Below are 72089 nucleotides of genomic sequence, written 5' to 3'. Positions count from 1 at the left end.
TAATGAAAAATCAAAAAAATATTTCAGATAAAAGTTGTATGGCTTGAAGGGGGCCATCAGATAGTGGCAATGATTTGACCTTGGAGAATCATTTGAAGATGACGTAAAGGTAACCTTCAATTTCTTAAATGGAACTCTCTATTTTTTATTACATATTCGTGTAGCTTATCTCGAGAGCTTTCCAAAACACTATAATAAAGTATTTCTTCATTGAGTACTTTTCGAGTTATGAGGCTTGAAATCATTTCTTAATTTTGTATAAACCGTAAAATATCTAGTAAAATATTAATTTTTCGATTATCTTGCTTTAATACTTTTATGTACAAAATAATGAGAGAAATCAATTGGTGTAAAAAAAACACATAGTTGTTTCAAAGAAAAAATATGTAATTGTTAATTGCAAATTACATATTTTTTCTTAAAAATAACTATGTGTTTTCTTTACACCAATTGATTCCTCTCATTATTTTGTACATAAAAGTATTAAAGCAAGATAATCGAAAAATTAATATTTTACTAGATATTTTACGGTTTATATAAAATTAAGAAATGATTTCAAGCCTCATAACTCGAAAAGTACTCAATGAAGAAATACTTTATTATAGTGTTTTGGAAAGCTCTCGAGATAAGCTACACGAATATGTAATAAAAAATAGGGAGTTCCATTTAAGAAATTGAAGGTTACCTTTACGTCATCTTCAAATGACTCTCCAAGGTCAAATCATTGACACTATCTGATGGCCCCCTTCAAGCCATACAACTTTTATCTGAAACATTTTTTTGATTTTTCATTATTTTCCGAAATATTTGAGTGGATCACTTAAAATGGCCCACCCTGTATATAACAATTAAATAAAAAATATGAATATTTCATAAAATGGAACAATATTAAATACAACCATACACCTATTATACATTTCATGTGTTAGAAAATAATATAAATTGAAAGAATTAAATATTTTTATATAACCAATTAAAATACAATATATTACGAAAAAACTTAAATAAATCAATATATTTTACAATATTTGTATATTGCTACTTACAATTTCTTATGTAGGACGTATATTAGATGGAGATATACTAAGGGCAATATTAGATGTGGAAATTTTCTCAGCAAAGCAATCTTCTAGCTTATTAGAATTAGATGTAAAATCCGTATCTCTCAATACATCTTCATGTTTTTTATTATCCTATATTAATTGTAATTAAATACATTAATTTATAATTATAAAAAATAATATCATATTTTTTATTTAGTATTTAATTTATTAAAATGTTTATACAGCGTGTGTCAAAAGTTCCGGGACGGCTGGATAATTTGAAAAATACGCATCACAGAGGAAAATGACCTAGACAAAAGTTGTAGGATTTTTCCCGGGCAATCCGACGGTGACCTTAGATTTGACCTTGCGCATGACCTTCAAGGTCATTTCAAGGTCAAGTCCGTTTTTTTAAATGGGACCCCATACTTTTGACGCCGGAAATGAAAAGAGCAGAAAATTTTACGATCGAATATGTCCTTGATCAATTAATGGATATGACCTTGAAGGACATCCCAAGGTCTAATACAATTGGTGCATTGAACCTTGAGAAATATGCATCCCAGAGAAAGATGACCTGAAACAAAGTTGTAGGAATTTTTCCCTGACAATCCGATGGTGACCTTAGATTTGACTTTGAAGGTCATTTCAAGGTCAAGTCCGTTTTTTCAAATGGGACCCCATACTTTTCTGACGTTCAACGCTTCTGACTAGTTTCGATTGGTTATGGTCGTATGTAACCAAACTAACTACTTTTATCGCTTTTGATCACCTGTGATCATTTATGACAGATAGTGACCAACTAGTGATGGCCATATCCAACGTAATCAGTTTTGTTCACTGTTGACCATTCATGGCTGACAGTAATCAAAGTTAAATAACATTGTTCCCTGATGTCCAATAGTGTAAGTCATTAAACCACGTTACTGAAGTCTGATGTACATCTAATTGTAGACATTGATTTATGAGGTATATTATTTGATTTTTTGGCGATCCTTTTCACGTAGTTGCTTGTCGGCAGGAACAATCATATTTCAGCGTTGGCCTCTTATTCAACTGTCGTTCTTAAAGTATTTTATTCTGAAACCTTGCATTTAGTGCAGTGATAGTTGTTCGATCGTCTCTTCGGAAATTTGAGAAAATTTACTTTTGCCGTTTGCTACTTATTCAATCTCTTTTTCAATAAGTAGCAAGCTGTTAGGTACACCGTTAGCAGTGTTCATTTCTTTGTTGATTCTTCTCATTAGCTAAAGTGCATTAACTTTTATTGTCAACTTGGACTCCAATATTCTTTCTTAGGTTAGTTAGCGGGACATTACATCAGCTGCAGTGATTGTTTCTTCAACAGTCCTTTTGGAGATAGTTGAAGAACATTCACTTATGACTACGTTTTGAGCAATTCTCCTTGATAGTAACTGTCATTCATAATCCATTGTCTGCACGATTTACTTATAAATCATAATGCAGCGACTCTCTGAGAGAGAAAGGATATCACTTTTAATGATGCGAGGTTGGGGTGGGGTTAGACGATCTTTTATGCAGGTAAAAGATCTTTTTAATGAAACTTTCAGAAATGGATTGACCCCGATATTAAAATCAACTGTCGAACGTACAGTAAGACGTTTTGAGAATACTGGCAGCGTTAAAGATCGACCACGAACAGGAAGACCAATTACAGCCACAACCGAAGAGAAATCATTGGACGTTTTACAATCAATCGTGGAAGACCCTCATTATACTCTTCCCAAAGCTGCTCAAGAGCATGGCGTAAGTATGAAATCGGTTCATATTAAAGAAAAATAAATTCCATCCATTCAAAGTTACGCTTGTACATGAATTAAACGAAGACGATTTCGATCGTCGAGTTGAGTTTTGTGAGAATATGATGGCACGGATCGATAACAATCCGAACTTTCATTTTAACATAGTTTTCTCGGATGAATCAACATTTCAGCTCGACGGTACTTTGAATAGGCATAACTGCAGATATTGGGATAATGAAAATCCTCATTGGAAGCGAGAAAATATACACGCAATATCTCGAGAAGCTAAATGTTTGGGCTGGAATATTAAACGATCAAATAATTGGTCCATTTCTTATTGAAGGAAATTTAAATTCCGAACAATATGAGGATATGCTTCGCAATGAAATAGTCCCTAGAATAATGGAGATAACTGGCCAAAACTTTGAGCACACTTACTTTCAACAAGATGGTGCTCCACCACACTATGGAAGAAATGTGCGCAATTATTTAGACGTCGTTTTTAATGATAGGTGGATAGGGCGTAGAGGATACATTGAGTGGCCAGCTAGGTCACCCGATTTAAGTCCACTTGATTATTTTCTGTGGGGTTATCTCAAAGATAGGGTGTACAAAAATAAGCCTCAAAATTTACAAGAATTACGACAATGTATACTAGACGAATGTGCTATTATCCCAGCTGAGTATTTTGCGAATGCAATCCGTAGTTTTTATAATCGATTGGGTTACTGTCAAGAGGTTAACGGAGAACAGTTTGAACACTTATTAAAATAATTTTGACTGCCTGCACCATAAAAACCTGTCCTTAAGTAATAAGATACTACCAATACTTCCCTTAACTGGCTGAACAGTAATGAGTCTTGCCTCAACTGGCTGGAAAGTAATAAGTCTTGCCTTAGCTGGCTGGATGATCAAAAGTCTTGCCTTACCTGGCTAGACAATAACGAGTATTGCCTTAACTGGCTGGACGATAATAAGTCTTGCTTTAACTAGCTGGAAAGTAATAAGTCTTGCCTTAACTGGCTGGACAGTAACGAGTCTTGCCTTAACTGGCTGGAAAATAATAAGTCTTGCCTTAACTGGCTGGACAGTAACGAGTCTTGCCTTAACTGGCTGGAAAGTAATAAGTCTTGCCTTAACTGGTGTCAAAAGTATGGGGTCCCATTTGAAAAAACGGACTTGACCTTGAAATGACCTTCAAGGTCATGGGCAAGGTCAAATCTAAGGTCACCATCGGATTGTCAGAGAAAAATTCCTACAACTTTGTTTCAGGTCATCTTTCTCTGGGATGCATATTTCTCAAGGTTCAATGCACCAATTGTATTAGACCTTGGGATGTCCTTCAAGGTCATATCCATTAGTTGATCAAGGACATATTCGATCGTAAAATTTTCTGCTCTTTTCATTTCCAGCGTCAAAAGTATGGGGTCCCATTTGAAAAAACGGACTTGACCTTGAAATGACCTTGAAGGTCATGGGCAAGGTCAAATCTAAGGTCACCGTCGGATTGCCCGGGAAAAATCCTACAACTTTTGTCTAGGTCATTTTCCTCTGTGATGCGTATTTTTCAAATTATCCAGCCGTCCCGGAACTTTTGACACACGCTGTATATGCATTTACTTCTTTGTTTTTTGAAATGTTAGAATTATTAAAAATAGTAGGAATCGCAGATTTTTTTAACATCCTTTTTGATAATTTCATTGATTCTGATTGATAATTATTTTCAGTAAAATGTTCACTACAAATATATATTTCTTTTGGTGTTTTCTTAATATAAGGAGAAATTTTAGCGAACCATTTCATACGTACTTCTTTGTTGCTTGGCAATCTATATTATAAACATATTATAAAATTATTACATATATTATTTATATTATAAAATATATTATTTTAAAATATATTATTTTAAATACGAGAGTGTAAATACAAGAAAAAAATACTTTTATATATTTTCTACAATATATATTATTATATAATAAAAAATACTCTTTGTAGATTTACTTGTGAAAACTAATATTTATAGAATTTTCTTGATATTTTCCACAATTTTGAATGGAACATTTTTTACCCATTTTGATGACATTTCTGAAATAAATAGGTTATAATTATTCTATAACTGTTCTGTCAAGTTAAGTAAAACTTATGAATAATTAAATATTTTTGTGTTAAATTATTGTAAGTAAAAATTATTTGTATATTTTTATAATTTTATAATTTATATATCATTATATAACATATATATTATTATTAAAAAATGTATACCTCTTTCACACTGATCATCACTCAATTCAACACATGAACTGAACGTAGCCAATGTTTTCAGCTCGAAGAGTACGACGATAGAAAAGGCAAAATATCGTTCCACTTTTCCCTCCCGCTCGTCCCGTTTTCTCCTACGGCAGTTCACATTCCAGTATAATATAGAGTTCACTGGTTACAACTTTAATTCATTAATTCTACTGCCATTGTAGACGATGCTTTAGGGTAGTCCACAGTGGACGTAGAACAAGGTGGTAAGGCGTAAGATTCAAGAAATTGACCAATCACAGACAAATATTAAGAGAATACTCGACTGTGATTGGTCAATTTTTTGAGTTTTACGCCTTACAAGCTTATGCAACGGCCATGCAGACGAACCTTTAATCCCGATTTACCACAGATAATTTAAGCCCTAATCTAAGCCTTAAGAAATTGTCCAATCACAGCCGAGCATTGTCTTCATAAGCCGCGTTACGAAATTATTATCAGTATACTGCAAATTCTATAGTGCACGTTACGTATATTATATATTTTCAGTGTTGACAGTAAACTGGCAGCAATTTCGGAACAGGGCCATACTTGACTGTGATTGGTCAATTTCCTGAAGTTTACGCCTTACAACCTTATGCGACGGCCGTTGTAGACGACTCTTGAAGTGTCGTCTACACTGAGATTTTAAGGAGACTTAAAGCGTAAGACTTAAGAAATTGACCAATCACAATCGAAAATTCTCTAAATACTTGACTGTAATTGGTCAATTTCTTAAATCTTACGCCTTAATTCTCCTTAAAATTTCATTGTAGACGACGCTTAATGTAGCGTTTATAATTAGTGTATAAGGCGTAAGTCTTAAGAAATTGACCAATCACGGTCTAGTATTAAGAGAATATTTGATTGTGATTGGTCAGTTTCTTCAGTTTTACTTCTTAAAATCTCATTGTAGAAGACGCCTAAAGGCCATTCTACAGTGGCCGTAGCCTAAGGATGTAAGGCGAAAGACTCAATAAAATGACCAATCACAGTCAAATATTAAGAGTATACTCGATTGTGATTAATCAGTTTCTTGAGATTTACGCCTTAGAACCTTATGCTACGGCCATTGCAGTCGAACCTTTAATCCCGATATACAACAGATAATTTAAGTCCTAAGCCTTAAGAAATTGACCAATCACAGCCGAACATTCTCTTCATAAGCCGCGTTACGAAATTATTATCAGTATACTGCAAATTCTATAGTGCACGTTACGTATATTATATATTTTCAGTGTTGGCAGTAAACTGGCAGCAATTTTGGAACACGGCAATACTTGACTGTGATTGGTCAATTTCTTGAGTCTTACGCCTTACAACCTCATGCTACGGTCATTGTAGACGACTCTTGAAGCGTCGTCTACATTGAGATTTTAAGGAGACTTAAGGCGTAAGACATAAGAAGTTGACCAATCACAATCGAATATTCTGTTAATACTTGACTGTAATTGGTCAATTTCTTAAATCTTACGCCTTAAATCTCTTTAAAATTTCATTGTAGACGACGCTTAATGTGGCGTCTATAATAAGATTTTAAGGCGTAAATCTTAAGAAATTGACCAATCACAGTATAGTATTAAGGGAATATTCGATTGTGTTTGGTGAATTTCTTAAGACAAACGCCTTAATATCTCATTGTAGATGACGCTTAAAGGCAATTCTACAGTGGCTGTAGCATAAGGTTGTAAGGCGAAATACTCAAGAAATTGACCAATCACAGTCAAATATTAAGAATATACTCGACTGTGATTGGTCAATTTCTTGAGTTTTACGCCTTACAACCTTATGCAACGGCCATTGCAGACGAACCTTTAATCCCGATCCACAACATATAATTTATGCCCTAAGCCTTAAGAAATTGACCAATCACAGCCGAGCATTCTCTTCATTAACCATGTTCCGAAATTGTTACCAGTACTGCAAATTCTATAGTGCACGTTACGTATATTATATATTTTCAGTGTTGGCAGTAAACTGGCAGCAATTTGGGAACACGGCCATACTTGACTGTGATTGGTCAGTTTCTTGAGTCTTACGCCTTACAACCTTATGCTACGGTCGTTGTAGACGACTCTTGGAGTGTCGTCTACACTGAGATTTTAAGGATACTTAAGGCGTAAGACTTAAGATTTTTACAATTGTCATGTGCACGATATTTTTTGATCAGCTGATTGACAATCAGCTGATTGTGACGTATGGGCGCGCATGCCCGTATGTTGCTTAGATTTCGTCGACGGTTGACAATTTTATTGTCAACGAGCATGATAAGCGTTTCTTAGGCGTTGAAAAAATAATAGATAATTCGACCGGTTGAGTTTTTGTAGAAAATAGGTATTTCGAGAAGTTTCTCGACGCTCGTTAATTTTGAATTTTCGGGTTTTAATAAAGAAAAATGTGGATTTTGGCTATGCGATTTTTAACAATAATAATGAAATTTGAACAGTAATATATACGATTTTATCCCCTTAACAAGTGATATAATGTAGGAGTATAACATCGCTTAATTTGTTGTTCCATCATTTAAAAAAAAACGTTTTTTCACATCCTGCTCCTCCTGTAATAAACAATCGTAAAGGTTCAATAATTTGACCTTGAATATCTTGTTTAATATGATTAGTAATTGTATTAAATAAATTAGATTATTTTATATTCATATTTCTAACATTTTGCACGAATTCTTCTGCAGATATAACGCGATCTGCTTCATTGGATCGTGTAAATCCAAGTCGGTATTATTATTATATTTATCCATTATATAACGTACACGATCTTCTTTTTCTGCCATAGACTGCGTATTTGTGTTGTCATCATCAAATGCAATAATTTGAGTTATAACTTCTTGTAATTTTCATTCTATAAATTGGAATTGCTCAATATTTTGCCCCTTACATAGAGGTTTTAATAGAGATTACGTAGAAGTTTTAATAGATGACGCTTTGCATTAAATGCTTGTTCTGCCGATTCATATCCCTGAAGTAATTCTTTTTCATTTCTGAAATGAACATGAACTACTAAATAACTATAAAATTATGTAATGTTTCGTGACTATTAATTTGAGTATAATATTGTGTTTTTAACATTGCAGGCCGTGTACGTTGTTTCATTCTCGTACCATCTTGTAAACGGATATACTTAGTTGGAATTATATCATTTTCTTCATTATAAACTTCTACATCTCCATCTTCTTCATAATTATTCAATCGTGATATATATTCATACGTAACAACACATTCAGCTAAACTGAGATCGTCCAAATTTTCCGGACGTAAACAATAGCGATTAAATATATTTGCATATAAGTTATTAATGTAGCCATCGCTGTTAAAAATAATATCGAGTAGAGATAGCACTGCTCTTTCTCGTGAATTGACTGATACTAACGGGGCGCGAGCACGAGTCCATTCGGGGCCCTTGAACGGGCCCATTGTTCCTTTGTCTTCTTGTCGCGAATATCAGACAAAGATTTCAAGCAATTAGAAATCCTGAGAAAAAACCGTGTAATAGTACCGTGCAATAAAGTACTTCTAATATAATTATCGGTGTGTCTCTTATTCTCAAGATAGTTATATATATATATATATATAAAGTTTAAAAGAATCGTATGAAATTAAAGGAACAAATGTCATTGGTATCATTACTAAATATTAGTTGTATCCATAGAAAAAAATGTAAAAAAGTATGTAAGAGGTATAAATTGAGGAAATATATATCGGTCATTCCCCGTCAACTGGAACACCTGTCTGCCCAAAATTTAGCGCTGTTTCCAAGAACATGTGACAGCTTCAAAAATTCGTCTACTCAAGAGCTTTCAAAAGATGTGTGGCACTTTGTAAAAATTAAAAATGGCGGTTCTACTATAGCGCCTGGAAGAAAATTGCATGAATTTCCCAAAAAGTCTCAGACATTTCCTTTTAGAAGATGAATTTAGGCTTAAAAAAAGACTTTTTTTGAAGATAATCGAGATCACTGTTCATGAATCTGAAGTCAGGTTAACGAAATTTAAAATGGCGGATCCAAATGGCGCCTAAAACTGCTGTAATCCTATGAATTTTTCGAAAAATCTTAGTTATTATATTCTGAATGTTTGAATCAAACTCGAAATAACTTAATCAGCAATATTCGAAGTCACCGTTAACGAATCTGAAGTAAGATCATTGAAATTCAAAATGACGAATCCAATATGGCCCCTGAAACTGCTGACCGCGTGAATTCAAAATCGCATGAATTTCTCGAAAATCCCTTATTATTATAATATTTTTTTAATAATCAAATCAGGTTCGAGAAGACCTAATTCAAAGTATTTGAGCTCATTATTTACTAACACAAAGAGATAATCAAAATTTAAGATGGCGGATCCAGTATGACGTCTGTAAAAAATCGCTTAAGTTGACCTAAAATCAAGTGAGTTTTGAGATCATTTCTTGTATCTGTCATTCTATATAATATCCACGTGAATTCATATCATCAGTAGGATTTCTCGCTACTGTTGATGCTAACTATTCTGAACTGAGAACAAAATTTACTCAAAATGGTTTTTTAATCACAAGTAATAAATATTAATGAATTGCACACGTTCAGACAAATATACAGGGTGATTCAAAATAACCCCTGTGTCCGTAAAATGACACATTGTTGAGTCAATTCTAAGACGATTTTTCATTTTGCAAAATTTCGTCCGAAGCTTAGTTTTCGAATTATTAAAGAAAGAAGTTAACGCATGACGGGTCGGATACAAGAGGCAGGCAAGGGTGACGCGAGACCCGTCAGACGCGGGCGCTTACGCGGGGCGCCTGCTGCGATCAGCTGATCGCTATACACACAGACACACATGCGACACATACATTCTCTGTCTGCTGTCTGTCTGTCTGTCTCTCTCTCTCTCTTTCTCTCTCTCTCTCTCTCTCTCTTTCATTCGCTCACTCTCTCACGTGTATTTTTTTTTTTTTTTTTTTTTTACGAGAGGGGAAAATGCATTTTATGCATACCCACCGGTCGATCCAGTGAGTTATGTGGGACTCGAGTACCAAGTCGAATTACCAACTCGGTACTCCCTACCCACTAAAAACCCCTCTCTTTTCGCGAATTTTCTTTGACACACTGTCCCTCTGTCCTTCCCGAGATCCGTTTTCACATAACGTTAAAAAATAGTTATTATTACCTTGTTCGATGACTTCTGATGTATTGCTGTAATTGCTTGAAGGAGAAATGAATTTTCCGATAGATCGTACGTTCTCAAATTTAACGTAGATATCACGTTGCACAAGACAGAAATCCACACTAAATTATTAACTGAAAGTTTTTCTTCTTTTATGAACTGCATTCTTTTATAAACTTTAACGTAATCACATTTATTTATTCACTCGATGAGACGAGAAATTTACTGATGACTCTATCACTAATCACTGTCGAATAATAACTGTTGGCGATTAAAAATCACTCGATGAAAGAAACACGCGCGGACACGTTACTACACGACGCGACAATGCGACGATAATTACTCGGCGACTGCAAGTACCGCTGCTTCCTTGTCATGGTAGGTTGCAGTAGGTTAAGGTACTACTGGCGCTATCGAACGCGATCATGTGTTCGATTGAAGAATGCGTGGTAGACGTAAAGAATAAACATTTAACATATTAATATTATTATCATGAATGTGTGTGATGTCGATACATCGTATGATATCTATTTAAAAATTAATTAGATTAAATAAGTGTTTTTAAAATATTTATTACTTTTATACACCCATATTAAATATTAATATTAAATATTTATTTAATTATTTTATCTATATTATTTACTATTTTATTTAACTATTTTATTTAACTATTTTATCTTTAACTATTCTATTTATTTATTTATCTATTTCATCTATTTATTTTTAACTATTTATTATCAATGACCGATTTTCGATCATTGATGATAAATAGTTAAAAATAAATAGATGAAATAGATAAATAAATAAATAGAATAGTTAAAGATAAAATAGTTAAATAAAATAGTTAAATAAAATAGTAAATAATATAGATAAAATAATTAAATAAATATTTAATATTAATATTTAATATGGGTGTATAAAAGTAATAAATATTTTAAAAACACTTATTTAATCTAATTAATTTTTAAATAGATATCATACGATGTATGGACATCACACACATTCATGATAATAATATTAATATGTTAAATGTTTATTCTTTACGTCTACCACGCATTCTTCAATCGAACACATGATCGCGTTCGATAGCGCCAGTAGTACCTTAACCTACCGCAACCTACCATGACAAGGAAGCAGCGGTACTTGCAGTCGCCGAGTAATTATCGTCGCATTGTCGCGTCGTGTAGTAACGTGTCCGCGCGTGTTTCTTTCATCGAGTGATTTTTAATCGCCAACAGTTATTATTCGACAGTGATTAGTGATAGAGTCATCAGTAAATTTCTCGTCTCATCGAGTGAATAAATAAATGTGATTACGTTAAAGTTTATAAAAGAATGCAGTTCATAAAAGAAGAAAAACTTTCAGTTAATAATTTAGTGTGGATTTCTGTCTTGTGCAACGTGATATCTACGTTAAATTTGAGAACGTACGATCTATCGGAAAATTCATTTCTCCTTCAAGCAATTACAGCAATACATCAGAAGTCATCGAACAAGGTAATAATAACTATTTTTTAACGTTATGTGAAAACGGATCTCGGGAAGGACAGAGGGACAGTGTGTCAAAGAAAATTCGCGAAAAGAGAGGGGTTTTTAGTGGGTAGGGAGTACCGAGTTGGTAATTCGACTTGGTACTCGAGTCCCACATAACTCACTGGATCGACCGGTGGGTATGCATAAAATGCATTTTCCCCTCTCGTAAAAAAAAAAAAAAAAAAAAAATACACGTGAGAGAGTGAGCGAATGAAAGAGAGAGAGAGAGAGAGAGAGAGAGAGAGAAAGAGAGAGAGAGACAGACAGACAGCAGACAGAGAATGTATGTGTCGCATGTGTGTCTGTGTGTATAGCGATCAGCTGATCGCAGCAGGCGCCCCGCGTAAGCGCCCGCGTCTGACGGGTCTCGCGTCACCCTTGCCTGCCTCTTGTATCCGACCCGTCATGCGTTAACTTCTTTCTTTAATAATTCGAAAACTAAGCTTCGGACGAAATTTTGCAAAATGAAAAATCGTCTTAGAATTGACTCAACAATGTGTCATTTTACGGACACAGGGGTTATTTTGAATCACCCTGTATGTGCTCAAACGACCAAACTTAAATTGATTGAACCTGACTTCAGATTCATGAACAGTGATCTCGATTACCTTCAAAAAAATTCTTTTTAACCTGAATTCATCTTCTAAAAGGAAATGTCTAAGATTTTTCGGGAAATTCATGCAATTTTCGACAGTTCCAGGCGCTATAGTAGATCCGCCATTTTTAATTTTTACAAAGTGCCACACATCTTTTGAAAACTCTTGAGTAGACGAATTTTTTAAGCTGTCACACGTTCTAAGAAACTGCGCTAAATTTTGGGCAGACAGGTGTTCCAGTTGACGTGGAATGACCGATATATATATAAAAACTATATCAAAATTATTACAATATAATTGGTTATTAATTATTAATAATAAATAATTACTATTTATTATTAATTATTAGTTATTATTATTAAAAATTATTATTATTATCAGAATAGGTGTATTTTCGTAGTAATATTTATCAAATAATTTCTTTTTAATAAGGTTATGTAACTGTAAGAATCTTTAACTAATGCCACAGAAAATCAATTAATATTTAACATTATTTTGATATCGAATACAGGAAATATGTATAAGATATAATTTCCAAATATATTATAGTTCCTGATAGATATCTCGCTAATGTTCGATGGAAATAACTTCGGTGTGAAAGATTATTATTACTGGATCCAAATAAGATAGTTTGCCGCAATAAATATGGTTGAAATTCATACCAAATTAACAAATTAAAGCTACATAAAAATAAAAGTAAAATGATGCTAAAAGTCTTTATATTCAGGTAAAAAGTAAGAAATGAGAAATGACAATAATTAAAATATTGTTAAAATATTTAAGAAGAGAATTTAATATGATATACTAATTAATTTATATATTGATGTTAGTTTATAGAATTAATATCCAAAATATGGTTTATTTTTGATTGGTTCAATAATGAAAAAATTTGATTCAGATAATATCGACATGAACATATCTTTTTTAATGAGACATTTAATTTCATTCTATACTTCTTAAGTTACTATACGTAATTATACGTAATTATAAGTATAACAAAATATAACAAAATATAAATATAACAAATTAAATATAACAAAAAATATTTTTAATAAACATTTTATAATTCAAGTGAGAGAATATAGTACGTAAATTTAATGATCAAACTTTAGTATTTTTTATGTATGTATTAAAAATAAGAAAAAAATATAAACATAGGTCTAAAAACATTTTATTAATTAAAATGTCCAAAATTATGGCGGTATATTTTATAAATGATATTTATTTTTATTTATTGTATAAGCTAAATGTACGAAAGAGTACATATACAGGGTGGGGAAAAAGTATGGAAGCAAACAATTATTTCCGAAACTATTCATTTTTCGACAAAATGTCTTAGACATAATTTTTATAGTATGAAAAGATGTATTATGTGGCATAGACGGCATGACCTTGAAATGACCCTTACGAGCTGCATACAAATAACGTAAAAAATTTCAAATGGAACTCGTCAGTTTTTGTTACAGATTCTTGTAGCTGATGTCGAAACGTTTACAAAACACTGCATATGAGCCCCATTCCCTTAAAAACAGTCCCAGTTACGAAACAATCTTCGTTACGAATCTTGCCTTAACTGGTTGGATGAATCGCACTTATCTTGCCTTAACTGGTTGGATGAATCGCACTTATCTTGCCTTAACTGGTTGGATGAATCGCACTTATCTTGCCTTAACTGGTTGGATGAATCGCACTTATCTTGCCTTAACTGGTTGGATGAATCGCACTTATCTTGCCTTAACTGGTTGGATGAATCGCACTTATCTTGCCTTAACTGGTTGGATGAATCGCACTTATCTTGCCTTAACTGGTTGGATGAATCGCACTTATCTTGCCTTAACTGGTTGGATGAATCGCACTTATCTTGCCTTAACTGGTTGGATGAATCGCACTTATCTTGCCTTAACTGGTTGGATGAATCGCACTTATCTTACCTTAACTGGTTGGATGAATCGCACTTATCTTGTCTTAACTGGTTGGATGAATCGCATTTATCTTGCCTTAACTGGTTGGATGAATCGCACTTATCTTACCTTAACTGGTTGGATGAATCGCACTTATCTTGTCTTAACTGGTTAGATGAATCGCACTTATCTTACCTTAACTGGTTGGATGAATCACGCAATCTCTTTCCTTGAGTACGGTTCGATGTACGCCTTAACTGATTCTACGAACTTCGCGTGTCTTTCGTATCGGCAGAAATGATCGAAGCGGGTTATTCTCCATTTGTTGCAGTAATCGCTACTGTTGTACTGATCTCTCATAATGACGTTCAGTCGCGTTACACACATTCATGTAATCACACGTACGCTGTCTATTTTCAATTTCGTCGATACGAATTATCACAATTGTTTCGTAACTGGGAGTGTTTTTAAGGGAATGGGGCTCATATGCAGTGTTTTGTAAACGTTTCGACATCAGCTACAAGAATCTGTAACAAAAACTGACGAGTTCCATTTGAAATTTTTTACGTTATTTGTATGCAGCTCGTAAGGGTCATTTCAAGATCATGCCGTCTATGCCACATAATACATCTTTTCATACCATAAAAATTATGTCTAAGACATTTTGTCAAAAAATGAATAGTTTCGGAAATAATTGTTTGCTTCCATACTTTTTCCCCACCCTGTATATTTTTGTAATATTCTTATAAGTTTTCTTATCTTTGTTAAATCACACATTATTCTATTCTTCATTAAATTATACACTATATACATATATCTTTTTAATGTAATACTATTTACTTATAATTTACTTTTTTCAGTTACTTATTTCCATGTTTCTTTTTCTTAATTTCCTTAATTAACTCTAAACGTTATAGACTTTTCAGAAAATATTGGAAAAATATTAGATCAAAAATCATGAATATTTCTATAAAAGTAAGTTTTATTAAAAATTTTTATATACTTTATTTAAGTATAAATATGTATATACATATACATATCTATACTTAAATATGTATAAACTGCGACGTTTATTTTCAATTTAAATTATTCGCCACACTCCTCGAGGTGTTGGACGGGAGCGTGCGCGGGGGAACGAAAACGCCGTCAAAAAAAATAGTGAAATTAATATACTCGCACTCTGAGGAACAGGGATAGAGGCCGTTCTTGCGCAAGCCGCGGCGGAGCGGAGGCCGTTTCGATATCTCGATAAATTGGGCGCCAGATGCGGTCTTTCACACATCAGTTTTCCACGAAACATCAAAAACGCGAAAAATGATAGCCTGCTTCGCCACGGGCCGACTAGCTCGCCTAACGGTATAGGGGACGGGTTTTAGAGAAGAAAGTCAATTGATTATGCGAGACTTCACTAATTCAATATGTGACAGGCACAAAAACGGGTATCGACAACCACGAGATATTAACACTCAAATAAATTACGCGAGTTTGACAAAGAAATATAACAAATTTATTAATGGAGAAATAATATAAAAGTAAAATGTAAAAAATAAGATTGATGAACAAATCAGATTGAAAACGACGGTTCACAATAAATTCCAAAAAAAAAAATAAGAAAGCGAAATACACAATCAACTCAATCCTGGCACGAATAATAAAACGTTATTCAAAGCCAATGTTCGCTCGAAATCGACAAAAAGAGAGCGCTAAGACATTCCTGTTGTTTATCCGAGCCCGTTTTTATAGCCGGAGTTTGCTGGACTGAACGATACTTTTCAAAATACAAAGGATTTTCGACGCGGAAATATTCGCGAATAATATTCACCCAAAACGTATCGTAATTTCGGCAACCAAATTGACGACTTATCGCTACGGACTTTTCCTCACAATTTCCCAGTTCGCAATTCTAAACGACAGCTTAATAATTCGACAGCATAATTAACCACAGATCGAAAATAATTAATAATTTTGCGAAGACGGGTCTCGCATGCGACAGGCGAGCGATATGTTCGATATTCGATAACCGACGGTGGCCGGAGATTTTTCTCAGCCGGCGTTTCGCCTCTTTCTTCCGCGCAAGCAGCTCAGATTTCACTATCGGTCGTACTTTTGCGATTATTTCGCACCGCGACACATTCGACAAACGCAAATTATTACTTACTACGCTCTATTCGCCGGCGTAGTAAGCGCAACAAAGACGCAAATACTCTAACGCACACAATTCAATATAAGACAATGAATGCTCACACGCACACTTAACAATCGACGACGACATCCACGCAATCAGACACAAAAATCGCCCTGAGATAACTTACGGGAATATTCCACGCGACAACGACAGCGATACGACAACACGGGCGGTGTACGCTTTTCGCGATTCTTCGCGAACGCGGTCGATAGCTGCGCGTAATGAATACCCCGAAACCCGGAGAGAGACGAACGTTGCCTTATCAATTAATGCCCATAATACGAGTGTCTGCTTTTCCTCGGTCGCTTGCCCCCGATCGCCCGAAAATTCACAAAATATCGACGGCTCGGTACCGAGCCTGAACGGTCGCGAAACACGAAAATGGCGACGGCGGCAGAACGGCTGGCCGGTGGACCGAATCGCGTATGTGGCTTACAATGAAGAGATGGACAACCTCATCGATATGAATTCTCGTGCTGGGTCCTCGGCCTCCGCAGGTATCTCGACAACGGCGACAAACAAGGCGTGCACAAAACGACGAGTATCAAAAACGCTACTAATTCAGTCGAGCGTCCGCACCAGAATGATCCCTGGATCTCTGTATTCAGGGTCGATAGCTACGTCAATAACCGCGTAGAGGGGTGCGCAGCCCCGCGGCCAATCATATCGCGGCACGCGAGAAATCCTGGCGCCTCGCGAAATGTGAGGTATTTCGGCGCCTGGCGCGCAACGGCCTGAAATTAAAATTCCGCTGTCGCGGGCCCATTCGTAATGGCCCGGTGGAGGTTCTGCCGTTGCTCTCTCTCCTCTCGGAGGGTAGTCTAGGTCGAGCCTCCGTCCTTAATATCGGAGGAGGGATGATGTTACCCTCCTCGACGTCCTGTGGTCCGATTTCACTGGCGCTATTTCCTTCGCTGTCGGTTGTCGAAAAGCGCCATGTCACCGGTCGCTCGAAGTCCCTCGATGCGCCTCTCGCCCTCCGAATCTTCTCCGGCGGGTTGTCCGAAATTCGCTCGATACAAAGAAAATGACAAATAAAATTAATAAGCGCGAAAAACATAATAATATTGTTCGTCTCTCCGGGGAGCTCGATAATGTTCTCTCGATGCAGATTCTGGCGCGGCCGCTCGGCCCGCGACCCGTCAAAATTAACGGGGCGGATGGACGCGCGACAGGACGGCAACGTCACAATACATATTTATACTCAAATAAAGTATATAAAAGTAATGAAGTATACATATACATACATATTATACTATAACAAATTTAACACTAAAAATTAATCTATTAATTTAGGCAAAGATTACTGCTACGGCAAAGGTGTACTATGCAAATAAAAATTTAAGAAAAATAAACTTAAACTTTAATCCTTAATATTCATGTCTATAATGTCATAACATGTACAATTTCGTGCTCGCATACGTTTCGTCCTATTTCAGGACCTTCTCAATGCTGATATCGAAGGTTATAAAAACATATTACATGAAAAAGTTCAAATCGGTCGCTCGCAATAGCTTATAACAATACAGTAAATAATAAAGGTCAGAGTACAAAAAAGAGTTGACAACGTCGAACGCAAAAAAGAGAGAATTTATGATTCGTTACATTTTAAAATTGATGTTGAGAGACAAACGAATGTAATGAATAGATTTAAATTAAGAATTGAGAAAAGAAAGAAGAGACGGTGCGGCTGTCTACGTGCATGCACGATGAGTATGTTACTCACCTTCCAAGAAACACAGGGATCGCAACTGTGTGAAAAGCGGTGCAAAAAGCTGTGGCAAACAAGCATAGGGCAGAGATGCTGCAAACCCATTAAGCCTTGCACGGCGTATAAAATCCATCAAAATTTTTGTAAAAAGAAAGCGCAGAATCTGAAAAATTAAGCTGAGCAGAGCAACACATTCACATGCAAACATGTAGTAGATTTTTGATTTTATTAAATACATTGAGTGTGGTATAGGGAGATTTGATTGTGACATTTCTCAACAGATAAGAAATCACACTGCTCAGTGCTTGGAGAATCATTTAAAAGATAATTCAAAATCTTTATCTCAGATTGATGAGTCGTTGTTGAGATTGAACAACACATGTAAAACTTTCTTGGCTGATCATCCAGACATAATTATAACAAGAGCTGATAAAGGTAATGCTAGCGTGGCGCTCGACAAGAATGTATACGTTTCGAAAATGAATGACTTACTGAATGATACGGACACTTATATTGTCATTAATAAGGATCCCACGTCAAAAATATGTAGAGAGCTCAATGACATTCTAAAACGGTGGCAACGAAATAATTACATCTCTGCTTTAACGAAACGTTCGCTTTACACCAGTGACGGTGTGCTACCTAGAGCATATGGTTTACCGAAGATCCATAAATCCGGCTTCCCTTTAAGAATCATCGTGTCTTCCATAAATAGTCCTCTCCATAAGTTTGCCACTTTCCTACATAATTGCCTTCATGAAAACCTTCCTCTTTCTAATAGTCATATTGCCAATAGTTATGAGCTTGTCGACAAAATTAATTATTTCCATGTCGATGACCGTCTTAAATTAGCTTCATTAGATGTCGTTTCGTTGTTCACAAATGTGCCTACAGACTTGATTGTGGACAGTGTGACAAAACGTTGGCAATATCTTGAGAACAAAATCAAGATCCCGCTCTTAGAATTCTCTATTGGCCTTAAGCTGGTACTGAATTCTACTTTTTTCAAATTCAACGGGAAGATATATAAGCAAATTTTTGGGACTCCTATGAGTTCTCCCCTCTCCCCCGTTTGTGCAGATCTAGTCTTACAAGATCTTGAGGAAAAAGCCAGGTCACAATTACCTTTTCATCTTCCTTTTTATTTTAGATATGTGGACGACATTGCCTTGATTGCTCCTTCTTCCTCCTTTGATCTTATCATGAATGTCTTTAACTCGTTCCATCAGAGGCTTAAGTTCACGATAGAAATCCCCGAGAATGACCGTCTCAATTTTTTAGATGTCACCATCATAATTGAAGACAATCACATTGAGTTTGATTGGTATATGAAGCCTACTTTCTCTGGGAGGTTTTTGAATTTTTACTCGCAGCATCCTCTAGCTCATAAAAAAGGTGTCATAATTGGCCTTACGGACAAAATCTTTAAACTGTCTAACCCACGTTTTCATGAAAAAAATTTTAAGCTGATAATTGAGTTGCTCCTGGATAACGGTTATCCCATCAATTTCATTTTTTCTACCATCATTAACAGAATTAAATCGCTTATCCATAACAACCTTGCTCCTCCACTTTCCTCAACCTCTGACACCTCTAAATCGTTCTTCGTCATTCCGTATATCAAGGGAGTCTCTGAGCACTTTAAAGATGTTGCGAGCAATTTAAATAAGTCTCTCGCCTACGCTGTTCCCAATAAATTGAACCGCTTTATTAAAGCACATAAAGACCAACTTCCAAGGGAGAATCTTTCTAATGTGATCTATAAGGTCCCTTGTTGTGACTGCACGGCATCCTACGTTGGACAGACCGGTAGACAATTGAAGACCCGTATGAAAGAACATCGGTCTAATATTAATGGTTCGTCCGAACAGTTATCAGTAGTTTCCCTCCACAGACTAGAGGGACATGAGTTTGATTGGAATGAGGTGATTATACTGGATCGTGAGTCTTCCTTTATGAGAAGGTCAGTTTCTGAAATGATTCACATCATAAGACAAGACAATAGCTTGAATGTGCATAGAGACACCGAAAAATTTGATAAGATTTATTTGCCGATTATTAAATCATTATAATTGGAGCTGCCGCCCTGAACATTCTATTCTTGTTTTCCATTATATCTATTTATCCGCTCCTGTATTTCTTTTGCCTGCCCCCCCCTTCCTCCCTGTCTTCGGTATGCCGTACATTTCGATAACTCGCAATTTCAGTACGCAGCGAGATCCCGCATGACATACACGCTGTTTCCACGTCTCAAAAATCTTAACTGATTTTAAGTGCTACCATTTACATTAACATTATTATTTGACGGCTTTCGAACACCTGTATGTATTTTCTATGAGCTTCTCTAGATATTCTCTATTAATCTTGCTTTCTTTATGTAATATTGCGATATTTATTTCCTTCATTTGACAATTTTTTTAACGGATAAAGAATCTCTTATTCTCAACATTTCAATAATTTTGCTTCATCAATATTATAAAGCTCTGATTAACTAAATTTTCAATTTATCCGCACTCACTACATATTTCTATGTGTACAGAATTTTTGACTTTTTTATGATGGACTATTTTATTATTAACTATGTTATAACGTTTTTTCAATTTTATGTCTTTTGAAAAGATTCTTTTTCTGTATGATTTTTGGACTTAATTGCTTTGGCTACTACATGTTTGCATGTGAATGTGTTGCTCTGCTCAGCTTAATTTTTCAGATTCTGCGCTTTCTTTTTACAAAAATTTTGATGGATTTTATACGCCGTGCAAGGCTTAATGGGTTTGCAGCATCTCTGCCCTATGCTTGTTTGCCACAGCTTTTTGCACCGCTTTTCACACAGTTGCGATCCCTGTGTTTCTTGGAAGGTGAGTAACATACTCATCGTGCATGCACGTAGACAGCCGCACCGTCTCTTCTTTCTTTTCTCAATTCTTAATTTAAATCTATTCATTACATTCGTTTGTCTCTCAACATCAATTTTAAAATGTAACGAATCATAAATTCTCTCTTTTTTGCGTTCGACGTTGTCAACTCTTTTTTGTACTCTGACCTTTATTATTTACTGTATTGTTATAAGCTATTGCGAGCGACCGATTTGAACTTTTTCATGTAATATGTTTTTATAATCTTCGATATCAGCATTGAGAAGGTCCTGGAATAGGACGAAACGTATGCGAGCACGAAATTGTACATGTTATGACATTATAGACATGAATATTAAGGATTAAAGTTTAAGTTTATTTTTCTTAAATTTTTATTTGCATAGTACACCTTTGCCGTAGCAGTAATCTTTGCCTAAATTAATAGATTAATTTTTAGTGTTACTTAATACCTGCTACTCTCATAAGAATTTTAATAACAAATTTATTTTTAATTTTTTAATTTATATTGTGGTCGTACGCGTGCGGTCCACGGATCACCCGGATAAAAAAAAAAAAGAAAGGTTAATGGTCCGCCAAGCCGTCGTTAGACCAAATGTAAGTCGGAGAAGGATAAGATATAAGATAAAGATATTTGGAAGTCACCAATGAAACAAAGTTAGTCGTATTAAAATATTCTCGCTGTCTTTATTCGCACCGACATTCCACAAGAATCCAAACAGGCTCGCAGCCCTAAGCGCCCGGACAACTCACGACAATGCTCCTAATACTCGGAACTCGATAATTAAATCTCCTGAACGCGACGTCTGTACTCCGTTACGTTTCGGAGGCGAAGCCCCTAATTTTTCTCACGGGGCACTGTGGCGCGAGATCTCCCACTAACTCTCCATCAGCTGTGGCAGATTTTAATTGGCTAGTTCTCCGTATTCAAAGGTAAACGGCCGATCTTCGCGTCAACAAGTTTTCGTATGACACGTCACGCTTCGTCAAAATATACATCCGACAATACGAAACAACAATAGCCTGCCACGGCCGATCGACCTTCTCGAAACTTCTAGATTTAACTACTCGCTTGTAAATATGAAAAGTCCGCTGATCTATTTCAAATGTAAAATTTCAATTTTCGATCTCGCTGAGACTGCAATTAGTTTCAAGGGTCGCCACAGCACCCCCCCTGCCAGTGATGTACTATCACGAAAAATAAAGGTAACTGTGCGAGATCGCGGTAGGAAGCAAAGCAAAAATGTTCGAAGCTTTATGGTCTTAAAGTTTATTCATTCTTAGTCTAGATACAAATAAAAGAAAGTCAAACAAAACTCACTATTTCTAAATTATATATTTATTAATGCTCTGCGGCGATAGAGCGAGGAGAAAACGCTGCTATTTTCTCGAGGAAAGCGAAGAAATACGACCGGGCCGCGAGCGACGGACTCCAGAAGGCAGCGAGAACTTCTGGCTTTTGTTAATAATCTTTGAGCGGAGTAACACACTACGGCTTCGAGATACAAAATCAAGTCGACGATGACGGTCGTGCGAAGAGGTTTATATAGCAACATAATACGAGAAGTTGCTCGAATTTTCTAGACCTCGAATATTCTGGTCTGTTTTATTTGTTTATCCTTCCCAAAGTCAAAATCCGTTTATTTTCCCGATGTTGCTATTTGTCACTCTCTTCGGGCGACCGTTGACAGAAAAGGCGTTAATAATTTGAAGCACAGTGTCGCGCTCAGATTCGTGGAGATTTTTAAGCGCCGCGCGCGCGCGGGTCGCTGCCGCTTGGCGTGTGAAGCGCGGCTATTACGATTGCGATCGCGAAATGCTGTGCCCATTTTTTGGCAGATCCGTTCAATTTTGAACATTCCGCCCGCCTCGTATGGGGACCTATACGATCAAGAAGACTCTTTCAGATTGATGTCGGCGAAGTTAAGGTACCATGTGGTGCGCGAGTGGGTAAAGCGTGATTATGTTTCCTGGTAGTACTAGGTATACAACGGTAGGTACGCTAAGTTTAGTTGTCGTAGAGGACTGATTAATCGAAAAAAAAAGTTTTTTTTTTTTTTTAAGATTCGCCGTCTTCTCTGGCGCCGGAGCTGACAGGGAGGAGCACTAATTTTGTTACAGGTCGCGTTAGGTTTCCGGTGGAAGTGCGAACGCGGACGACTCGAGTGTGTCCGTCTCCCCCGGGGTAGACGCTTTCGATTCTGGCTAGGGGCCATTTGTTGGGAGGTGAGACTTCGCAACGGAGCAGACAAAGGCGGCCGATGCGGACTTCCTCGTCGGCCTTGTACCACTTCGGTCGATGTGTTAGAGAGTGGAGATATTCTCGTGTCCATCGGGTCCAGAAGCTGTCTCGCATTTGACCAAGCAGCTTCCACCTGGTGAGTAGCGACTTAGGCCCTTCCGTCAGTGGTGACGTCGGGATGGCGTTGAGCGCCGTGCCTACGAGGAAATGGCCAGGGGTCAGCGCCTCTAGGTCCTCTGGGTCGTCCGACATGGCTTGAAGTGGGCGAGAGTTTAGGCAGGATTCAATCTGTGCTAGAAGTGTGGCCATCTCCTCGTAGGTTAATTTGGCGTCTCCGATCACACGGCGAAGGTGATGCTTCACCGATTTGACGGCTGCTTCCCAGAGACCGCCGAAGTGAGGAGCGGCTGGCGGATTAAAGCACCACTCGATTCTTTCATCTGCTAGGCGAGTGCGGATTTGTCGTCCTTCTTTGCTGTTGGCGGAAAAAAGCGCTCGAAGTTCATTATCGGCGCCTACAAAGTTCGTTCCGCGGTCACTGTAGAGGACTTTACATAGGCCGCGACGGCTGATGAACCGACGTAGAGCGCCCAAGAAGGCATCGGAGGTATAGTCGGAAGCGACGTCAAGGTGGACCGCGCGGCAACTAAGACAGACAAAGATTACTAGGAAGGACTTATACGCACGATGACCTCGGCCCTTGGAGGTGCGTAACCAGACAGGTCCAGCGTAGTCTACGCCAGTGTGCAGAAACGGCCGTGATGGTATGACTCTGGGAGCAGGCAAGTTACCCATTGGTGGTTGAGGGGTAGCCGCCCGCCATCGCACGCACGGCAGACAGCGATGAATAAAGCTCTTCACTAAAGCTCTCCCGCGTAACACCCAGTACTCCTGGCGCAGGGCGGCCAGGGTAAGCTGCACTCCTCCATGCAGTGTCCGCAGGTGGGTGGCCTTGATCAGCAGCTGCGTCAGATGGGAGGCGCTTGGTAGTAAGGTCGGGTGCTTCGCCTCGCGTGTCATCGCCGCATTGCTCAGCCGTCCGCCGACGCGAAGAATACCCTTGCTGTCTAGAAAAGGTCCTAGCTTGGCTAGCGGGCTTTTTTTCGGAAGTGGAACGGCTCTTTGCACGAACTTTAACTCCTTCTTAAAGTTGATCGCTTGGACCACCCGAATCCAGCCAGCCAACGCCTCATCCAGTTCGGAAGGTAGCAGTACGGGCGCTGGGAGGTTGCTACTGCCTCCCGGCTCAATGCCCTTGGTCTTCCTAAGGCGTAACCAACGGCGGCACCAGGCGGTGATCCTCACTAGGTGGTGGAGCTCGGAGTATTGCGTCAGAAGCTCCGGTTCATCGATCGAATCATCGGCCGCAGTAGTTTGATGTACGCCGAGACGCCGCTCAGGCAGGTCGACGCCGTGGGTGCTAACAGGGCCGAGCGGCCATTGTTCCGGATCTCCTTGCAACCAGCGCGGGCCGTTCCACCAGAGTGGATGGCCTTTCAGCTCCGAGGGAGACAGGCCTCGGGAAGCACAGTCGGCTGGGTTGTCTACTCCAGGAGTGTGATGCCATGCGACGTCGGGTAACGTGGTCTGGATCTCGCTGACCCTGTTAGCCACGTAGGTCTTCCAGGATGCTGGGTGGCCTCGGATCCATCCTAAGACGACGGTTGAGTCGGTCCACAAATGTGTCGGAGTGGCCAAGGCGTCCAGAGCAAGTCGGATGTGCGCGACGAGCCGTGTCAGCAGAGTAGCGGCGCACAACTCCAACCGAGGTAAGCTAACCTGCTTAAGAGGAGCGACTTTAGTTTTAGCTGAGAGAAGAGATACCTGGACTTGATTGTTTTTGTCTCGTGTTAGCAGGTATACTACGGCGGCGAAAGCCTTCTCCGAAGCGTCGGCAAAGCCATGAATTTCCGGATTACTGTCAGTCGGCTCAGACTTTAACCAGCGAGGAATCCGGATGTCTCCTAGGTGTGGGAGCTCCGACTGCCAGCCTCTCCATTGATGGGCGTCATCCTCGGGTAAGGGGTCATCCCACTCGACGCCTCGCAACCAGGCGGCTTGGATCCAGATTTTTGCCCGTACCGTCACGGGGGAGAGCCATCCCAACGGGTCAAACAATCTGGCTGTCAAGGAGAGGACGGTGCGTTTTGAGAGGACGTCCGGCTGAGTAAACGCTGCTGAAAAGGCAAAGTAGTCCTCGTGAGAGTGCCAAAGCAAGCCCAGAGTAGAGTGACTTTCCCCGGGTTGCCACCACCGCGGTTCACGTAGCAGCCGGTCCTCGCAGGGTACATCGCTGAGTAGAGCGGCATCGTTGGCGGACCATTTTTTAAGCGGGAAACCGCCCGCCCTGCAGATTCCGGTCAGCTGTCGGAGAAGTTCCTTGGCTTCTTTGATCGTAGACGTGCCTGTGAGGACGTCGTCCATATAAATATCCTTGAGAAGGGCAGTGGCGCCGAGCGGGTAGCTCGACTTCTCATCGTGGGCAAGCTGGTGCAGCGTGCGGATCGCCAGAAATGGTGCGCAGGAGAGGCCGTAAGTTACCGTTTTTAATTGGTACTCCTGGATGTTTTCCTTAGGGCTTGATCGCCACAGTATTCTTTGCAGATCTCTGTCTTGTTGATGGACTTCGATCTGCCGGTACATCTTTTCAACGTCCGTGGCGAGGACGTAGCGATGGCGACGCCATCGAAGGAGCACGTCAGCTAAAGTCGGCAGCAGGTTGGGTCCGCAGTGAAGATGTTGATTGAGAGAAGAGCCCGTTGTCACGATCGCTGAGCCATTAAAGACTACGCGGAGCTTGGTCATGACGCTAGATTCCCGCAGGACCCCGTGATGAGGTAAATAGCAGACTGTCGTGCCGTTCGCTGGAGTTTGTACCGGCAGCATGTGGTCGAGCTCCATGTACTGCTGCATGAATTCTCGATAAAGAGAGTAGAAGGCGGGATCCTTAATGAAGCGACTTTCCATTCGTTTCAGAGCGCGAAGAGCTATGCGACGAGTTCCGGAGAGATCGGGCATTGATGTTGCTAGAGGCAGCCGCACACCATACCGACCGTCGGGCTTCCGAAAGTGAGTGCGGACGTAGTGGTCCTCGCACTCGACCTCAGCCTTGGAGAGAGCAGATGTAGCGGGTGGAAGCTCCTCCTGTTCCCACAGGCGTCGCACCATCGCGGAGAGGTCGTCATCCACTTGGCATTGGTGAGAGCGCATTGTTGCGGGGGAAGGTCCGCTTTCGGCAGCGCCGGAGAGTATCCATCCTAATTTTGTGTTTTGCACTACAGGTTCGTGACGAGTACCCTTCCGTAGGCCAGGCAAGAGGATTTCGCCATAAACGTCGGCGCCTAGGATGAGATCTACTGGATCCTCAGCACTGTAGTCAGGATCGGCGAGTAGTACTCCTTGGAGGTGCGGCCAAGTCCTGGAGCCGAGCGTGCTTGCGCCGGAGTAGGCAGTGAGTTGGCGCGGAAGAACCAGAGCGGTTAGTTGGATCGTAGGACGCTCACTCCGAGGAGCCATGGTGAGCGTGACTCGACTCCGCGATGTGCTTGTCTTCTGGCCGCCGACTCCGTACACTGCGACCCTTACCGGAGAGCGAGGTAGATTTAACTTTCCCACAAGCCGATGAGAAATAATAGACGATTCGGAGCCTTGGTCGAGTAGGGCACGAGCGGGGTGCCAATTACCGTATCGGTCGGCTACGCGAACGCGCGCGGTTGCCAGAAGGACGGAGGAGAGAGTTCCGTTTTTTCGCAGGGCTACGTTCGTGCTTGTAGCGGAATCGCTTTCCCGGAACGCGTCGTGCAAGGAAGTATGGTGCCGATTTCCACACGCGGTGCAGTTTTTCTTTGAGCAACAATCTTCCACCTTGTGGCGCCCGAGACAGTTGGTGCACAAGTTATGGTTCTCAATGTGCTGCTTGCGATCGGATGCGGTTTTCTTCCTGTAGGAGTCGCATAACATGACAAAATGGTCTTTCTGACATAGAGAACAGCGTCCGCGTAGTACCTCCGGCTTCGCCTCCTGCTTTCGCGCGTGATGGCTCCGCGTCGTCTTCGGCTCTGACTTTGAGAGCGTACGATCAGCCTTATTAACCGGCGACATCGACTCAAGAGTGTGCAACCGTCGCTCGAGAAATTGTTCGAGAACCTTGTATGAGGGAGGTTCTACCGAGTCACTAATGGAGTTTTCCCACTCCCGACGGGAGCGGGTGTCGAGCAACTCGACCGCGAGGTAAACGAACAAATCTTCGCAGCTTGAGATCGGCCGATTTATGCTCTCGAGCGAGCTGACTTACCGACTTTACTCCGTGGAATATCTTGCGTAATTCCTCTGCCGATTCGGTTTTTATCTTTTGAAGCGCGAAGAAATTCGAGAAATAGGCACGCACTAGGAGTCTCTTATTTTCATAGTACGCGCTTAGCGTTTCCCAGGCTCTAGTAAAATTCTCGGACGTCGTAGATAGATCGCGGATCAATAATTCGGCTTCGCCCTTCAAACAGGTTTTCAAATAATGCAATTTTTCTACTTGCGTTATAGAGGCATCCCTTTCAATAATGGAGTTGAAGAGATCCCTGAAGGCTGGCCAGTCTTCGTACTTCCCTGAGAAATGCGGCAACTGGATCCGCGGCAGCGTAGTGCGAGGGGGGTGGGATGGCAAGGAGTCGACTCCCGCCGCTGCTCTCGCTTCCCTTTTGTTATATCCCTGGAGGAGTTCCAGGAGAGCGCCCTTTTGCTGCAGGTAGGCTTCCTCGGCCAGAAAAGGTAAGTCCTGCTTGTAATACTCATGGTCTAGAAGCACGTCTCGGTGAGGAAAGAGCTCATCGTCCTGTTGATCGAACTTGCTCCACTTTTTTTCCAGACCCTGCAGGCAAGCCTCGACGACCCCTTGAGTGGTTTTTGCAGTCCCCATTTTACGGAGATTCTCGCCAGTGCGAGCGATCTTTCCGAAAAGATTTATTTGAGCGTCCGCTAATTTCACTATCTCGACACTCATAGTCACTTGCTTCCCTTTCAGGCGGTAAACTCCGAAGCACAGAGGAAGCGCACGTGAAGACCGGATCACGCACTGCACAAGCACGGCACACCCGGAAGAGAATATCCGGCTCGAAGGACCAAAAAATGTGCGAGATCGCGGTAGGAAGCAAAGCAAAAATGTTCGAAGCTTTATGGTCTTAAAGTTTATTCACTCTTAGTCTAGATACAAATAAAAGAAAGTCAAACAAAACTCACTATTTCTAAATTATATATTTATTAATGCTCTGCGGCGATAGAGCGAGGAGAAAACGCTGCTATTTTCTCGAGGAAAGCGAAGAAATACGACCGGGCCGCGAGCGACGGACTCCAGAAGGCAGCGAGAACTTCTGGCTTTTGTTAATAATCTTTGAGCGGAGTAACACACTACGGCTTCGAGATACAAAATCAAGTCGACGATGACGGTCGTGCGAAGAGGTTTATATAGCAACATAATACGAGAAGTTGCTCGAATTTTCTAGACCTCGAATATTCTGGTCTGTTTTATTTGTTTATCCTTCCCAAAGTCAAAATCCGTTTATTTTCCCGATGTTGCTATTTGTCACTCTCTTCGGGCGACCGTTGACAGAAAAGGCGTTAATAATTTGAAGCACAGTGTCGCGCTCAGATTCGTGGAGATTTTTAAGCGCCGCGCGCGCGCGGGTCGCTGCCGCTTGGCGTGTGAAGCGCGGCTATTACGATTGCGATCGCGAAATGCTGTGCCCATTTTTTGGCAGATCCGTTCAATTTTGAACAGTAACAGTAAAAAAAAAATAAAGAATATAAGAAAAGGTAAAGAATACTAAAGTCATCCGCATAAAAGACAGCCATAAAATAGTATAAGCATAATAAATTGAATACATAAAACGAACAAAATAAATAGAGTAAACAGACTGGTATGGAATAGACGCGAAACAATTAAAATAAATAGTTGAATATTGAAATAAATAGTTAAAATCTCAGCGTTTACAGAAAAATAATATCGCTGATATACTGTCTCGCGAATGAATGATATATTTCGCGTTCGTCCTAGCCTCCGACTTGGAGACGGTCTGGAAAATGAATTCTTCTCCCCGATTGGGTCGTCCTCTCCGCTTGGACGGGAAGGTTCGGGTCTTCGCTTGTGCCTTCGTCCCCGTCAGTAATGGGCTCGCCAGCTATCGGCCCCGTGTCGTCGCCATCGTCCGCAGCTAGTATATAAGCCGGCTTTAGACGATCTATGGACACGGTCACATCTTTTCCCTGGATCCGCACCACGAACGTCTTGGCCGTCCGGCTGATCACCTCATACGGTCCATTGTACGGAGGCTGCAAGATCGATTTTGGCCCGTCATGGCACACGAACACGTGTCTGGTCGTTCTCAAATCCCTGAAAACAAAACCCTTATATTCTCCGTGCGGAATGCTCGCGACCGGGCGCAACTCGTCGAAACGCCGGCGCAATTCTTTAATAAACTCAGCGGCGTCGTCCGAATTGTTTAATTGTTTGGTCAATAGTTGTCCAGGAAGTCGGAGCGTTTCCCCGTATACGAGCTCCGCTGCCGTCGCTCGTATGTCCTCCTTCCACGCTGCCCGCATTCCAAGGAGAACGGTGGGCAAGCTCTCCGTCCAGCGGTCGCCCCCATAGCATCTGATTGCGGCCTTTAATTGCCGGTGGAACCTCTCCACCATGCCATTTGCCTGTGGATGGTACGCCGTGGTCCTCAAATGTGTCGTTCCGAGCATGACGTTCAACTGTTTGAAGAGACGTGATTCAAATTGTCGCCCTTGATCGGTTGTGATACGGAGAGGCGATCCGAAGCGACAGATCCACCCCTCGTATAAAGTTCTGGCCACCGTCTCTGCTTCCTGGTTTTCCATTGGCCACGCTTCTGGCCATCGCGTGAACCGGTCCACGCACGTGAGACAATATCTCCGGCCCTCCGACACCGGCAGCACTATTATGTCCACGTGGATATGCTCAAAACGTTTGGACGGCGGCATGAACGTTCCCCTCGGCGCGGACACATGGCGGGTAATCTTTGCTCTCTGGCACGGCACGCAAGAGCGAGCCCACTCACGGCAGTCCTTTTTTATCGACGGCCAGACATAACGCTGCGTCATGGCCCTGACCGTCGATCGAATTCCCGGATGGGCCAAACCGTGCACCGCCTGGAACGCCGCCCGACGAAAGGCCTTCGTCAAGAACGGTCGCGGCGTCGGCGTCGCGGCGTCACAGTACACGGCCACCCCCGCTCCGGGTATCCCAATTCGCTCGAGCCTCAATGATCCCTCGCGCCGATACATCTCGAGCTCCTCATCTCCATCCTGAGAAGCGGCCAGTTCCTCGTAGTTTACCGGCGACAGCACCTCCTCGACTCTGGATAGCGCATCGGCCACGACGTTGTCGCTTCCCGATACGTGCCGTATGTCGGTGGAAAATTGTCCGATGAAGTCGAGATGTCGAAATTGGCGTGGCGAGCACTTGTCTGGTTTCTGTTTAAAAGAATAAATAATAGGCTTGTGGTCAGTAAATATGATAAAATTGCGTGCTTCCACCATATGGCGAAAGTGTTTAACCGCCAGATATATCGCGAGTAACTCCCTGTCAAAGGCGCTATATTTTCCTTCCGTTGGGCTTAACTTCTTCGAGAAGAAGGCTAAGGGCTCCCATCCATCCTCGCCCCGTTGCTGCAGCGCCGCTCCGACGCTACTGTCGGACGCATCGGCGAATATCGCCAGCTCGGCGTCTATCTTTGGATGGGCTAACAGGGCAGCTCGCGCTAACTCGTCCAGAGTTGCTCGAACGCCCTTTCGACCCGCGGGGTCCAGGTTATTACGGCCTTTCCTTTTATTCCATCATGAAGAAGATTGTTCATTGGCGCTTGCGTTTCGGCGGCTCTGGGCAGGAATCTTCGGTAAAAATTCAGCATGCCCAGAAACCTCCTCAGGTCTTTAGCGGTACGCGGCATCCGGTACTCCGCGATCGCCCGCACCCGGGCAGGCAACGGACGGGTCCCCTCATCTGAAACTGAATAACCCAAAAACTCCACGTTTTTGCACCCGAATACACATTTCGCCGGATTTATTACGACGCCATAAGTTTGTAGCCGCTCGAATAATAATTTTAAATGTTTCAAATGCTCTTCTTTGGACGCCGATGCGATTAAAACATCGTCGATGTAGGCGTAACAGAAATCGAAACCGCACAGAACCTCGTCTGTAAAGCGTTGAAAAGTTTGCGCCGCGTTTCGGAGCCCGAACGACATATACGGGAATTCAAACATCCCGAACGGTGTAGTGATCGCCGTTTTCGGCACGTCCTCCTCTGCAACGGGTATTTGGTGGTAAGCCCTGACGAGATCGATTGTGGTAAAAATCTTTTTACCTTGCAATGCCTGAGCGAAATCTTGAATGTGACGCACCGGATAACGGTCAGGAATCGTGCGCGCATTAAGTGCTCGGTAGTCGCCGCAAGGTCTCCACTCTTCGCCTTTTTTCTGGACCATGTGTAACGGCGATGACCAACAGCTCTTCGATGGTCTAGCTGTTCCGAGCTCCAACATCTTCTGAAACTCCCGCTTCGCGGCTCTCAGGCGATCCGACGCCAACCTCCGCGGCTTACACGCTACAGGCGCCCCGGGTGTTGTCTCAATAAAATGTCGCGTGTCATGCTTACTCTCTTTCGGGCGACCTTTGGGCCTCGTCAAATCGGGATATCGCCTCAGTAACGAATGATACAATGTTTCTCCCGTAACGGTCCTTATACTAGGCTCCTCGCACCGACGGCAACGCCCGGGCACCGTAAGACTCGTCATCTGGTCAACCAGGCGCCGATTCCGCAAATCCACCAGCAACCCGTAAAATGCCAGGAAATCTGCTCCGATTATTGGTCTTGATACGTCCGCGACCGTAAATCGCCATAAAAAATTGCGCCGTAAGCCGAGATTCAACATTAAAGTTTCCGTCCCGTACGTATTAATAATCGTGCCATTCGCCGCCGAAAGCTCGTAGGGCGCCTTCTGCCGCGGGCCCCGAATTTTCTTCCGGGGAAACACGCATAGGTCAGCCCCGGTGTCCACTAAAAAGTCTACCCTGGAATACAAATCCGTTACGAAAAGGCGACGGGTCGGCCGGCCCATGTCGCTCATCGCCATTAGCGATCGGCCGACGCATTTCCCGCCTGAGCCGGACGGTACTCGCACGGCGGCACGCATTGATGTGCATTGGGCCCCCATCGCCAGTGGTACCAGCAGAGCCCGTTTGACGAGTGACCGCGATCCCGCGTCCGCGAGCGCGAGCGCGAGCGTGAGCGCGACCGGTAGCGCTCCCGACGGCGACCGCCGTCGGCACCCCCATCGCCCGATCCGCCGGCCGCGATCACCTCAATCGATCTCCTTATCGCTCCCAGCTGCTCCTGCATTTCTTGCTGCCAAGTTAATCTCATCTGCGCCAATTGTACGTTAATTTTCGCCTCGATTGCCGTTATTCCGCCGGCCGCGTCTCCTGGCATTGCCGGCGCTCGTGCGGCCTCCGCCACCTGAAAAACGGGCGCTCTCGTGGCCTCGACTATCGCATCCGCAATATCGGCGAGCTGATCCAACGTATCCGCCGTCCGCGTCACCAGGTGCGGCTGAATATTAGCCGGTAACCGGCTCAACCAGACGGTCCGCAGAATTCCGTCTCCGACTACGTTTCCCGCCAACGCGCGTAGGTGACGTAAAAATTGAGACGGTTTGCGATCCCCGATTTCCTCATGTTCAAGTAACCGGCGCGTTTTATGTTCCTGCGACAAGCTGAGGCGCTTTATTAACTCTGCGCGCAAGGTCTCGTATGCCTGTTCGGCCGGCGGATTAATTATTACGTCACGCACCTCGACCGAATATTTAGAACCGAGCGCGGTTATCGCGTATCCAAACTTTGTCGCGTCCGTTGTTATGCCGGCGGCTTGAAAACTGCGATCGAGTATCTTAAACCAAAGTTCCGGATCAACTGGAGTGAATTCCGGAACGCGCATGCCAACTCGACCCACCTCCGCCCCGGCGCCGCAAAACACAGGTGCCTGCTCGACCGCGACCGGCGGTGCGGGTTGTCCCTGCAGCTGCAGCAAAGATGCTGCATGGCTTACCGGGGTCGGAGTCAACGGGCCATCCTCGCGCGTGATCACCATCGCGTCTCGTACCAATGTCTTCTTCCTGTGTCCGTGTCCGTGTCCACTTTTCACTGAGTCACTCACTCGCGTCACCGAATCAATCACGTCGGGATCACCACTTTTGTGGTCGTACGCGTGCGGTCCACGGATCACCCGGATAAGATAAAAAAAAAAAGAAAGGTTAATGGTCCGCCAAGCCGTCGTTAGACCAAATGTAAGTCGGAGGAGGATAAGATATAAGATAAAGATATTTGGAAGTCACTAATGAAACAAAGTTAGTCGTATTAAAATATTCTCGCTGTCTTTATTCGCACCGACATTCCACAAGAATCCAAACAGGCTCGCAGCCCTAAGCGCCCGGACAACTCACGACAATGCTAATACTCGGAACTCGATAATTAAATCTCCTGAACGCGACGTCTGTACTCCGTTACGTTTCGGAGGCGAAGCCCCTAATTTTTCTCACGGGACACTGTGGCGCGAGATCTCCCACTAACTCTCCATCAGCTGTGGCAGATTTTAATTGGCTAGTTCTCCGTATTCAAAGGTAAACGGCCGACAATAAGTTTTCGTATGACACGTCACGCTTCGTCAAAATATACATCCGACAATACGAAACAACAATAGCCTGCCACGACCGATCGACCTTCTCGAAACTTCTAGATTTAACTACTCGCTTGTAAATATGAAAAGTCCGCTGATCTATTTCAAATGTAAAATTTCAATTTTCGATCTCGCTGAGACTGCAATTAGTTTCAAGGGTCGCCACAATATGTTTTACAAGTTAGAAAATGGTATTATTGTTTAATTTATTTTTATTAATTATTTTTTAAGAGTAGATTGAAGATATTTAATTAATTCATCATCTGTAATGCATTTTTTAGAATTGCATCTATTAAGTAGTTAATGAATAATAGACATTTTTTCTGTAACAAATAAAAAAAATTTATTCAAAATAACATAAATGAAGTATTTCATATAATATTGTTTATTTGATCATTTTAATTTGTTAAATTTTTTTATATTAATAAAGAAAACTTATATTAAGAATATTTTTTTACAATTTTATATGTAACAGAAAAACAATTTCATTAGATCATAATAATAGGTCACCTTGTATATGTTTATAAAATAAAAATAATAAATAATTTCACAGTGTACTGTATGTTAATCGATTTATCGATTTACGTGACATATTTTATTGCAAATTTCACTATATTATAAGATTGCTATGCGATTAAAAAGTTGCTATGTAAATAAACATAAATAATTGATAGACGATTTGTTAATGATTTTCATTAGAAGTTTGCGAGACACGTAAGAGAGAAGTTGTGAAAGATATCAAGCTGAGAAAGATTAAACTTTATATAAAAGGTAATAAAATTCTTATTTTAAAATAATTATTTCATAATGATTGTTTATGTTTTATTTTTAACACATTTCACATATATTTATATTTCACACATATTCACATATATTTATTCTTTTAACATATTTACATTACTTACGTATTATTATACAGGTAATATTTTATAAATTATATTTATTTTTATTTATTCTATAACTATAAGATTAATATACAATTACGTGTGAACTACATTATATATGTAAATTTTTGTGATTTCTATAAATTTTTTTTGTTAAATCATATATTATTTATTTTTTTATAAATTACTGTTTTTTAAATTATACACTACATTAATTTTATTCGTAAATTATGAAATAATACAAAAAGTATAAATATAAATATTAATCTACACATAAATGTTAATCTATGCGAAAGTATAAATATTAGTCTATGCATTTGTGCTTATTATTACATAATAAAAAAAATATAATTCATAAAATATAACTCCATAATTGTTGATATTTTAATTAATAAAATAGTTTTAGAGTTATATTTATGTTTTCGTTCTTATTTTTAATATATACATAGAAGATACTGATAAATATTGAAAAAATGTAAATTAATATTAGGTGCGCAACTAAGTTCTCGCTGTTTTTTTGATGAAAATGCAACTTTATTGTGAAAAAATGGTTACAAATGAATCATTCAAAATAGTTGCCCATCGCTAGCTACAACTTTTTCCCATCTTTCTGGCAGAGCTCGAATACCATTACGGTAAAAGTGTTCATCTTTTGAGGCTATCCACGAATCAAGCCATTTTTTGATGTCTTCATATGAGCGGAACTGCTGATCAGCCAGACCATGTGCCATCGAACGGAACAAGTAATAATCGGACGGCGCAATATTTGGGGAATATGGCGGGTGGGGTAGGACTTCCCATTTGAGCGTTTCCAGGTAGGTTTTAACGGGTTTGGCAACGTGAGGCCGAGCGTTGTCATGCTGTAGAATCACTTTTTCGTGCCTCTGCTCGTATTATGGCCGTTTTTCGCGCAGTGCTCGGCTCAATCCCATCAATTGAAGTCGATACCGTTCCCCAGTGATGGTTTCGTTCGGTTTCAACAGCTCATAATAAATAACACCGACCTGTCCCACCAAATACACAGCATAACCTTCGCAGCGTGAATATTCGGCCGAGCCGACGACGTCGAAGCATGACCGGGCAGTCCCCATGACTTTCTTCTCTTTGGGTTGCTGTAATGAATCCATTTTTCATCACCCGTCACGATGCGATGAAGAAAATCCTTCCTTTTTTGCCGCTGGAGCAGTTGTTCACAGGCGAAAAAACGACGCTCAACGTCCCTTGGCTTCAAATCATAAGGAACCCAAGTTCCTTGCTTTTGAATCATTCCCAACGCATGCAATCGCTTGGAAATAGCTTGGCGGGTAACTCCTAATGTTGAAGCAAGCTCTTCTTGCGTTTGGCACGGATCCTCATCGAGCAATGCCTCCAATTCAGCGTCTTCGAAGGTTTTTGGCCTTCCTTCACGCGGACGGTCGTCAACATTGAAATCACCGTCTTTGAAGCGACGGAACCAATCACGGCACGTTGTTTCACTTCGAGCAGCATCTTTATAAACTTTTTGGAGCTCTCGATGCGCTTCAGCCGCCGTTTTCTTTGAATGAAAGAAGAAAATCAACACTTCCCGCAAATGATGATTATTTGGCACAAAATCAGACATTTTCACACAACCAAAAGTATATGACGCCAAAACAAAATCACTAATGTGTCAAAACGGTTTGTTTACCATATGTCTAAGCTTGGTTTATGACGTTTTGGATATGTCAAAATCGACCAGCACTTACTGCTGGAGCTATCTATTGACAAACAGCGGGAACTTAGTTGTGCACCTAATAAATAAAAACAATTAATAAATTTACATATTCTCTCATTAGAAATATAAAATTTTTGTTAAAAATATTTTTTGTTACTTACCTATAACATAACACAGGAAGAAAAATATGGAATGAAATTAATTGTTTAAAAGACATGTCGACGTCTATTATCCGAATGAAAACTCATTATTGAACTAACCAAAAATAAACAATTTTTTGAATATTGATTCTATAAACATCAATATATGAATAAATTTAATAATTAGTATACCATTTCCAATTTAATTTTTTTAAAAATATTTTAGCAATATTTTAATTGCTGGCAATTCTTATTTTGTATTTCTTACCTCAATATAAAAACTTTTATATAGCATTTTATTTTTATTTTTAAGTAGCTTCAGTTTGTTGATTTGACATAATTTTTAAACAAATTTGTTCGGAGATTGTTGCTATCTCATTTTGATCTAATAATCTTATAATATTCTTTAGCATATAAATTTTTTCAATTAAATGTGAATTAACGAGATATCTATCAGGAAATATAATATATTTGAAAATCATATTGTAATTCGGCAATAAAACTTCAAAAAATTTACGATTTCTTAGAAATCTAAGTAATTTCACTCCTACCCAAAAATAAATACTACTTAATATAACGTAAACAAATTATATTTTTCTTACGCTACACATATTTCTTGAATTTGATATTCAAATAAAGTTAAATGTCGATTGATTTCGTTGTATTAATTAAATTCGCATTCTCCCCTTTATTGTTTTTCATTATTGGCATGTTACATTTATATATCATGAACATACACTTTTACTTATTTCTTCATTCATAATCATATAATAAGTAATAATAAGTAATATGTAAATAATGAAAAACAACACAGAAGAAAAATAATAAATAACTGTTAATGGGTGCAAAAGCAATACAAAAACGCTTAACAATATAGAAATTCTTCTAATATTAGAAAAAATTTACTTGATAAATACTTTCTCCTATTCTGATAATATTAAACATGAGATTTAAGAATAGAAATAGTAGTATTACAATAATTAATAGATTGTTGATTTTGATAAAATTGATAAACAGATGCGCTTAAATTTATTTTATATTAATTTGTTGATTGTTCTATCATCTGAATGTATTCCATATTTCCTATGTATAAAATTTTTATTAATATATATATTATATGCGAGAAGACGTAAGAGAGAAATTGTGAAAGATTCAACTTTATATAAAAAGTATAATAAATTTCTTTTTTAATAATTTTTTAAATTATTTCATAAGTATTGCTTAAGTTTCATTTATAAAATATTTTACATATATTCTTTTAACACATATATTTCACATATACTTCACATATATTCTTTTAACATATTTATTTCACATATATTTATTTCTTTTAACATATTATTTATATTACTTATATAGCTACACAGGTGGTATTTTGTAAATATTGATTTATTTATTGTAGAATTTTATAAGATTAACGTATAATTACATGTTTACATAATTTTTATGTTAATTCTTGTGACATATATTTAAACATAAATTTCTTATAAATTTTCTTATTTTTATTAAACCACACATTATTTAGTTTTCATTAAAAATTACACACTATGTTAATTCTGTTCATAATTATTATTTGTAACTTTTTTCTTCTCTGTATCATTTTTTTTGTTAATTTCAGATTAAATTCTCTCAAATAATATAAATTTTTGAAATTATACGGATAATAAGTATAATTTATGAAAAGAATTTATATTAACAAAGTAATATGTCGGATATAGAAGAATTTTCTGAATTGGATGTGATGAATGTTTTAACTTCCAATGAAGTATTAGATGATATTCAAATTTATGATTCAACTGTGTAAGTACTAGGATTTTATTTTACTTCCTCTAATTGAAATTTAAAATACACATTGTTACAAAAATTTTTATGTTTTATTATTATTTTATATCTTTATTTTATATCTATTACTAATTATTATTATATCTTTATTTTATATCTCTCTTGCTATTTTTATATTCTTTGTTTTTATTATTAGTTCTACATATTTTGAACTGTAAATTGTATTTTACAATTTTGTGTAATTTACAATGTTGAGTGTCCCATTTTAAAAAACGCACTTCGATAATTCTTCAACGAAGCATTTTCAGCAAAAATGTTTCAGACAAATGTTGTATGGTTTTGAAGGGAACATAAGATGGTCATTGGATTGACCTTGGATAGTTACTTGAAGGTCAGGGCGAGGTCACCTTGAATTTTTTAAATGGAACTCCCTATTTTTTATTGCATATTCTCGTAGCTTGTTTCAAGAGCTTTTTAAAACACTATAATAGAGTATCTTTTTATTGAGTACTTTTCGAGTTATAAGATATCTGGTAAAATATTCTTTTTTCGATTATCTTACCTTAATACTTTTATGCACAAAGTAATGAGAGGAATCAACTGATATATAGAAAACACATAGTTGTTCTTAAGAAAAATATGTAACTATTAATTGCAAATTACACACTTTTTTTTAAGAACAACAACGTATTTTCTTTATATCAATGATTCCTCTCATTATTTTGTGCATAAAAGTATTGAGGTAACATCATCGAAAAATGAATATTTTACTAGATACTTTATGGTTTATGTAACATTTAGAAATTATTTCAAGCCTTATAACTTGAAAAATACTTAACGAAAAAGTATTTCATCAGTATTTTGAAAAGCTCTCGAGATAAGCTATAAGGATATGCAATGAAAAATGGGTTCCATTTAAAAAATTCAATGACCTCGTCCTGCCCTTAACAACGCCACCTAAGGTCAAACCAACGGTATCATCTTATTTCTCCCTCGAAGTCATAAAATTTTAGTCTGAAACATTTTCCTGTATCTTTTAGACTTTACGAAATATTTCGATGTGACAGTTAAAATAAAACATCCAGTATAATTTAATTTTTTTATGAAAACAGAAAATATTTGATTTATCCACTTCGAGGATATAGCCCGTAGATGAATCTAGCGCGATGAATGATACGTCAAAATTGGACACGTCGTCGAGCCATCGAAAATCGGCATAGGGCAACGGTTGACACATTGCCCATCCGTACAAATTTACATCAAAGTACATCAAGTACGATGATGATTTCGATGGATACGATTCCATGTGCTTGTTATTAGCGCGAGCGTATCCCCGAACATTGACTCAGACCACCGCGTATACCACGTTCGAACATAACCATGTCGATGTCTGTAAGCAACTCAAACGTGATCTTTGTATGCTTCAACATAGCGTCCCACGTGTATCCGGGGAGAGTATAGTAATACGCGGGGTCGAGTCCGTAACTTTCAATACATTTATCTCGAAAGTTTTCGAAAATGTCGGCTAACAACAAGACCATCGATTTTGAGGTATAAGTCGCTATATTCAACTAGCATCCGAATGAAGAATCGCATCCAGACGTTCTCGGCGTGCGCGTAATCACTCTCGGATACAATTTCACCGGTCAAGGAACTGTAAAATGATTCGCGCGGTGGTAAACATGTATCTTGCAACTTGCCAACGGAATCGATGTATTCGTACGGAAATACACCTTTTCGCGTTAACAAATTGAAATTTTCTGTAGATAAATTTTGAAATTCCGATTTTAAAATTTTGAGTTTGTCTTTGTCTAAAAATGATGCCAATTTACCGAGACTCGATGCGAGAAATTTGAATGAATCGATGAAACGTAATTTTATATGATTTTTTTATTGTTCTCCAATACAAACACTTTTGGTAAACGAAATATATTTTTCCTTGGTTATCGGTAATAACTCGACTTTCCCTTCGAACGCTGTGGCTATTTCCTCGATAATAAAGTGTGAATCATAACCGATAAATGGTAAAAAACTATCGGAATACAAAAAGATTCTTTATAATTTAAATTACAATTTGAATGCGCGGGACTTCTGTACCGCCCGGTCAGATGGCAATGATCGCGAACGCGTGTATCGTCTTGCGCGAACGGCTTTTCACATATATGACGTTGAGTGGCGTTACGGAATTTCTCCCATTCATCAGATGTTAAATTTACCATGGGGACATTTGTTTTTAAAATATTCTTAACGCGAATTGCTAAATTTTTAAGGTCTTCGGCGAACCATGTTATACAATCAACGCTACGACGCGAATGATACGCTGATAACGATTCATCGAACGAACAATGTACATAATTAGCTAAACTAAATATCCTATGATGTTGATACGCGTTTTTCTCTTCTTCCGTCTTGGTTAGGACACATTCTAGGTCGGCGTAGACCACAAATGGAAGTCGCTCCTTCCAATTAGGGTTGTTGTACGATAGCCACTTGTCTTTGTCGCTCGATAATCGGACAGCGCAATCGTTTAACTTTCCGCAGTCGACTGTATGCGACTGCAATTTGTCGTCTGAACTAAAATAATGAAGGCATCTGTAAAAGAAAAAAAATTTTAATTAAGATTTAAACAATCCATATTATAATTATATAAATTATAATTATTCAAATAATATAAAATAAACTCACCGGTCGCAGATATATTTGTGATTCTTGTGTTTGCTCAGTTGCGAGCTCACGAGCTTGGATAAATTCTTGATCCATGCAAAATGTCCCACGCTGTTATCATCTTTAATGTACAGCAGATTCACATGCTTATCCCGTTTCTGGTCCAAAAGAAGTATTGAGACAATATTCTTGTCTTCGATGCTATACACATTGATTGAAATGTCATTCGCATGTTCAAAATGTTTTATTTGGTTCACAGTCACTGGAAACTCAATGTCCCGGAGATTCAGCACTGTCGCGTAATGCGGGTACGATGATTTTCGTTCCGCGTTCCTTTCGGCGGGATACAAAGCGGCGACCACTGCCCACGCGAAACACGCATTGTCTTTTGATTGTACGTTAATCACCGCTCTCTTCATCATAATCTCCCGCGGTAATTTGATGTGACTTCCCGCGCGCATAGGATTGTACTTGTTAATATTTACAATTAAATTAAGTATTCGCGACAAGCCCACCAGCTATCGCGTTCCTGAAACTCTTCCAGAGACGCTAGACTCGATACGCGCCGTTCGTACCACTCGCGTAAATCGGACGTGCGAAAGAGTTCATAGTTTCTCGTATTCACACTTTTATTCGCGTGTTTATCACCCGACACAAATTCACCATTGAATATTGTGTTCACTTTTACAATTGTGTTTTTTAGAGTGTCCTGCACATGTTCTATCACAATGTCTTTGGCGTCATCGAGAAATTGGCGTGGTTCGATGTGATTATAGTTTATCACCGCATCAGTCGATACGCGACTCTCGAACGCTGTATCAATTTCGCGCCACATAAGTCCATTTTGACACGTACTGCATCCGGCACCCGCGTGTACGAAACGTCCACGAATTTTTCAAACCTTCGAGGCGTGCGATCTGAGCAATTAGCGATTGTCGATATCCGATCGATAATCGCGGTCGTTTGATTCGACTTTACTCTTCCGATGTACTCAACGACTCGATGTATTGGTCGCATCGTTGCTCGCACAATGTAGTCTTCCAACGAATCAAGCAAAGCGGATTGCTCTCGCAAAATTTGCTCCTCCATATTGCTAATGCACACTTGCAAAATTTAGCTTTTCTAATGATACTCCTGATGCACTTTAGCTACTGGTGGGGTGCGCCTCTCTATCATGATTTATATACCGTCTTATGCATTGTTTTATCATCGAACATTCCAGAAGGATTTCATCTTACAAAAAATTTCCCGTAGTACTGTGTGCAATTTGACCTTGAAAATTTCGCGTTTCGTCACGTACATTTGAAAAAGCTAACGTGATTGCATCAGGAACAGCCGTACATCGGCGCGACAAAATTTTAAAGGAAATTAAATTGTTGCGTCAGCAATAATCCCCTCTACATCGCAATTTACGATACTATTTGGATTGATATTAATTCTAATACGATTGCAGTATTGCATCAATCGCGCGTGTGAAAGGTTCACCGCTAAAGAAATATGAATTTCTACGTTCCGATTCGAAATGGTGAAACTTCGCCGTGTAAGAAATAGAAATGCGACACGTAAGTTTAAATCGTTTAAAAATTTTTCAATTCGTTTAAAATTTTCTTAAATATTGGTCTAATTATTTATATTTTATAGTATTCAGCTTCGTCATGCGGCTCGCATACTTGGAAGAAGATACGCTCTAACACCAACTTCGTAAAAGTATTTGGACATTGGAACAAGCGTTGAAGCTGTATCGTACGTGGAGCTGATTCTCGGTGACAATCGAGGCAATCAAATAGTGTTGCCTTTTTCAACGTGGAATTTGTTGATGCGGAAGCAAGCAGACATTGAACAATTTCTACAATCGACTGCTCGCCCATTAAGGATTGGAGATTTAATGATCGAAATGTATCAATCAAAAATTGTAAAACTCACATTATGTGGCAATTCTTTGTACATGAAACCAGAAACGTTATTACATTTATTTAATTTTGAAAATTGTATCGATCATATGCACAATTGGTTATGCGAGAATACGTATCTCGTAAATGAAAAATTTAAACAATTTGAAACTGTATTACAACGTAGTAATATTACTACTGTATGCGATGCTGTAAAAACGATACATGAGAGTGATGTTTTTAACAGCGAATCATTGATCATTGCGAATTATTAACATGTGCTGTAAATGATATTCTTTACGATGCGTGCAATAAATAATTATTTTGATTTCTATGATTTTATTTCTTTTCTTCCATACGAATAAGAATAGTCGACAATTTTTCTCAACACGCTCTGCTAAAGATGTAGAGAAATGCTGAGATAGATAAGACGCGATGCTCTAGTTGGAATGAGATGCAAGATATTAAAAGATATATAATGAAGAGGAATCTGCGGCATTAGAATGTTATTTCTTTGCGTTTCGTTCTTTGCGTTTCATTAGTCTTGTGTTTCGTTGATCTCCTACTATGACTGAAGAAGACGTTATCATCGGCAATGAAGATATGGATGTTGATGATGACTGGATGGATCCAGTTGTGGCAGAAAAAATTGAAATTGAGAGAGAGAGAGAGAAGAGCGAAATGGAAGAAATTGTATGCGAAGGAAGAATCATTCGATAAGGAACCTGATTTCGATTTTCAAACTATTTGTGATGTTGAAGAATTACTTCAGTATGAGCGGGAACAACTTTCGAAGAAGAATCTGGAAACTTCAGTTGTGCAATTTATAAAATATCAAGAGCTCGGCTTGAAAAAACCTCGCACAATTTCGTTGAAAAGATTTCTCAAATCTCGAAAATATTGGGCGATCTCAGTTGAAAAATGTGATATAAGTTGGTGCATGTACAGGAAAGATCCTAATCACACTGCAGTAAAATGTTTCGGAAATAGACTATGTGAACATCTTGAATTATGTAAAGGCATAGAAAAATTCGAAGATGTGCATGAGAATATGCTACGACATGATTTGAAAACATTGAAGGTAAAAATATTTTTGCCAATGTGTAATATATTTAAAACATTTACAATTATTGTGTTTAATTTCAGAGTTTACGAGAATATATGAATGGTCAACGAGAGGACCAGGAGCGACCTCCCCTTAGCCTGGTGCACCGTCCCCTAATTAATTTTATTATATTTTATATTTTATATTTCTTATATTTTATATTTAAAATTTTATTAAAAAGGTTAAATGAAATTGTGTAGTCGACCAAACCAGCCAGAAATATAATTTATTCAATACGACGTTTCGACCATATGGTTGTGGTCCTTATCAAGTATACACTGGAATAGATATATAAGTTGCAAAAATTATTATTTACATCTAATTTTCGGTTTGAACCGTAATACGCACAATTAATTTAGTTTAAACGTGAGAAAATTTAAATATACATACAAATTAGCCGAAGTAATGGTAATCAGAGTGTCGGCATAGATAATAATCTTGTACAAAGCACAAGTCACATTAACAAACTTTATTTTTAAAATTCAATTTTTAAAACCAATGAGTCCGTGTGGGACCTCGTCAAAGACTAAACGCGATCATAAGTAAAACGGAACTACATGACCTTTATTATTTTGTCATAAATGTTGTTTAAGTTTTCTGTGTCTTTTTGTAAGTTGATTAGGTTATCAAATCTCTTTATGAAAAACATCTCAGCAATTTCTCTTTTACGAACATACTTTTCATTGTGTAGGATGTTCGGTTTTATCCAATCAAAATCATGGCCAGATTCTAATCTATGCTTGCTAAGCTTGACACGATTTAATTCCTACGCACATTAAAACATTGAAAATTAGTATTGCGTTCCACAGCAATAGCATTAAACGCAGGTTTAACCTTTTTATAAAAACAAAGCAACACATGTTGTTGAATTTCGAGATTGAAGATCTTAACATCCATTTAAATTATTTACATGACAAAATTAAAAACATTGAAAAACGACTTTTTGAATGCCTACCACATGACATATTGACTACTTTTTTCGAATTAAATAAACATAGATTGACATCATTTAATTACAGTACAAAAAATAATTCAATTAAGAAATTTAACAACTTGGAACAAAAATATAACGAGCATCCGTTTTCAAAAATTGACAAATCTAAGTGGTTTGTGAACATCAGCAGCAAGGACATACCGGATACTGTTTCTGATGTGTTAAGCTTGGGTGACAATTTTGCGTTACCCATTGAACAGAAACAAAAAAATGATCGCAATAATCTTGTTTTGGACGTTGTCAAGAATTTCGAAGTGCATAGTAATATTCTGCCAACAGATACTATTGAAACAACTAGAATTTCTATCTCTAACATCCTTCAGAGATTTCTTGACAAGAATAAACGTACTAGTTATTCAGATAGATGTATTTTGCATTCTTACGCGGTCTCCAAGAGATATTTACGCGAAAATAAAGACATCACGAGAGCTGACAAAGATCAGATCACTGTCGTTATGGACAAGAGTGATTATTTCGACAAGATGGAATTGCTGCTGAGTGACACAACCACTTACAGAGAATTAAACAAGGATCCCTTGAAAAGATTAACCAATAAAATCAATGAGTTAGTCAAGTCTTGGCGTAGGAGCGGTTTGATCGGAGAGTTGACATATAAAAACTTAAATTGCACGAACGGAAATTTACCGCGATGCTACGGGCTGCCGAAGATTCATAAAGATGGTTTTCCGTTGAGAATCATAGTATCTGCTTTGGGAAGCCCAGTATACAATATCTCGAGTTACATCCACGATATCCTATATAAATCGATAAGAAAACCAAGTTCATATATCAAAGATGGTTGGTCTTTTGTCGAAATTATTAAGAACACTGATATTGACAAAGACAACATTATGGTTTCGCTGGATGTGGCTTCATTATTCACCAACGTCCCAAAAGATTTGGTAGTAAAGGCCATACGGAAACGCTGGGAAGATATTGCTAAGAACACTAAATTCAACCTTTCTCAATTTTTATTTGCAACGGAATTGATCTTGGATTCAACTTGTTTTGCATTTAACGGACGTTTTTATGAGCAGATCTTCGGCACCCCCATGGGCTCTCCACTTTCACCTATCTTAGCAGATATGGTAATGGAAAATTTGGAGATGCAATGTCTAAACTCATTAGGTTTTACCGTTTCTACTTATTATAGATTTGTCGATGACGTTTTCGCAATAGTACCACGCGCAAAAATCAACGAGATCTTGACAAAGTTCAACAATTATCACGAGCTTAAGATTCACTTATGAGACTGAAGTTGACTCATCCATTAGCTTTTTGAATGTAAAAATTATTCGGTCCGATAATAGACTTATCACTAATTGGTTCCGGAAACCTACATGGTCAGGGAGGTATATAAACTATCATTCGAACCACCCACAAAAGTATAAAATTAATACTATTTATAATTTAGTTGACCACGCGATCTTATTATCTAATGACTGCTTTAAACAAGACAACATAAAGCTAGTTTTTGACACGTTAATTAAGAACGGCTTTCCGGAACATTTTATATATAAACACATTAAAAAAAGACTCAACTTTTTAAATAATCGTGACCATAATGCTACAACGGACGTGAATCTTACTCGTTCTGATATGACTCGGTTTATCACAATACCATATGTCGAAAATGTTAGTCAGGATTTATACCGTCTCCTGCGTAATAGAGGCTTTAAGGTCGTGTATAAGATAATAAAGAAACTAAATAATTTAATTACACGGGGTAAAGATCGCTTACACGATAATGATAAAACAGGCGTTGTATACAAGTTAAATTGCAAAGATTGTAATTTAGCATATATCGGACAAACAAAAAGACATTTACGTACGCGAGTAAAAGAACACTGTAACAACATAAAATTACATGAAACTAATCATTCAGTAATTAGCAAGCATAGATTAGAATCTGGCCATGATTTTGATTGGATAAAACCGAACATCCTACACAATGAAAAGTATGTTCGTAAAAGAGAAATTGCTGAGATGTTTTTCATAAAGAGATTTGATAACCTAATCAACTTACAAAAAGACACAGAAAACTTAAACAACATTTATGACAAAATAATAAAGGTCATGTAGTTCCGTTTTACTTATGATCGCGTTTAGTCTTTGACGAGGTCCCACACGGACTCATTGGTTTTAAAAATTGAATTTTAAAAATAAAGTTTGTTAATGTGACTTGTGCTTTGTACAAGATTATTATCTATGCCGACACTCTGATTACTATTACTTCGGCTAATTTGTATGTATATTTAAATTATCTCACGTTTAAACTAAATTAATTGTGCGTATTACGGTTCAAACCGAAAATTAGATGTAAATAATAATTTTTGCAACTTATATATCTATTCCAGTGTATACTTGATAAGGACCACAACCATATGGTCGAAACGTCGTATTGAATAAATTATATTTCTGGCTAGTTTGGTCGACTACACAATTTCATTTAACCTTTTGAAAATTCGACTAGCGATTAAGCTATTTACAAATTTCTAAAATTTTATTATTATTCTTATCATTATTCATAATTTTAAGTACACACACACACACTCACTCACTCAAATTGTAAAATACACACACACACATTCTTAATAAATTTTATATATATTTTTGTTACGACCCTTGAGAGATTGGGCCATCTGGAAGAACGTAATCTACTCATCTGGTGACACACTTTTCGGGCGTGTATATGGATCTGGTCGAGCGCACTGTCCTGGAGCCTGACACAGGTCAGTGACTAAAATGGTCCCTTTAACTCTGTGAGTGTCTTAGGCCGTTACGCTCGATGGTCCCTTTTTGGTAAGAGATCGAATCTCTTTTACACGGGATGGGACCTTGTGCGATTTCGGAAATGAATGCAAGTGAGCGGGATAATGTAAATAAATTTACCCTTTATCAAAAATCAAAATTTATTCAGATGATTGACGGGTTTACAGAAAAATGTTTTTATTGTGTGTTGTGAATGTATATTTCGCGGGTGTTACAATAGTACGGAGGACATCAGCCAGGAATAATAAAAGGAGTTTTAAGGAAGCTAAATCCTGGCTGGATTTTAGAAATTTTGTTAAAATTCTAGATTTTTCCTATTAAATCTGTAAGGAAAGGATCTGGGAAAATAGATTAAGGAGGGAATAAAGGTCAAGGGTCATCAAACTGGATGGTGGATGGAGGGAATTTTCTTAACAAGGCTTGGATGGGAACGGCGAGCGGTAAATGTGATCCAGGGAGGTACCAAAGAATTATGGAGTCAGCAGGGGTAGTGGTTAAATAATGAAGGAATTCTTCGTGGTCCACATCACCGGGGCCCACGCAGAAAGATCCTTCTGGAATAGGGAAATCGAGGAGAGGAAACTGGGATATGAAGTAACTTAGTTGGTCATGATAGGAAGGTTCAGGTGTCGGACAGGGAGAGGATGTTCCGACGGGGACTCTGAGGGAAAGTCAAAAGGATGGGAGCTCTCGACAAGGTCGGAAGGATATCTTGCGAAATCCTTCGGATCCTCGAGGAACTCTGATGACTCTGAGGGAGTGGAAAGGGATGGAGGATCGGAGTCGAGGGTAATTACAGGTATGGGAGACAGAGATCGCGACTCGAATAAAGGTGAGGAAGAAGGGGAGGGAGAAGGTTTGGGTAAAATCGGGGTAGGAGATCGCTAAGGTGACGCAGAGGATGGTGGTGGGCTCGGGACAGGTGTGCCGGGGAAGAAGGGGGAAGGCGCTGGGGAGAAGATAGGGGAGTAACTAGGTGCAGGGATCGGGGGGGTTTCGCTGAGTGAATGTGTGTTAGTGTCACGGTGTGTGTTGTCAATGGGCGAGAGGTTAGTAATACTATTTGATCTATTGTGATGGGGGAATTCCGGCGTGGTTTGAGGCTGTTTCCCCTTAGAGCGCTTATTCCGGCGATTTCGCCATCGCAATGCAGCCCGGCGTTTACCGTGAGACACTAATAATAATTTCACGGTCAAGTAATTTATGAATTTGCAAATATAACCCTCCCTAATTCTATCTCTATTGTCATTGGGAGAAGATTATTCAAGATTAGACAAAATAATAATTAATCCCAAAAAAATTTACTTCTACTTTTAATTAGATGTATAGTTAAGAGAGTATTAACATATAGAAAATAAAAGAAATAACATAGTTCGAAATGAGTTCAAAAATAGTTGGAATTTTAAAGGAGTCGAAAGAAGAATCAGCTCTCGAAGATTTAATTAAGATTAGGAATTACTTGTGCACTATGTTATAGAGATTCTAGGTAAACAAGGAGTTGTTCGTGAATCGCCTTGCGGAGATTCTCGACGAACAGAGAATTGTTCGTGAACCGCCTTGCGGAGATTTTCGACGAACAGGGAATTGTGTAAAGGTGGATTAAGGAAAAGGAATGAGCCAGAGAAGAAAGTTTAAATAGTTGATTTGATGAAATGAGGATGAAATGAAGATGATTATTTTAAAATTAAAAAAAAATAAAAAAAAATAAAAAAAAGATATTTTTCCCAATGACAACTTAATCGTAGAAGGTTAAAGGGAGTATAATCAGATGAGACTTACTAATTATTGAGTGCGTCGACAAATGAAAGTTTCTGGTTTAGGTCGGAGCGTGAATTTGCAGTCCAACAACTGGTTGGACATCGTCAAATCGGTGACGTTGTCTGAGATTGATACTCAAACTGCACTTGTAACTATCACTGATTTGTAACTTGTAACTGACTGCTTTGCAATTCAATTAAACCGTAACTCTGACTATGTGCGGAGAAGAACAACCAGAAAAAAAATCCTGAGACTAACTGTGTGTCCGCGCTTTCGGCTCGTGAATTTTAAAGTTTTTGCTCCTCCTCCCTTCTGGATGGTGGGAATCTTTGAAAATCGAATCAAATGATTTCTATTACTCCCTTCTTAGGCCCAAGGAGTTAGATTTTCAGTAAGAGAGGAGTGTCTTAAGGCTCCAATTGGTTAAGCCCTTTTGCGCGAGATTTAGCTCCATCCAGTAAAGAGTGGGAGCGAGGAGCTGATTATCTTATCGCTTAACGATTTGACGATTGAGAATGGCCTGTCGAACGAGCGCACGTGGTATATTAATTTCCGAGGTTTGTTTTAAGTTTACCTTTGGTCAATTTCTCGAGGATCACAGGCTCTTTGTTTAAAATCTCTAAGATGAACCAAGATATAACCATAGATACGGATGGAATTACGAATCGAAATGGAGATACGAATCGAATTTCTTATACTTCCGAGTCTCATAATTCAAAAGTTTGTTTAGATTGTCCTTAGCGCTATCTCGACTGGTCACTCTCAATGTTTAGGCTAACTATTTATTTACACGAGTTAGGTTCCGTTTCCTTATTTCAAATTCGAGCCTATTTTTAATTACTTCTAAGATTGCGTTTCGATGAAAGAAAAGAATCGTGAAGTCCACAGGACGTAATATTTTAATTTAAAAAAAATCTAATTATTTATGCGCCTCTCCTTACGTTCCCATCCCTGCATCTCTCTCGCGCTAGTTATAAGTATCGCGATATCATTCTCTCTCTCGTGCGTTAATCATAAATCTCGCGCTAGTTGTGAGTCTATCTCTTTCTCTCGCGATTAGAATAAGTAATCTCTCTCTCTCTTGCTATGACAGAAAAAAATGTAACAGATTTTAAAATAAAATGTATATTTGTAATTCTAAAAAAAACTAATTATTTACATGCCTCTCCTTGCGTCCCCATCCCTACATCTTTCTTGTGCTAGTTATAAGTATCGCGTTAATCTTAAGTCTCTCTCGCACGTGTTGTCTTCGCGGTATTGTTCTCTCTCGCACGCGTTGGCTTAGAATATTATCGTTCTCTCTTCTTTGATATACTCGTTGCTCACTTACCTTTGCGTTGTCCTTCTCACACCTATGCATTGTCCTTGTCCAACGATGACATCATCCTTGTCGCACGCTGATGACATCCTCGTTGCACTCGTAGCACTATCCTTTTCCCGCACGTAGCGCTGTCCTTCTCACACCACCGTCTTCTTTCCGCGGATCTCCCTTCACTGCGCGGATCCCCTCGTCCATCGCTCGCGCCACGGATCCCCCTTCACTGCGCGGACTCCCTCGTCCATCGCTTGCGCCGCGGATCCCCCTTCCCCGCGGGTGACGTCACCCACTGCACGTCACGGTTCTTCCTTCCCCGCGCGTGACGTCACTCCCCTCGCGCCTCACCCCCCCTGAGAGGACCAGAGTTAGAACTCTCCTATAACATCTACTCATATACACAGTTACAAAATTTACCTTATCAACATGAAACTGTAAATCACGAACAAAATTTAGTTGAATCCACTACAGGCGCTCACACACAAAATGTAGAGCGTTTGTGGCGTGAAATGAGAGCAGCATTACCACGTTATGGTATACGTACGTATCACTATGAGACATATGTCGCAGAATTCATATTTAAGAGACATTATAAATTTAACGAACGTCTTGATGCTTTCTTTAATATAATGAGCAAAGCATATCCACTATGATTATATTATAATAATATTGTAATAAAATATTTTTCATTATATATATAAAAATGTATTATTATAAAAATGTATTTCTGAATAGATTTTTTCTCCGCTTAAAAATAATACATACTTTTTAATGCAAAGTGAAATTTTATATAAATTTAAAATGTAACAAACACGAGTTGAATTAAGTTACATCTTCTAAAAGTGAAATCTCTGCAGAGGTTGTAATTTACAAATGTATGTGTACACACACACACACGCGCGCGCGCGCGCGGAGGATGCAAGGGGGGGAGGTCTTCGGCCCCTTTCCCGCAACCACCCTACCGGTAGGCAAGGTGGACTCGCTTTGCAATTTACAGCATATATTCATTGTGATTCAACTCTTTGCAATGCATCCCCTACCGGGCCTTCGGCCCTCCCTTGCACCCCCCGCGTGTGTGAGTGTGTGTGTGTGTGAGTGTACAAATACATTTGTGATATTTTTTAATTGTATTAAATTGCATTGAATTCTATATAAATTTAAATTGTATTAAATGTATTTAAAAATATATGTAAAATAATTAATTTTTTATATAACAGCTAAAATAGTAAGTTTATGGAAAAAATGCATATAACCTTTTTTATAGAGTTTCTCAGCGGCTTTCTTTATTGCTTAAAATTTTTTTTTAAAATCAATATTTTCAGTGTAAAAAGCATTAAAATTATTAAATTGTTTTGTTAATAACTTTTTAAACAACGAGCGACGGTTAAAATCTTTTGAATGTTACTCAAGTCAGTGACCTTAACAACATATATCAAGGTCAAGATGATTGAGGCTGGGTCCGTTATTATATATATTTACGTATTCTATTCTGATTCCCATGTTCGTCACTAAAATAAATGATGAGTGCTTATGGGAAGCTGATTTTCTTCGAAGGATTGAAAAATATTTTCGATCGTGAATTCAAAGAATCGGGATTGAATGAAAAAGAAATTTTCAATTGCTTTCGGATTGAAAATTCCCCTAAAGTTCCATCTATCGTGAAAGAACTTGTTAAAAATAATTTTTTGAATTTGGAAATTACTCAATAGAAAAGTTTTTTGTTAACTTCTTAAATGATTTTCGTGATGTATTTTCTGAGCATATTGTGGCTGGTAATTGTGATCTTGTTGAACATGTTATCAATGTGAAAGACTCTCTCCTCATAAAGCAGGCTCATCGAATTCCAATACAAAAGAGAAAGAAAGTAAATAAAACTCTTAAGGATATGAGAACGCAAGGAGTTATTGAGGAGTTGCAAAGTCTCTGTGTTTCTCCAGCCGTTATGATGAAGAAAAAGGACGATATTTTGAGATTTTGCGTGGATTATCCAAAATTTAATAATGTTACGATAAAGGATTCATATCCTCTTCCTAAAATTGACGATATTTTAGATCAACTATCAGGTAATTCTTGGTTTTCTACGCTTCATCTAAAGAGTGGATATTGGCAATTAAAAGTCCGAATTGAGGACAAAGAAAAGATGGCTTTCTCTATCGGCAGGGGTCTTTGCCAATTTACGGTAATGCCGTTCGGTTTATGTAACACTCCCGTCACATTTAAGTGTTTGATGGAAAAAAATTTGCATGGAATATTATCAAAAAAATGTTTAGTATATTTAGATGATGTGATCATTTTTGGAAAAAGTTTTGCTGAAATGTTCGAAAATTTAAAGATAGTATTTTTAGAAGCTAATTTAAAAATTAATACAAAAAAATGCACTTTCTTTCAAAATAATGTTAAATATTTGGGACATATAATTTCTGAGAAAAGCGTTATTACAGATTCGGAAAAGATTGCTGCCGTGAGAGATTAGCCGACGCCCCATACGAAGAGACAATTGTGAAGTTTTCTCGGCTTTTGTTCGTACTATCGAAAATTTGTAAAAGGATTTTCTTCTTTGGCAAAACCCTTGTGTGCATTAACGGAAAATCAGATTAAAGAGTGACCGCAAAAACAGGCCAAAAATCGCCTGTTTTTTCACCCTCGAATTTGGACTTAAATTTGATGTTAAATGATAGTTTATCATGAGACATTACTCCTCTGAAAATTTTAAATTGAGCCTATTTTTTATCGCTGAGATATAAGGGGTCAAAGTTGTCATTACGCACCAACTCATTATAACCGATTTTAATCTTTCCACGCAAATGACTCGAAAGTTATAAGAAATATTATACCCCGACTGTATCGGGGCCGGCCGAGTCCTTTTCCGTGAGGTGATCTCCTCTGGTAGAGGAGGTTGTTCTCGGGTCGTCGCCGTGGTTATGTTCTTCGCTTCTTCTAGGTCTATCCGCTGCTCGTCTTGCTGGTTAGTCGTCTTGATATCTCTTTCTTGTTGCTTAGATTGCGAGAGATTGAGATGAGGTGTTTTGGCTCCGCAGGGGTCCTCCTTATATTTCCCTTGAGGCTGTTCTTCACTTCCGGGAAAAGCACTATTGGCGCGCGACCCTAGCGGAGGTGCCCGGTACTAGGCGTCCGCGCTTGCGAGAAAGCCGCACTGAGTTTTTGCAAACTATTAATGTGTGGCGTGTACCGCCACAATGTCTTTTTCAAGTTCTTAGTTTGCCTTTTTTTAAGATTACCTTCAGTTTATCTTTTTTCCGGTCACCTCTCTTTCTCTCTCTCTCTCTCTCTCTCTCTTTTTTTTTCTCTTTCTCTTTATATATATAAAACTATAGCCTTTTATTGAGAATTATTGTCAGATAACTTTTTCAGAATTATTCCACTAATTATTTTTTAGTAAATCATAATTAAGTTCCCTTTTTCAAGTCTAGAATTTTTATAAGTTGCAACTATTCTGAAACATGCTTTCCGAGCCGTGCTTTCTAAAATATTTTGACTAGCTTTTGCAGAATTATTTCATTCATTTTTTAGCGCATTATTCAAAACAATCCTTTTCAGAACTTTTTTCTAATTAGCTCTTTTTAAAGCTACTGTATAATTATCCTTTCTTCAGGTCAACATTCAGATATTTCCTTGAAAAATTTTTATTTTAAAATTCTTTTATAGCCGTGTTTTATTAAAAAATATTCAGCTTATTTCATTTATCACTAGTCTTTCCTAAACATTATTGTAGCATTATTACTGTAGGATTTTTTCAGTATTAACTTTTGTCAGTTATTTTTTTCGAAAATCATTTTTTAAGACTATTTTCTAGCGAACTGTTTTTAAGTTTTCTATTTTTATTTCGATACTACAGCATTGAAAAAAATGCCTGCCACAATTTGCCTTGGCTGTCAATGTCAGAAAAGATAAAAAAATGATAAGTTTTATTCTACTGATAGTGTAGCTTTGATTACTATTAATAACTTGAGACAAAAATATAATGCAAAAAAGCGAAAATTAAATGAAATCAACGATATCCCAGTAGCTAGCAAAATCTGTAAATCATGCTATGATTTAATACACAATAATCCTATCGCTTCATTGAATTTAGATAATACTCCTGATTTGACAATCTACAGAAAAGGTTTAAACTCTCATACACAGTGTACATTTAGTTGCAAAAATGTAAAAAACTTAATTTCAGTTCCAAGTATAACGCGCCAATCACTACTTATGAATTATAAGTTTCTAATTCTTCCTGATGCTCGCATGTGCTCAGAACATTTAACTATTGATAACTATTGGCCTTTTGTGAAACAAATCACGTGCGAAGTGACAACTGAAGATCAAAAAATAATTAGTGATCTTATGTTTGATTATTATCATAATTCTCGAATGAATGAAAAGCATGTTTTTGATATAGACAACATCAGTTCTATTGACAACAATGCTTTCAAAGCATGGTTCGCTTTTGATAAAAATCAATTTCAAAAGATTTGCGATTTTGTTAAAGAATGTCAACCTAAACATGTAGCTGTTTTCCTTTGTAAATTGCGTACTCTTTCAAATCAACAACTGGCTTTTCTATTTGGGTGCAGTGAACGAACAATTAGTAATTACATGGATAATGCAAGAAAAGATTTGCTTGAGAATTTAGTGCCACGATTCATCAATAATAATGATCGAACAGTTCTACTCAATCATAATACTCCTATGGCGAAGATACTGTTTGATATTCCTGACGAAAATGGCTCTTGCGTTTTTGATGCTACGTACCGATTGGTGCAAAAATCAAAGAATTATGCTGGTCAAAAACAACTATGGAGCGAACAAAAAAAAATGCCGCTTATGAAACCAATGGTAGGATGTGCTCCTGATGGATATATACTTTTTGTTTTAGGGCCCTTTGACGCAACTCACAATGATGCAATCATATTTAAAGAATGTTTTAACAGATATAAAGAGATAATGGCAATTTTTCAACGAAATGATGTTCTTTTTGTCGACAATGGATTTCGAGATGTTCTTGAAGAACTCAAGGACAGAGAGCTGCTTGCTTACATTCCTGGCACTGGAAAACGGGATACCTTGGAAGCAAATAAGGCGAGATTAGTCACAAAGGTCCGATGGATTATCGAACAAGTATTTGGTCGACTTAAAAAAAAATTCAAATTGTTCGCTTTACCAGCCCATAACGCTACTTTATTACATGATTATGAATCTCTCTTAATTTCTTTTGCACTTCTTAACTTATTTCATGAGCCAATTCTAAGCGATAAAACACATAAAGATATTGTACATGTAATGAAATCAAGATTGAATGTTCCAAATCGTTTAAAAGGAGTTGTTGAGCAATACAATCTCTTGCAAATAAAAGTTCCTTACATTGAGCTTAATTATACAGCAGTTGATAATCAAGAAAATAATCGTCTCCTCCAGTTTCCACAACTCACAATAAATGATCTATATTATATCAGTTTTGGACCTTATCAAATAAACAATGCTATTTCTTATTACGCAGAACATCAAAAAGAAGGAATCTTTCTTGTACAGAAGTTTGAACCAAACCCAAGACATTATCGGACTTCTGATTTGGACTATGTCAATCACGGTATTGTCATCATAGATCCGCTCCTTGTGAAAGCATATATGAAATCTCGATATCGCAGTGGAAAAAATCACCATATTTTTGTATTGGTAGACAAGTCTAAATCTGGAAAAGACGCGATTGTAGAGTATTATTGTACTTGTGAGAGTGGTTCTCGAACTGTTGGGTGTTGTAGCCATATAATGACTATTATTTGGTATCTTGGGTATGGGCAGTATAATGGAATAGATATACCCAATCCAGATATATGTAATGTATCAATAACTATTCCCAAAAAGCAAAACTAATAAAATCATATACATGTATATATCGTTCACCCCGCATCGTGAGAGGCAAGGGGACTCACGCTAATCAAGCACCCCGAATCGTGAGAGGCAAGGGGACTCACGCTAATCAAGCACCCCGAATCGTGAGAGGCAAGGGGACTCACGCTAATCAAGCACCCCAATGAGACCATAACCCTTCTACAGGCCATTGTTCCTTGATAACGCTAAGAATAGGAAAAAATGCGTACACTCCTTTGAACCATAGGAATATGTTTTTAAGAACAAAAGTAGGGATTTCTATTAAAAAAATCAACTTGGCCTCCAAATGACCTTGATATTTGTCCGAAGGTCAAGGTAAGGTCACCTTTAGATAGTCTTATACAAGATCTACAACTTTTGTTTAAAATATTTTTCAATATTTCTTATAACTTTCGAGTCATTTGCGTGGAAAGATTAAAATCGGTTATAATGAGTTGGTGCGTAATGACAACTTTGACCCCTTATATCTCAGCGATAAAAAATAGGCTCAATTTAAAATTTTCAGAGGAGTAATGTCTCATGATAAACTATCATTTAACATCAAATTTAAGTCCAAATTCGAGGGTGAAAAAACAGGCGATTTTTGCGGTCACTCTTTGTTTGGGAAAATGAATGCCAAAATGCTTTCAAAAAATTGAAATCTATGTTATCCTCTTTTCCGGTGTTATCTTTTCCTAAGGGGGAAAATAGATTCATTAGATACGGATGCTTCTAATATTGGTATCAGTGCGGTATTATCCCAAAAACAAATGGGAAAAAAAAGAATCATTGCTTATTTTAGTAAAGTATTTAGTAAGGCCGAGCGGAATTATTGTGTTAGTCGTCGGGAATTGTTAGCAGTTGATTCTTTAAAATCTTTTCGTCATTACCTTCTAGAACAAAAATTATGATTCGTATCGATCATGTGTCATTAAAGTGGTTAATGTCTTTCAAGGATTTAGAAGGACAACTGGCTCGTTGACTAGAAAGATTACAAGAATTTGAATTTGAAATAATTCATCGGAAAGGACAATTCCATAAAAATACCAATGGATTATCAAGACGGTTATGTGAGGCAAACGGATGTGAATATTGTGCTAAAGTAGAAAGAAAAAGCACGGAAGAAAGAGACCGGAAAGATAGTTGCTCGCATTGTATTAGGAGACGAAGATCTTGAAGAATGGCGTAAGGCACAACGAAAAGATTCAAGTATTTCATCAAGAGACACGGTAGTGTCTTGTGCTAAGTCCCGCGTAAGCAACAAGACGCGCCGTGTATCTTTACGCGAGTCGGATAGTTGGAGATATTCGAGATTATCATATTGAAATAATCGCTGAACGGATCGAGTTCTTATTAGGCTTAATGGATAGCTTGAGGTTGATTTATATAAGAAAAGTGTCTTTATTTTTGCTCTACGTGCATCGTGAACAGCAATTATGATCCAAAGTCGAAATATGAAAAATTTTCATTAAGAAACGTCTCCTTGGTCATCGTCCCCAATGCGCAAGCGTAAAAAGTTGTACGTTTGCCGCATTTGACGTAAGATTGCGCTAGCGGCGCTCCGTGATGTTAAGACTGCTATATATACAGGGTGTCCTAGACCACCCGTACACCCCTTTTCTTTCAAAAACGCATTTTAGAGAAAAACGTTTTCGACAAAAATTGTATGGTTTTGAGGGGTTGACCTTGGATCGTTGGTATCATCGTATGATAATGTTTTGAAAAGGTCTCGACATAAGCTATAAGAATATGTAATAAAAAATAGGTGGTTCCATTTAAAAAATTAAAGGTGTCCTTGATCTGACCTTAACGATGCCATCCAAGGTCAAACCAATGACACCATCTTATGTTCCCCTCAAAACCATACAATTTTTGTCGAAAACGTTTTTTTCTCAAATACTTAATTTTTGAAAGAAAAGGGGTGTACGGGTGGTCTAGGACACCCTGTATAATTATACAAGAGAAAGGAGAATCGAATTTATATATATCCAGCTTGTTTTAAGTTGGAAAAGTTGATGTTGGATCCAGACATACAACAGCAAATATAATTATACAAGAGAAAGGAGAATCGAATTTATATATCTAGCTTGTTTTAAGTTGGAAAAGTTGATGTAGAGTAGAGATGTAGTTGGATCTAGATATACAACAGCAAAACATTATGTCAGCGATACTAGTATATACAAGTAAGTAATTGTTAATATTAATATACTCTTTAAAAATAGTCTAACAAATTTAATAATTTTGTCTTCTTTTATTTTATTTTGATCAGGACACAATAAAGAGGTTAACGTTTGATTTCAACAATAATTATTGCAATTGATGTTGGATCCAGATGCAGCGAGAAAGTATATCAGCGATGTTAGTATATAGTAATATAATAATAATATATATACACACACATAAGTATTGAAAGTAATGAAAAAGCAGTTGTTAATATTAATATCTTTAAGAATAATTCTTTAATCTAAATCTTTAAAGATAATTTATTTAACATAATTCTGTTTTCTATTTTTTTTCAGGACACTATCATTGGATATATAATGATTGCAAGAAAAGAATCTTATCAAGTTTAATTAAATACAATTAGAATTGAGAGTAAAAGTAAAAAAGAATTATTAGTAGAAAAAGAAATATTGCTTATAAAGTAGTATTGCTTATAATTATTATATTGTTGTGCCGGACGCGGCACAGGGTGTGGGGTAGCCGGGAGTTTCAAGTTAATTTCCTGAATTTGATTGCAACTTTTTATTATAAAATTTCTCTCATACAAATATATTCATTTATTCGATATTAGTCATTTTCTTTTCAAGCCTTCTCTTAGCCTCGTTCTTAGATTTAGAACGTCTAACAATTTCGTCGGGTGATTCGTCGCACAATATAGCGGTTAGCCCTCGATTTCACACTATTAACGATTGTTTTGTGATTAACGATTGTCCGCCGCGGATTCGCGGTGGACGGCTTTTATTCCCTCGATTTGAGGGTGTTTTTTGGAGGGGATCGCTTAGCGACATGACCATGTATGGTCATGGAGGTTTTTCGTGGCGTTCAAAGTCTAAGTGCAAGCGAAGGAGGTTCAAAGTCGAATCCCTTCGTTAGCGTTTTCGCGTTTCCGGCGAACGTTCTTACGCGTGGTTCGCTGAGGTAGCGCGGTTCGTGAATATTCTATTAATATTATCAAAATAATAAGTTATAGTCTTTCGGACTATAACATCCCTCCTCCGTTGAAAAAGAAAAACGGAGATTGTAAACGAAGTTTTTCTATCTTCTAAATGTGTATATACCTATCCTTATTTTAAATACAATATATTTCCCGTGTACAATATTCATTATAATCGTTTCTTATTTCTAGATTAAAATTTATTTATTCTAAAATCGTGTGCTCTTAGTCCTTTTTAATATTGGTCTAGGCATTCCATACGATTTGTCAATTTCATCTACTAATGTAACAACAACTGGTCGTTTAGATTTTCTTTTTCTCTGTTGGATTATTATCCAGGCTATTAATGCTATAATGATTAAAATAGTTATTCCGCTGGAAGCTGTTGTATAAATGAATTGCTTCTGTTTAAAAAAGTTATTGTTATTATTGTTCAAGTTATTATTAATTTCTTCTAATTTATTACTTAATCCTTTTAATTCTAATGGATTATTTATTATTTCTTTAAATTCGTATTCGTGATTTTGTTCGTCATTGATTTCTGTAATTGTTATATTGAACTTTGGTAGAAATGTTTCTATGCTCGTATTATATGTAATTATTTCTGTCTGTATCGTCATGTCTGTAGTTATTAGTTTACAGTTATCGTGTAACGTAATCCGACCTGTGTTTTTGATTATCTTTTTATACTCAGGATGATCATTACATTTTATCGTGATCTGCTGCTCAAATGCTGTCGAATATAACCAAGAGTGCGGCTGTTGTAATGTGATTCATATTGCGTGGGTCGCTTTTTTATGGCCTACATTACATTGGTTGCGATAGTTTTGTTCTTGTACATAAATTTTCGCTTCGCACGGTGTGTTTTCATTAACATGATAAATTGGTTGATTTTTCCGCATAAGTATCAATTGATATTACTCGTACATTCGTCTAATTCTTGTTTTCTTCGAATTAAATAGGTACGTGTTTCTTTATTTACAGCAATCAACTTATTAGCTACTCCTGTATATATAAAATTATTTTCGTAGTTAGGTGTCGGTAACGAGATTACATTTAAGACGTCAAACATTGGTTGTGTAATTAGTGGAAATTTTAATATCGTATATATATTCATTTTGTCGCAATACGCATTTACTTCCATATAATTTTCTATAGTTAGCCATTCGTCGTATTTTATGTCGAATGGGAAATATGAACCTCCCGGTAACTGTAAGGCTGCTTCCTTTAAATCGTCAATTATTTCGTTTATTGATGTTAATAATGGATGCATTATGCCTTTACGAATATGTGTAAGGTATTCTAAAATATCTTTCGCATCTCTAATGAGATCTGTTAACATTGCTGTAATTACGGTAAAATATTCGTCGATTTCTTCGCGCGTCGTATATTCTCTTATGTAATGGTTTAGTAGTTTACCATTGTAATCTAGTATATTTTTTAATTTATTTAAATGGATTATTGTAGTATTTAGGATTTTTATTTGGTTTTTCGTGACGTGTTTTAATGTTTGTTGATTGTTTTGTATGAATTGGAATTGTTTATTTATTAATTTTCGGTCATTTGCGTCCATTATTCAGAATAATGTTTTTGTTATTAGGCCTACTCCATCTATCAGACCTCTGCGTTTGTCTGAAGGTGCTCTATAGAGGTTATTTATTAATTTTATTATTTTGTCTAGTGTATTAAAGTCATTGTTTATAATGTTTTTTAGGTTTTCGCATGTTTGATTGATATTATTTTCCGATTTTATATTTTTACATATGTCGTTTGTTTGTTGAACGTATTTATTTATAAGCCAGGTTCTATCGTTTAATTCAGTTATATCTAGTTTTATGACTAATTTCCATGTCTTTTTTAATTGATATAAGTGTCCTAGTTTTTCATAGTAGATCCCCGGGTTGTGTTTGAATTCTTGGATCTCGAACGGAAGACGGTTCTCGTCTTTCCCAGTGAGAACGGGGTTGATTTCCCATATCAGTGCTCTGTAAGAATATATGTTAGGTATTATATTATGCACTCTGTGAGTATCATATTTTCGTTTCTTGCTAATTTTATCAGTGTGGGATCTTTTCTGACTGGTCTGTTTTAGTTTATGCTCTGGCGTGAGATTCACTTTCTTGCTATCCGTTCGAGAGTGAACTCGGTATTTTTATCAATAATTATGTCGAGTTATCCGTCTTTGTCGGAGTTTGTATGTGGCGATGATGCCAATTGTGAGGCTATTGTGCCTGTGCGCGATGCTTCCGTTGGCCCGCCTTTGCCGCGCGACCGTTTTGAGCGAGCCTGTTTGCGTGTCTATGCAGGCGGCCCGTTATCATTGTGTATAACTGTTAATTTGAATACTGGTGTGCGTGTTGTGCACGAGGTTGTGTCTTTCCCCAGGAGCATATTGCCCTCTCTGTGGGACATTTTAGATTTTTTGCGGGTACATGAGGCCCAAGAATTTGCGGAATTATGGGCGCATCGCCGCATGGAGCGGCTATTGCGTTTGGGCCGGGGTACCAATAATGTTGGCACGGGGTGCGGTGCCAAGGGGAGAGCCCGCGGTTTGATGCCCAGATTTCCTGAACCACTGCCTCTCATGGGCCGTGGCCGCGGCCGCCAGCATGGGTAAGTGAATTTTTTATTATTAGTGTGCATTTATTTTTAGTATTCTATAAATGATTTTAATTTGTTTGTGTGTACTCGTAGCGTTTTCCTCCCCTTTTTGATTGTATAATTTACGTCGGAGTTCTTTTCTAAAATCGTATATGGTCCTGTCCATAATGACTCTAGCTTTTTCGATCTTCCGCGTCGTGGTGTTTCGTCATATACTAACACTTTATCTCCTACTTTAAATTGTGTATCTTTTGTATTTTTATCGTATTGTTTTTTGGCTTTAAATTTTTCTTCTTTGAGGTGTTCTTTTGCGAGTTGACTTGTTGCTTGTAATCTTTCTTTTAATTTTTGCGCGTAATCATCATAATTATACGTTGGTTTAGGCGGTTTTGTTAACGCTGTCGGAATTTCGGCTTGATGTCCGTACACCAGTTCGAAGGGTATATATCCTGTAGCGATGTGCGGCGTCGTATTATATGTAAACATCGCGAACGGTATCCATTCGTCCCAGTCTGTTTGGTCCTCATTTATATAATGTCTTAAATATTCTGCTAGCGTTCGATGCGATCGTTCTAACGCGCCGTTACTTTCTGGGTGATACGCGGTTGTTTGTATTTTATTTATTTTCAATAGTTTGCACGTATTTTTAAAGATCTCGCTCATAAAATTAGTTCCTTGATCCGTCAGGATTTTTTCCGGTATTCCGTGCTCGAGAATTATTTTTGTAACGAATTCCTTGCTAACGGTATTTGTTTCCTGATTCGGTATCGGTATTGCTTTACTGAATTTTGTTAAATTATCCTAGAAAGTCAATAGATATTTATTTCCTTTATTGGTAATGGTTCTCTTTCTATCTTGTCGATTACAAAAAATGGGGTTTCCATTGAAAAAAATAAAGTTGAGTTCTAAATAACCTTAAAGATCATTGTCTAGGTCAAATTTGAGGTTACCATTAGATTCCTCGTTGAAAATAATTTAAATAATGATCTTGAACTTCTTGAAATAAATCTTACATGAGGAAATATCCAGCCGTCTCGTTACTTTTGTGACACCTTATATATATATATATATATATATATATATATATATATATATATGGCGGTTCGTGCGATGTGTGTCCGCCTTAATCGCGTGTTCTTTAATTTAGGTAGGAGAAGCGGAAGTGGGTACGCCTCTGATTGAACAAGACGATGTAAGACAATCATGTGTATTTACAGTATATTTACGAGGTCCTGAAAAGGGCCGTTTAATTTTTACAATCGTTCCCTGTAAGATATTCGCGGGAGAGTCTTGGTGTAGCGGAGTTTACTCCGTGGACGGTTGTTGTTTTCGTCCACTTCCGTTGTTGCAATCGTCTCAGTCTGCATAGCTGCAGTGGTTGTCGTTGTCTCCCAGTCGGAGTCGGACTGTGTACTTTGTTCTGCAGTCGCTGGAAACTGGAGAGTGGCTTGAGTACTTCTGTGTACTCGACTCGTTGCTGGAGTCTGCGTGGCTCTGGAAGATTTGTCCACTGGTGAAGGTGGTAGTGGCGACAGGATTCCGGGAACTGCCCAAGGTCCAGTCAGAGGTGTATCGCCGGATGCGTACGTCCCAAACTTCTAGCAGGTGACGAGGTAGCCTGGTGAATCTCGATGGCTCCAGGTCTATCGGCCGTAGCTTCCAAGGTAGCAACTCGAATGAGATTCTCTTCTCTGGTTCGGCGCCTCCACTGGTCGGCTGTCGCACTGGCCCTGATGATCGGGGCGTCGACGCTGGCCGAGGTATGCGGCTCCGCTGGCGGTAAATGACGAAATCGCCAGTTACAAGGACTCCCAAAAGAGTGCTCAAGCTGATTCATCTGATTGAGTGGTTTATCCCCTCTAGTTGACTTGCGAGCTGAGACTCGATTTCGGCTTGCAGCGGTCGGCCTTATATACGGGTCTTGCCGGATCTCACTTATGCGAAGATCGGCACCTGAACACTCGCGCTGCCGCGCGCTTGCTTGCGTGCATGGGTTGCCGTGCGGCCAGGCACTCGGCGTTATACGCCGTTACGCCTGTGTGGCGTATGACAGAACGCCACAGGACCCCCCTGGTTGTGGTAGAGTTGGTCCTCTTTTGGCGTGAACCGGACTGATTGGCGTACTGTTCTTGTCGTCTTGGACGTAGCTTCCGAGTCAGTTTTTGGTATTTCGGTGGTCGGCGTTTCGTCGTCCAAGATGTAAGCTGGCTTCAATCTGTCGACTGAGATGTTAACAGCCTTCCCTCTGATTCGGAGTTTGTATGTTTTGTTACTTCGGTTCAGTACTTCGAATAGTCCGTCGTATGGCAGGTGAAGAGCTCCTGCATCGTGTCGCACGAACACGTGCGATGCTGTGTCCATATTTTTGAAGACGAAGGTGGTCTTTTTGGCATGATGCTTGACTGTTGGTTGCAGGCGGATTGCCCTCTTCAATCTTGTTACCAAGGTGTCTTCATTCCCTTGCCTGAGCGAACTGCTGCTGTCCAGAAACTGTCCTGGAAAGCGTATCGGCTCTCCATACAGCATTTCTGCTGGGGTGGAGTTTACGTCTTCCTTCCAGGCTGCCCTGATGCCGAGTAATATGACCGGTAGGACTTGAGTCCATGCCTCTGTCTCGTAGCATTTTATCGCAGCTTTTAGTTGGCGGTGGAATCTCTCCACCATTCCGTTTTCCCCGGAATGGTACGCTGTTGTCCGGATGTGTTTGGTGCCAGTTAATTTGGTTAGGTCCTGGAAGAGTTCGGCTTTGAATTGCTGACCCTGGTTCGTTGTAATTCGAGCTGGTGTGCCGAATCGCGCTAGAATCCAGTCTGTGAAGATGTGTCTGGCGATCGTTTCTGCTGTGATGTTTCGTACTGGTATGACCTCTGCCCATCATGTGAACCTGTTCACTATGGTGCAGCAGTACCTGTATCCTTCGGACACAAGGTAGGTAGAGATCCGACGATGTCGACATGCATGTGTTGGAATCTCTGCGTCGGCTACGTGAAAATTCCGGTTTGGGAGTGGTTATGCCTTGTCACCTTCGCTTTTTGGCACTGGATGCATGCTCGTGCCCATTCCTTGCAGTCCCGCTGGATTCCTGACCACACGTATCTTTCTGCAATGAGTTTGGCTGTAGCCTTCATCCCTGGGTGTGCCAAGCTGTGCAAGTATTGGAAAATCTTCTTCCTCAAGTTCTTAGGCACATATGGTCGGACTACTGGTGTGCTGGTGTCGCACACCATGCTGACTTCTTTGATCCGGGCACTGGAATTTGAGTTAATTTTATTTTATCTTTGCACTGCAGAAGTTCCTGTAGTTCTTCGTCGTCCTTCTGCTCTTGTGTCGAGTTCTACCGCTGTTTGTACGGTTTCTACCCGTGATAGTGTGTCAGTTACGGTATTGTCTTTGCCTTCTATATGCTGTATGTCCGTCGTGAATTGTCATATGAACTCGAGATGTCGTGTTTGTCTTGGCGAGCTTTGTATAGCATCTTTCTTGAATGCATGTATTAATGGCTTGTGATCCGTGAAAACAGTGAATAGTCTTCCTTCTAGCATATGTCTGTAGTGTTTGATGGTGACATATATTGCTAGTAATTTCCTGTCGTATGGGCTGTATTTTATCTGTGCTGCGCTCAGTTTCTTGCTTAAGAGAGCCAGTGGCTGCCATCCACTCATGGTTTTTTGTTGAATCACAGCGCCGATTGCATTTGCTGATGCGTCGGTTGTTACCGCTGGACTAGCCATTGGATTTGGATGAGCTAAGAGTGTTACTCTTGCTAGGCTTTCCTTGCATTGTTTGAATGCCTGTTCGCGCTCCTGATTCCATTCGACCGGCGTTTTCCCTTTCGTCTTAGGTCCTTTTAAAGCGTCGTTCAAGATTGCCTGTTCTTCCGCAGCCTTTGGAATGAACCTTCTGTAGAAATTGATCATCCCAAGAAATTGTCGTAGTTGTTTTACAGTGGTCGGTTGCGGGAAATTTTTTGGCAAAGGTTGCGTTCCTTCCTTTGTGACTAGATATTCGAGGAACCGTACCGCGTCTGATCCGAAGGTGCATTCGGCTGGGTTAATTCTAACTTCGTAATCGCTGAGTCATGCGAATAGCTGCCTTAGATGCGTCTCGTGCTGTTCCTTATCCGTTGCTATCAGGATGTCATCTATGTATGCATAGCAGAATTCCAGGCCATGAAGAACTTCGATGAACTTCATGAATCTCCGGAATGTTTGTGTTGCATTGCGTAGTCCGAATTGCATGTACTTGAATTCGAAGAGGCCAAACGGCGTTGTTATGGCAGTCTTCGAGACGTCTTCTTCTCGCACTGGAATCTGGTTATATGCTCTAATCTACTAAATCGATCGTTGAAAAGATCTTCTTTTGGTGGAGCGTCTGCACGAAGTCTTCTATATGCGGTATCAGATATCGGTCTAGAATGGTCTTTGCATTTAGTCATCTGTAATCTCCGCATGGCCGTCAAGTGTTGTCTTTTTTCGGGACCATGTGGAGAGGTGATGACCATGCACTCTTAGAGGGTTGTATGATGCCTTCTTGGAGAAGTAGGTCGAACTCTGTTCTGGCTATTTTCAGCTTGTCCGGCGCTAATCTCCTTGGTCTACAGGCTTCCGGTTGGCCTGATGTCGTTTGTATGTGGTGTTCTGTTCCGTGTTTCATCACCTCTCTTGCTTGTGTTGGTCTGGTGATGTTCGGGAATTCCCTTATGAGCGTGTGGAAACTCGCTTTCTTCTATCAATGTCTTAATTAACAAGACCTGTTTATAGCACTTTGTGCCTGCGGCTGTCAATCCGGTTTTTCCGTCCATGAGCTTGCCCCTTCTCATGTCTGGTAGCAAGTCGTAGTGCGCGAGGAAATCGGATCCGATGATAGGTTGACCCACGTCTGCTATTATGAACCTCCAAGGAAATGCTCTCCTCAGGTTGAAATCCGGCTTGATTGTAATTGAGCCGTACGTAATTATCGGTGAGCCATTTGCTGCAAACAGCTCGTATGCTTCCGGTCGTCTCCTGGTGTTGGCGGAAGATCGTGGAAACACGCTTACATCTGACCCAGTGTCCACTAGGTACTTTATCTTAGTGTTTTTATCCGTGATGTATAAGCGGCTTGGCTGACTTCATTTGCCGCCAACAATGAGTGCCCTATTCGTTTTTTGTGAATGTGCACGGTCGTACACAACGGCGAGCGTCTGCTCCGAATCGTCGGTGATAGTAGCACAGACCCTCCTTGACAAGAGTCTTGCTGCGTGGTCTACCCCTTGATCGGCTTCGAGCTCGGCTGCGTCCTTTTCGCAACTCCTTGGCCATGTTGGTCAGTTGTTCCGTCAGGGTAGCCACTTGCTGCGTGAGTGCTTCCATTTGGCTTGCCCACGTGCTCTGCGGACTACTGGTGGAGGTTACTGGTGGATGCTCTGCCGCCAGGACGAGAGCTCTGCTGTTTACCTCGTGGATTCTGTCAGCTTGCTCTGCCACGTCCTAAAGTTTGTCGATTTTCCTGGTAGTTAATATGGCTTGTGTTTGTGCAGGAAGACGTCCCAACCATAGTGTTCGCAGAAAATCCTCGGATACGGTTGTCCCTGCCAGCGAGGACAAGTGTCGAAGGAACTGTGACGGCTTTCTATCTCCTAGTTCCTCTCTTTCTAGCAGTTGACGGATCCGTTGCTTCTGCGAGTCAGTCGCTGTACGAGCGCGCTCTTTATAGCAGCATATTTGTTGCTGGAGGGGGGATTGGTTATGACATCTTTAATCTCTCTCGCTTGTGTCGAGACTCTAACTTGGATAGGACATATTTATATCTTATGTCGTCATCGGTGATGGCGCCTAGAGCGAATTGTCCTTCGAGCTGCGCGAACCATAATTCCGGATCTTCTGGCTAGTATGGTGGGATGCGCATTGCCACTCTGTTAACGCTGGTGACGTTGTCATCATCTACGATGACCGTGTTCTCCTTCTTTGGCATGTTTCGCTCTTTCTCTTGAACGTCGGCTGGTCATCAGTTTATAGCGGTGCGATGTGTGTCCGCCTTAATCGCGTGTTCTTTAATTTAGGCAGGAGAAGCGGTGCCGCAGGAGTGGGTACGCCTCTGATTGAACAAGACGATGTAAGACAATCATGTGTATTTACAGTATATTTACAAGGCCCTGAAAAGGACCGTTTAATTTTTACAATCGTTCCCTGTAAGATATTCGCGGGAGAGTCTTAGTGTAGCAAAGTTCACTCCGTGGACGGTTGTTGTTTTCGTCCACTTCCGTTGTTGCAATCGTCTCAGTCTGCGTAGCTGCTGTGGTTGTCTCCCATTTAGAGTCGGACTGCGTACTTTGTTCTGTAGTCGCTGGAAGCTGGAGAGTGGCTTGAGTACTTCTGTGTACTCGGCTCGTTGCTGGAGTCTGCGTGGCCCTGGAAGATTTGTCCACTAATGAAGATGGTAGAGGCGACAGGATTCCGGGAACTGCCCTGCCCAAGGTCCAGTCGGCGAGGTGTATTGCCGGATGCGTACGTCCCAAACTTCTAGCAGGTGACGAAGTGGCCTGGTGAATCTCGGTGGCCCAGGTCTATCGGCCGGGATATATATATACATACATATATATATATATATATATATATATATACATATATATACAGGGCGATCCCGAAAAACCTTCCGTCTTTAAAATGACGTATTCCTGACACTATTCTAAGACAATTTTTTCTTTAGCAAAATTTGATTTGAAGCGTAGTTTTTGAGTTATAAGCAGAAATAGTTAGTAAATCACGCGTCGGGTACAGAAGGCAGGCAGGGGCGGCCCGGCGCGCCGCGAGCGCGGGCGCAGCTGATCGCCCGACAGGCGATTATCACTGCATGAGTCACTAACTATTTTATCTTATAACATAAAATTATGCTTTAAATAAAATTTTGGTAAAGAAGAAAATGTCTTAGAATTACATCAGGAATACGTGTTCCTTAAAATAATGTTAATTATTAAAAGTTATTCCGGATCGCCGACCGTCGAACGCTGTAATCAGCTGATTGCTACATGCGATGTGTGTATGGCGGAGTGTGCGTAAAAGAGAGAGAGAGAGAGAGAAAGAGAAAAAGAGAGAGAGAGAGAGAGAGAGAGGGAGGAAGGGTAAAAGGGACAGACATTCATACACACGCACGCACGTACGCATACACTTTTTTCTCTCTCTCTTTTACAACACTCTGTCATTTAGTCACTCATTCTCTCACTCACTCACTCACTTACTCTGCTTACTTATTGCTCACTCACCTGGTAGCAGCGTAGCGAATCTTCATGCTACGTATTGTTGTAACTGCTGCACGATTATTAGATCGCTGCACCGCTGATTGTTAGAGATGCGCGGCACATCGAAACTTTCTCACTTCGAAACACTCTTACACTCGATTGACACAGATTACGCGATAACGAGTTTACTGTTTATTACTCACTCGATTCACATCGTTTTATCGAGACTTAAAATTACTTTAAAAGAAACGCGAATGCGAGAGAACACATGACTCGACGCGAAGCGACGGACCGCGGAGACTGCGCGACCACGAGGGTTATGTGTTGCCAGAAACGCGACACGCGACATCTAACAATAAACGCCTTGCGCGTGGCGCGTGATTGACGCGAGATAAGACGAACAATCGGCTAAAACCTTCTCACCCTTACCCTTCCTCCCTCTCTCTCTCTCTCTCTCTCTCTCTCTCTCTCTCTCTCTTTTACGCACACACTCCACCATACACACATCGCATGTAGCAATCAGCTGATTACAGCGTTCGACGGTCGGCGATCCGGAATAACTTTTAATAATTAACATTATTTTAAGGAACACGTATTCCTGATGTAATTCTAAGACATTTTCTTCTTTAAAATTTTATTTAAAGCATAATTTTATGTTATAAGATAAAATAGTTAGTGACTCATGCAGTGGTAATCGCCTGTCGGGCGATCAGCTGCGCCCGCGTTCACGGCGCGCCGGGCCGCCCCTGCCTGCCTCCTGTACTCGACGCGTGATTTACTAACTATTTTTGCTTATAACTCAAAAACTACGCTTCAAATCAAATTTTGGTAAAGAAAAAATTGTCTTTGAATAGTGTCAGGAATACGTCATTTTAAAGACGGAAGGTTTTTCGGGATCGCCCTGTATATATATATATATATAGGGATATATACAGTGACCGGCAAAAATAAAAAGCCACTTTCCTAGTTATACTGTTTTGCTTAATGAAAGAGTAAAAATATTAAAACGATGAGATTTTCATTGATGAAAGAAGAAGTATTTATTATTTATTTTAAAATTTTATGTTACAATTACATAAATTACTTTTTACTTTTCAGTTTTATTTATATTTCTTAAATATTGCTGTTTATTATATTGACAAAATAAAAAAGCCATTCAGATTTGTTCGATTTAATATATACAATATTTTGTTTGGTTGTCATGTCAACATGTTCGTGTTATTGCGCTCACTTCTCGTTGTTGTTAATCATTTTTGCAACATTGGCTTATCTCGATTATTACAAAAAATTCGCGGTCAAAAATGGGAGGAAGATCAATTTCCACACAAGTTCGAAACTTAATTGTGCGAGATATTCAAAAAGGTCTTTCCCAACGGAATATAGCCAAAAATTATGAAGTAAGTAGAGGAGCAGTAGAACAGATCAGAAGAAAATTTCAATCAACTGGATCGGTGGCAGATAGAATCGGAAGAGGTCGAAAACGAGCAACATCCAAGCGGGAGGATATGAAAATAATCCGTGAAGTTAAGAAAAATCCAAAGATTACTGTTAGAGAAATTCAGGAAAACATTTATCTTACTGTTTCTGACCGCACTGTACGTCGAAGACTCAATGAAGCAAATTTACACAGCCGGTTTGCACGTAAACGACCTTTCTTTAGCGTCACCAATAAGAAAAAACGTTTGCAATTTGCTCGGAAGTATGCAAATATGTCATTGGACTTCTGGAAAAATATTTTATGGACAGATGAAAGCAAATTCGAGTTATTTGGACAAAAGAAGCGGATTAGAGTCTGGAGAAAACACGGCGAAGAGCTTCAAGATCGTCATTCAGAAAACTGTAAAGTATGGCGGAGGAAATATTTTAGTCTGGGGATGTTTCTCATGGGCAGGAGTGGGAAATCTTGTCAAAATTAACGGAATTATGACAGCAGATGTCTACATTGATATAATAAATGAAAATTTGGAGGAGTGTTTGTTGAAACTCGGACTAGAAGATAATTTTATTTTCCAACAAGATAATGACCCGAAACACACAGCAAAGAAAAGTCAAGCTTTTTTTCGTTCCTGCCGAATTAAACAACTTGAATGGCCTCCGCAATCTCCAGATTTGAACCCTATCGAAAATCTGTGGGCAATTTTGGATAATAGGATTCATAAAAGCGGAGTAACTAACAAGAATTCTTATTTTGAAGCATTACAACTAGCCTGG

At 38.9% G+C, this 72089-nt stretch overlaps 3 protein-coding genes across 3 annotated transcripts; 1 reads left to right on the top strand and 2 right to left on the bottom strand.

Moving 5' to 3' along the window:
* Positions 1-23107: 23107 nt before the first annotated feature.
* On the bottom strand, positions 23108-26806 carry LOC112639710. The gene has a single exon (XM_025414585.1). The coding sequence runs from the start codon at positions 26804-26806 to the stop codon at positions 23108-23110; it is 3699 nt and encodes a 1232-aa protein (XP_025270370.1).
* Positions 26807-32435: 5629 nt separating this feature from the next.
* On the bottom strand, positions 32436-33449 carry LOC112639709. The gene has a single exon (XM_025414584.1). The coding sequence runs from the start codon at positions 33447-33449 to the stop codon at positions 32436-32438; it is 1014 nt and encodes a 337-aa protein (XP_025270369.1).
* A 5007-nt stretch (positions 33450-38456) lies between these two features.
* LOC112639708 lies at positions 38457-46435 on the top strand. Its single transcript, XM_025414583.1, has 2 exons — positions 38457-38551; positions 45316-46435. Exons 1-2 carry the CDS (start codon positions 38457-38459, stop codon positions 46433-46435), a joined length of 1215 nt encoding a protein of 404 aa, XP_025270368.1.
* The last annotated feature ends 25654 nt before the right edge of the window (positions 46436-72089 follow it).

This window comes from Camponotus floridanus, unplaced genomic scaffold (assembly GCF_003227725.1).
Source record: "Camponotus floridanus strain SB8 unplaced genomic scaffold, Cflo_v7.5 scaffold84, whole genome shotgun sequence".
NCBI lineage: Eukaryota > Metazoa > Arthropoda > Insecta > Hymenoptera > Formicidae > Camponotus > Camponotus floridanus.
The sequence above is the reverse complement of the archived record's forward strand: the minus strand, read 5'-3'. Positions and strand labels throughout refer to the sequence as shown.

Coding starts and splice junctions, on each gene's coding strand:
- LOC112639709 (XM_025414584.1), bottom strand. CDS start 33,449: ATGGTGATCACGCGCGAGGATGGCCCGTTGACTCCGACCCCGGTAAGC.
- LOC112639710 (XM_025414585.1), bottom strand. CDS start 26,806: ATGGCTCCTCGGAGTGAGCGTCCTACGATCCAACTAACCGCTCTGGTT.
- LOC112639708 (XM_025414583.1), top strand. CDS start 38,457: ATGTCGGATATAGAAGAATTTTCTGAATTGGATGTGATGAATGTTTTA. Junction 38,552..45,315: donor CAAATTTATGATTCAACTGT/GTAAGTACTAGG, acceptor GAACATCAGCAG/CAAGGACATACCGGATACTG.